At 41.4% G+C, this 60,948-nt stretch overlaps 2 protein-coding genes across 4 annotated transcripts; one reads left to right on the top strand and one right to left on the bottom strand.

Moving 5' to 3' along the window:
* The first annotated feature begins 490 nt into the window (after positions 1-490).
* Positions 491-29,264, top strand: LOC140508343 (uncharacterized). 2 transcript variants are annotated; one of them, XM_072616188.1, is made up of 4 exons: positions 491-571; positions 9,773-9,930; positions 17,707-17,833; positions 27,515-29,264. In XM_072616188.1, exons 1-4 carry the CDS (start codon positions 493-495, stop codon positions 29,215-29,217), a joined length of 2,067 nt encoding a protein of 688 aa, XP_072472289.1. In that variant the 5' UTR covers positions 491-492; the 3' UTR covers positions 29,218-29,264. The 2 variants fall into 2 exon arrangements, with proteins under 2 accessions (XP_072472289.1, XP_072472290.1); XM_072616189.1 differs by having other exon boundaries at positions 505-571; positions 9,652-9,930.
* A 10,094-nt stretch (positions 29,265-39,358) lies between these two features.
* LOC140508345 (uncharacterized) lies at positions 39,359-50,645 on the bottom strand. 2 transcript variants are annotated; one of them, XM_072616192.1, is made up of 5 exons: positions 50,278-50,645; positions 49,576-49,658; positions 46,801-46,927; positions 45,804-45,899; positions 39,359-41,296 (listed from the first exon to the last, which is right to left on the bottom strand). In XM_072616192.1, exons 2-5 carry the CDS (start codon positions 49,606-49,608, stop codon positions 40,137-40,139), a joined length of 1,416 nt encoding a protein of 471 aa, XP_072472293.1. In that variant the 5' UTR covers positions 49,609-49,658; positions 50,278-50,645; the 3' UTR covers positions 39,359-40,136. The 2 variants fall into 2 exon arrangements, with proteins under 2 accessions (XP_072472293.1, XP_072472294.1); XM_072616193.1 differs by lacking the exon at positions 49,576-49,658 and having other exon boundaries at positions 50,278-50,407.
* Between the last annotated feature and the right edge of the window lie 10,303 nt (positions 50,646-60,948).

The raw sequence follows: 60,948 nt of genomic DNA, 5'->3' as shown, positions 1-60,948 counted from the left end.
GGAAACTGAGGCCAACGGGGGGGGGGGCAAGTGACTTGCCCAGGGTCTCCCATGTCCTCAGTGTCTTTGGTCACATTTGAACTCAGATCTCCCTGGTTTCAGGCCCCCATTCTGTCCCTGAGCCGCCAGATTCCTCTGACAGGATGGGTTTTCCCTCCTTGGGGGAGTCCCCTGCACCCCCAAAAAAGTCTGGAGTCTTTTCCAAGGGCCCAGAAGAAAAGAACTGGTCCTCTGCCTTCCACCAGTCAGCCGTTGGCCTCTGCCTCAGTTTCCTTCTCTGTAAGAAGGGGTCCCTTGGGGATCGCTGGGGCAGTAAGCACACATTAGGCCCCTACTGTGTGCAGAAGGAGGCCCGCCCAGACCTGGAAGCCAAAAGGGGGTGGGGAGAATTACGTCACAACCTCGCCCCTCCCCCCACGGCGAGAGGGCGACTAAGGACGTCATGCCCCCTTCTCGGCCCCGCCCCCTTCCTCGGCCGCAAGGCCCCAGAGTATGCTGGGAGCCCGGAAGTGCGCAGGCGCAGCTGCCCTCGCGACCTGGCCCTTCCTTAACTTGTTCTTGTGCCGCGCGGGTGAGTGGGGGGAGGGGGGAGAGGGAAGGCAGGGGCTGGGAGGGAGTCAGTGCGCAGGCGCGGCCGGCTCCGGGCCAGGTGGGGGGAGCTCCTCCTCCCTGCTCCCTCCCCGCTGCCCCGGGGCTCCGGTAGAGACGAGCCCGGCTGGGGCCCGTGTGCGAGGCGGGGTCGGTGGAAGCGGGCGCAGCAGGGGGTGTGCGAGAGAGGGCGGGGGCGGGCCCGGAGTGTCTGAGGGGTGTGGCGCGTGCGGTGTGTGTGTGACGGGGGGGGTGGGGGGGGGCACCCCGGGGGCGCAGGGAGGGGCAGCAGCCGCAGCCCCGCCCCCCGGTGTCAGGGGGCGCCCCAGGTGGGTCCGGGCTCCGCCACCCCGCTTGCCTCAGTTTCCTCATCTGTAAAATGGGGTGACAGCAGCCCCTCCCCTCTCCCAAGGTGGTTGGGAGGATCCGGTGAGATCCCAAGCTCCGCACAGTGCATACAGTAGGTGCTGTATAAATGGAAATAAACCCCTGCATCTGATGGAATGGGGGTGCAGGAAGGACCCTCCTCCCTGAGGATGGGGGGAGGGGTAGAAGGGCCTGGGGAGCTCCTGGGGAGGGGTGTCTGGAGGGCAAAGGGGACTCACCCCCACCCCCCAGGGGGCTGGTCACCGTCTTGGCATCTGGTCCTGAGCAGCCCTGGCCAGCTCTGCCCTGGCCTCGCCCTCCTGTGACCCCTTTGTTTGGCCTCTTTGTACCCCTGACCTCCTTGGGTCTCAGGCAGCAGGAAAGGAAATACTCCCAGCTGGCATTTCTGTGGCCCTTTGGGGTGACTTTACAAATCTCATTCCTTGGTTCCTCACAGCAGCCCTGTGAGGTCGATGCCCCATTTTACAGAAGGGGAAACCGAGGCAGCCAGAGATGAAGTGACTTGCCAGGGTCAGTCACACAGCCAGCCAGTGTCTGAGGCCCTGTTGGACCTCAGGTCTTCCTGATTCCATGCACTTTCCCCTTCCAGGGATTCAGATGAAGGCCCTGTGATCTTGGACCCAGTCCTGCTGGTGCCCCAGGGGCTGGCCCACAGGGAATGCGAATGAAACCTCAGTGAAGGAATGTTAAATTAGCAATGCTTGTCTGGTGCTTGGGGTCCTAGCAGGGCCTTCCTGCCACCCCAGCTGAGGCCCAGGCAGGGAGAGAGACTTCCTTCCAGCGACAGGTAATAAGTGGCAGGGACAGGCTCTGAACCCAGGACTCAACAGCCCAAGGCCAGTGGGCAGTGGGTCTGCTTCTCATTGCTCCATGCTGGCTCCCACACATACAACGTGTATTATTTATTACATATAACACATTATATTTGTAAATATAAATCCAGTTTTAATGGGACTGAGTTTGTCCTAAACTAAATTATGACATGGTCTTATTTAAAGACATATATGTTCTCATATGAAGATAATTGTGGGGCCGTTAGGTGGCGTAACAGATAGCACACTAGCCTTGCAGTCAGGAGGAACGGAGTTCAAACTCAGCTTCAGACACTTGCTACTTACCAGGTGTGTGACCCTGGGCAAGTCAATTTACCCTGATTGCTTGGCCAGAAAAAATAAAAAAGATAGTTATGAGAGTTGAGCTTCTACAGGTAGGTGATATCTTAATGCAAAATACACTGAAGTGTTGGCATTAAGGCGATGGGTTTAGACATTACAAAAATAAGAAAAGCTTCTTTGGATCAAATTTACCCCGTGCTGGTATCTCATTGTAATCTAGAATGTCAACTGGCAAAATAGAGTATAAGATAATTCAGAAATGCAATCAACTATATTGGTGCTATTTGCTTGACAACAATTTTTGTTTCAAATCTTTTTGTCAGAGCATCAGGATTTACTTTAAATGTGTATATTATTATGCTTCTAATTTTCCTATTGTGATTTTGGGGAAACCATTGTATAAGAAATATTGTTTACTTGGAAACCAATTTCCTAGAGGCTAATAGGATTGTAACCTTGGGATATTAACTCCTCTTTTGTGCTAGATGCTGTGAAATGATGAATTAAGCGGTTAGAGAATGTGGTTACAATATTTTGAAACTGTTTTGTACCTAATTAAGTATGTTTTCCTTTGAAAATAATAACAATAATGAGATTTTTCTCTTTGGGAAGAGTATAGAAGACCTTATAAATCCTCCCCATCTGAAAAGTTTTGGGGTGATTTCCTCAGTGTCTTAGAACCTTTCTGGGCAAGATCATAAAGTCTTATCAGCCTGGGCTTGAAGTTGCTGAAAGAAAGTAATGAAGTGCTTCAGGAAAATTACACAATTTCACCTGGAATACCATGTGTGGCAGTTATGCCTTTGAGGGAACTCAGGCTCCACAGACCCCAACCTTGACTCAAAATGGGACCCCTTCCTTGAATACAGTTGATACTGTCAGATCTGAGAATGCAGAAAATAAGAGAATGGCTCCTATGCCCATGATCTGGGGATTCCCTCCTGATCATTTGACAAGCATTTGTTCAGCCCTGATTTGTACCAGGCCATATTCTGAGTGCTGGGGGCACCAAGCTGAAAGAGCCCCTGCCTAAAGGAGCTCACGTTCTAATGGATTTAGTCACTTAAAAAGTCAGCAAGCTTTTATTCAGTACTAGTAGGAACGAAGCAACTCATAGCCCGCTTGGGATTCCTAGGGAGGAAAAAGAAAATGAGAGACAGTTTGCAAACATGCATAGTGGGATGCTGGGAGGTACAATGGATGGAGTTCTGGGTCTGGATTCAGGAAAACCTGAGTTCAGACCTGGCCTCAGACACTTCCTAGAGAGTTAGTCTCAGTTTTCTCTACTGTAAAATGGTGGCAGTAAGACCTACATGAGAGTGAGTCACACTCAATAGATGTTTGTTTCTACATTTATACGTGTGTGTGTATATTGTTGACCTGAAAACTTTGTTAAAGAAAAGACAACAGGCTAAATGCATACATTTTATGATTTAATTAATTAATTAATCAATTCCCTATTAAAGAAAACAGTTACATAATACATTATGGAGCCAGAAATGTTCTGGCTACCCAGTGCAGAAATCTTCCAGCTTATATACATTTTGCCATGAGAAAGAAACTCTCCTAATTAAGCAAACCATAAATTCAGGAAGACAGGACAATTAACAAAGCAATGTCAGTTGGGCCTTGCGATTCCAGGCTGTGAAAACATATGTCTCTGTGACACACAATAAGAAAATCCCACCAGGCTTCCTGTCCTAAACAGGTACTCGAAATAGCTGACACAGGAAAGGGTCAACAAAGTTTCAATTGAAATTACGACCTAAGATGTCTATATTTTCTTTACCACTAATATGCCATAACATAGTATGTGTCTATAGATAACAAGATATAAAGGAAAGTCCCATTATTCAAGATATGCCATAACATAGTGTCTTAGGTTAAAGGTCTCCTTAAGGAATGTAGAGGCAGCCTTGGCTGGCTTTGTTGACATAGGAAGAGGCACTCTCTGAGTTTGCTTCAGAGAGAACAAAGAGATTATTCCAAAATTTTGTATTAAACATTATCATTCCCTCCTTTTGGTCGAAGGCAAGCCGAAGGCTTCGCCTGTAGACCAACAAAGATATGAAAAAAAACCTCTAAATAACCAGTAGTGTGAGAGTTACTCTTCATGCAAGTCTGGTCCAGGCTCTTGGGAAAGCTGTCTATGTCTGATGGCTTCTTCTTCAGGCCTCTTCAAAATTGGAGGGCATGATCCACTCAGGAGCAGGGGCAATGGAGGTGACAGATGGATCCAAGAGTCTATACAGAAAACTTGGCAGGGTCTCCCAGAAAACATGATTTGATAATTGAGATGAAACAATACAACATAGTTAACATGGCTAAAGGCACTTAGCAATAGTTCAGTTTCCCAGCCATGCAGGGCTAGGTTCAGACAACACAATGAAGTTTTTTTTACAATTCACAAATTGTATTTTTACCTTAGGTCAGGTACAGATTAAAACTTAGATGGCTCACAATAGACTAGTTTTGAAAGGGAGATTTATATGTCACCAATATAAACAAGAAAATTAAACATGAACCATACAAATCAATGCAATTATTATTTCAATGTTAATTAACATTAAGTTCCTTGTATCCCAGTAATCCATTCTTAATTTTCATTTAAACAAAACTTTGAATCCCAGATTTCTCATGTAGTTATCTGATACCTAGGTATCTTTTCTTTGACAATAGGTTTTATTCTTGGGACAGTTCGAAAAGAGAATTCTGCCTTTCTGGTTCAAATCTAGAAGTTCCCAGATACTTCAGACAATATAAATGAGTACAATTACTTAAAATTTGTTCTCCATTTTAATTTATCTTTCCAAATCTCTCAATCCTATTCTTCCACTTGCTTTTACATTTTAACCATAAGACAAGATAGCTCATAAGTTATTACTTTTTACTAGCATAACTACTGGAATCTCATTCCAGCTTAAACAAAGCAAAGAGGTTAATGACTACATTTATAGTTTGATGGAATTCTGTCTTTGTTTCACAAGTTGTTATTCTTCCCTAATTATACTCACTCTGGAAGAATGAGATACTTCAGGAATTAAATTTTTTTTACATATAATAAATTCAAACGCATACTTGAACTTTGACTTAGGCCATAGAATGACTACATATTCAGATCAAAACAGCTTAATTTAACAATATATTATTTTGAAGCTTTAGCAGGCCTTCTAAGAATCACACATGATTTTTCAAAACATTTCTTCTAAAAGTATTTCCCTTCTTTGAAAATAGTTTAAAATTTACTCTAATGTTCCCTAAACTCTTATGAAGAAAACTAGTTGGAAACCTTTAAAATGCTTGATATCTCTTTCTTTTTTTTTCTTAAGCAAAAATAAACCTTTAAAACTGGAATTCATTAAAGCTGAGTTGTTACAAAAATGTTCTTAAGTAATATGAATTTCCAAAGTATTATAACAAACTGAATTCTTAATTATTACAGTATTCTTAGATATGAGACTGACTCAGAAAAACACTGTTGCTTTTAAAATCCTTTTTAAACAATGGGAACATCTTAAGATAAATCTTAAGTAGTTTACATAAACTTCTGCCCATGTTCTAATTTCAGATAAAAATAATATTAGATTTCCCAGTAAGATTACACAAAAGGCTCACATATTTTGCTGGTCACTTGTTATTGACCACGGAAATTTGCTGTAGAAGGAAAAAGCAGGGACATGTGACATATTTGGTATCAAATATGACAGGATAAAACATCCTTTACTCTGTTTGAATTCAGATAGGAGTGAAATTCTCCAGTCATGCAGTATCTGTTCATAGTCAGACTCAGGAATAGGAAAGCTGAGCCAAGAGGATCCCATCCTAGATTGAGTCTAGAATTGTTCCTTCGGTGTTTAGTCAGGTGAGAAATATTTCTTTGTGGCATGTGTCTCAGATACTGATTTAATGCAGAGAACTACACCCAAATTCAAACTCAAAACCAAAAATAGTTATGGTCCCAAGTGCCTTTTTCCTTAAACAGCAAGTCTCACTAATCACAACTTAGAGTCAGATACACTTATTTCCACTCTCTTGGAGTTACAATAAACAATAAAGATTTACCCGGACACACACACATAAGGGATTCCATTTAACATCTTTCCTTCTCAAATTTAAAACTTGTCCTGATGTAAAAGCCAATTATTAAAAATTCTCTCTATCTATTACAACTTCTGTGCAAGTAATATTCATTGTTTAGAATCTGAATTAACCAACCAAATTCCTTTACTAGGACTGGTGATCTTACCCCCAGGAATGGGAGGACTGTTCTGAATGAACAGAAGGAATTTAAATAAAGTTTTCACTCCATTGTGGGACTGTTCTGAATGGGCAGAGGGAATCTAATTTTCACTCCATTCCCTCCTTTCCATACACAGGATTCACTTAACAATTTTAGGTTTCAGCATTCAAACAGTAATGCCAAATAACTTAGTTAACAATCCTACAACTTCATAGAAGATAGCCAAATTGTTTAGCTTTAACTTTTTTAACAGACAAAAGGTGAAAATACCTGATTTTTCTAAATGACAATTACAAAACATTGTAAGACAAAGTTAGCAGGACTGATAAAGTAACATAACTGGTGTTACACAATTTTCCCAACATCTTTTAGTTTCAACAAAATTCAAATTAAAAATTGCTTTGTCTAACGTTATTTCTAGATTACAGTGGTCACTCAATTTTCACAATCTAAGAGGATTTCAGAAATACAATCCTAGAAATAGTTTTAACACAACAATAACTGCAGATGGTATAATTTGCATTTCCAGAAATTATTGATCTTATTACTTTTAGCAATTAAAACCACTTCAAAGGTAACAATTACATTAGAGAGATAATAATGTTGTATGTCACATAAAGCAGTCATTACGTTAAGCATTTTACAATCATTTTATCATTTTGATCCCATAACAACAAGCATAATTATTTTTACAAATCAGAAAATGGGTCAAACAGAGATAAAATACTTTTCATGCAACTGGAACAAAGAAGTGAAGCTTACCAAGAGCAGAGAAACTGATGTCCCAGTGGTGACTTTCACAGGCAGAGTTTAGAGAATGCTCGCTACAGGCCTGATTCTTCCACTTTTAACAATCCCCCCAAAGCAGCAGAATTTACTGAGCCCAAGGCAGTATGCAGCTGCTGGGACAGGGTGGGTGAAATGTCTAGGACCTGGGTGGCATTTCCAAGCTGTACCTAGAAAGGTGGGCTACCCACAATCTTAGGAGTTATTTCAAATGATCAGTTCCTGAAATGTTTCTGATTAATTTCACAACATACAAATCTGCTAAAACGATTTTACCTAAGATGATCTAACTTTCCATTGTAATTCCAGGTTGGCCAGACCAGAATGACAAGGAAAAGTGTTAAAATTTTGTTTGTTAATTTATTTCCCTAGCTGCAACCCTTGAAGTGTGGCTGCTTGCATTTAAATCTTACAAGATAACACACTCATTCACAGCACACATGATACGGACAGGGACATACACCAACAGACAAACTGACAACAGGACAAATACAAACATAGCTCACAAAAAACAACCCAGAGAGAGAGGGCAATTAGAAGCTTGCTAGAAATCCCCATCATGAATTGGCTATTATCTTCTGAGGAAAGGGGGTTGCAAGAATCCAAGGTCTGATAATAAAAGGGAATCCTGCAGCCTTTGCTCAGAACACCCCTGCGGTCATTGGAAGGGTGGGGAGCCTTGGTGCCCCAAAGTTTCTGACTGTCTTAAAGGAACAGGCCCTATGGGAATAGGTTCAGGCCTCTAGTTCTTAGGTGGATTGTAACTGTCCTCTTCAGGACCAGAGCCCTTACGGGAAAGCGGGGAGGGGGAAGGGGGAGGAGGGAGGCAACAGAGGCTTGAACAGAGGCTGCCTTTCTCAGGTCTAAGGTAGGGGAAGGCGAGGGGGAAAGATTGCATCTAGGTGCCGTCAGTTTCCCCAGATCAGAGGCCTTCAAGGGGAAGGGGAGGAAGGAAAGGGGTGAGGAATAGGACGGAGGGAGTGAAGGGAAGGACAGACTGGAGCCCCTGAAGAAGAAAGGATTTTTGCCAGGACACGGCTAGGTGCTGAAGCAGCTCCCAGCCTTACAGGAAAGAGGCTACCTGTCTTGTTCTCACTCAAGTCAAGTCAGCAAGCCCAAGATGAAACACTCTCGCTGCTGGCTAGTTGTTTTGTTGGCCTTTCTTAATTTGGTTGTAAGATAAAGTAACTTTGACCGGTCCAAAAGAGCCCTGTGGTGGCCAACATCATTTAGGGCTATCTTTAATTGATTGACACTAGTGCTAGCAATACCTGTACTAAGTTTCCTGAGATCGATCTCCAGAGGAGACCTAAGTAATACAGAGCGATTTAACGCGACTTGGTCTCCGGTCCCCAGAGTTTCCTTTAAAGGGAATTTTTGAGTCCTTGGGAAGCTGTATATTTTCTTGTACATATATGTATATGTGTATAAATATGGTAAATTGCAGGAAATCAAACAATGTGGACCAAGAAAGGCTTCTTGCAGAATATGGTGTTTTAGACAAGATTTGAACAAAAACACTGAAACCAAGAGGCAGACACCAGGAGGGATAGAATTGAGGACATGGGGAAGTAGGCAGAGGAAGCAGTGAAAATGCAGAGTTGGCTCATGGAGAGTCATCAGTGAGGAACAGCAGGGAGGCCAGGGTCATTAGGTCCTGAAAATATGGAGAGGAATAAGGAGGGAGAAGGGGAAAGGGAGGTGCTGGTGTAATGGGGGAGGGGGAGTTCTCAGAAATGATCAGCTTTGGGGATGGGAGCTCAGGTAAAATTCAAGGCCTGGGGTAGAATTCAGGAAAACTGGGAAGAGTCTAGGGTAGAAGAAAGGTCATTCCAGTGGTAGTGGCATTCCAGCTGATGGAGGGCAGGCCATGGGGGAGAGAGGCAGGCCATGTCCTGAATTCCTAGCCCTGGATTCCACTGGAGGAAAGCCTTGATCTTGGGCCCTTGGGGCAAAGCAGACCTCTATGCTTTCTCTCCTGGAGCTAAGATCTCTCTCCCTTCTTCTTGCTGAGATCTCTCTGCCTTCTTCCTGTTGAGCAGAGAGCTCTTTAGCTCTCTCTGCCATCCCTGGAACCCAAGATCTCTCTCCCTTTTGGAAGTCAGCCCTGTATGTGCAGGTCCAAGGTAGGTTTCAGGGAGAACCTTCCCTGCCCCCAGCTACTGCTGGCTGTCCTTTCCATTGACTTTATCTGTCTGACCTCTTGGTGAGTGTCCTCGGGTTGTCTCCCTCCCAAACCTGGCTCCAGGGTAGTTCCCTGCCAGTGCAACTTGTCCAGGTTCCCCACCACATCTGAAAGGTCCTGGGGTGCCACTCCCACCTTTACCATTGAACACCTACCCTACTTTCATGTCTCACCCATAGTATCAGCTGGAGGCATATCTCTAGTTCTGAAGTCTTTGAGGCTCTGCCTGGTGTCACTCCTCTGGACTCCCAAGCCGTTTTTGCCTCCTGGGTCTCTGTAGGGGGATGGAGGAGGTGCCTGAGGCCAAAAAGAAGGCATTACATGGGGTGACAAATAATCTTTGTTTGCAGATCTTTTCCCAATCTCACAATGCCTGCTGCCCTATTCTGTTGGTTGGAGTCTCTCCCCGGGAAGTCTGGAAGAGGGCCTTTGTAATTCCTCTGAGACCTCACCTTCCGTAAATCCTTGTAGGCCAGCCTCCTGCCCAGAAAGAGAAGGAAAAGACATCTCTGCCCCTCTGGGATCCTTGTCCTTCCTCAGCCCAACCTGTAGAGGACCAAGGCCTGGCACAAGCAGGGAGCCCAGAGCCAAAAGGAATGGCCCCTGGGACCCAGAGACCCCCAGCTCAGGTGAGTACAGCCCATCCTAAGACCTGACCAGCATCAGCCAATGTGGCCAATTTCATCAAAATGGAAGATTATCTTTGAGGTTGGCCATCTCTTTATGGATCTTTTCTTTACAAGAGTTGATGGAAAATTGAATACAGTAGTAACCACACTGCCCTGCTCTCTTCTTCTCTGTTTTAAAGTGTATCAGTGACACTAACCACCTCCAGTCCCTCCAATTGCTGCCCTCTCTGTATGTGTTTTTTAAGTTCCCCCTCATTACAACTGACTGACAAGGGGGATCACTTTACTCATAGTTTCTATCTGTAGGCTTCATGTCTTTGCTCTCATTTAGCCTGCCCAGCCCTCCTCTCTCTACACACGTCCTTCCCTCTCCTCTGTTTCTTATAGCCAAGCTTTCCTCTGTAGAGACTGAAGGTCAAGGAAAACCCCTTTACTGAGTGAGTCTTGTCTGGAGGGACCTGGAGCAGAGGCCTGAAGGCTTCCCCAGCTCTTGTCCTTGCCTCTGTTCTCTTCAGAGCAGAAATTGTCCTCCTGGTCCTGGGCCCCGATTCTGCCTCAGCTCACAATTCATCCCAGGAATCTCTGAATTGCTCCCATTTACCATTTCTTAGATCAAGTCAATAAGCATCAGAAAGTGCCTGGCCCCGTTCTGGGTCTTGAGAATCAGCCAGTGCTACAAGTTGAGGCTGGATTTTCTGGACACAAGAAAGTGACAGCCATGGTGAACATAAACCCTTTCTTCTCAGAAAGCTGAGTGTTCAGCCTTTACTAGGATACTCCTACTTTAGGGGAACCTACCTTATGTTGGTGTGCTCTAGGGATCCCAACAGACCCCCGTCCTCCCTCCTGTAGGGGCGTCAGGAAAGCGGACAATCCTTTGTGGTTTGGACAAGAGGAAATGGGAGGCAAAGCATAGAAAAAGTGGAGAGAAGGGTACTGATTGCCCACTAGTGGAAACAAGAGGAGGAAGGGACAAATGGCAAGGATGGACAGAGAGAGTGGCCACATACAGACCTAGGCCCTGAGCGCAGGGACAACTCTGGAGAATAATTAAGAATGAAAAATGAGGAAAAGGTCTGGTAATATGTCCCAGTCAGTCATCCAGTATATCCGATGGGACTCCTCTGTGCCAGGCATTGGATGAGTTGTGAGGGGTAAAACTACAGATAATGGAATAATCTCTGCTTCCATTCTAATAGAGGAGTACCCCTAACAACAGAGGGAACACCTTCAGCAGAATGAGGAGGAAAGCCAGTTTGTAAGGGGTTGAGGAGCAAGTACCAGAGGGCAGAAAGTTCAGACAGATTTTTCAGGGAGTTTGGCCAAGAAAAAGAGGTGAGATTAGATGATGGCTCAAGGGGTGGTGAAGGTTTAGGGGAGGTTTCCTTAAGAATCAGGGGATGGTCCCTGGCCCAGAAAGTAAAGAAAGTAATTGGCATCAAGCTATGCCAGGAAGCTGTGGAAGATGCCCAAGTGAATGCCAGGATGAATGCTCTGGACAACATTGAATTTCACTGTGGCAAGGCTGAGGACCTGGTCCCCAACCTGATGAACTCCTTGGCCTCACAGAAACTGACCACCATTGTAGATCCTCCCCGAGCAGAACTGCACTCCAAAGTCATCCTGGCCATCCGGAGAGCCAAGCATCTGAAGAAGCTCAGCTACGTCTCATGCAACCCCCGGGCAGCCATGATCAACTTTGTGGACCTTTGTCGAGCCCCCTCCAACAGAGTGAAGGGCTCTCCCTTCTGCCCAGTCCAGGCCGTGGCCATGGACCTGTTCCCACAGACCCTGCACTGTGAGATGCTGATTTTGTTTGAGAGGGTGGAGCATCCTAATAACTCATCTACTGCTGCCACAGGGGGCTCTTCCCCAGAGAGCCTGCCTCCCCTACCCCCTACCCTTATTGCTGGGGGGACCCAGGCTGCGGATTGTCCAGATATTCCTGCAGCTTCTCCCAGTGACCTGCCCCCAGCAGCCTCTGATTCATAGCAAACTGTGTACCAGAACCAGGAAAGGCCATGAAGGCCATCCCACGAGGCCAGAGCCCAGTGCTGGCAGAGGAGAGAAGAGCAATAGGACCCAGAGGACTCCATCGCTGAGACCAGAGGGCTGGGGGCAGCAGCCCTGGGTGGGGGCTGGGTGGTCACCCTACAAAGGAGCTGAAATAAATGATTTTGGAGTTAATGCCTAAAAAAAAAAAAAAAAAAAAGGATCAGGGGATGGGTACGTTTGAAGTCAGTAGGAAGAGGACCAGCTGATAGAGAAAGGGTGAAAATTTGAGACAAGAGGAGGGGAGGTAGGGATGATTGAGGGTGCAGACTGTTGGAGAAGACAGCAAGGGGTGGGGGACATCAGATGCCTTTGTAGATGGTCACCCTTTCTGAAGACCAGGCTCCCACTTTCTTACAAAATGGGGGAAAGAAGCCAGTGTAAGGTCACATGGAGAAGATTCTGAAAAGAAGAGAATGCAAACTGTTATTCAATAAGCACTCATTAAGTGCCTACTATATGCTAGGCACTGTGTTTCATGGGTGTCTAAAAGGAGGCAAACCGCAGTGTCTGCTCTCAAGGAGCTCGTAGTCTAAGGGGGAGACAACTAGCACCAATATGTATAAACAAACTATAGACGTGGGATATGTTTATATAGGGATATAGACAATGGGGTATAATTAATAGAAAGAAGGCACTAGAGTGAAGAGGAGCTAGGAAAAGCTTCCTGTGGAAGGTGAGAGTTTAGTAGAGACTTGAAGGACCCCATGAGGCTGAAATGAGGAGGCAGAGAATTCCAACCATTCTGGAGAGCCAGAGAAAATGCCCCAAGCCTAGAGATGGAATGTCTTCTTGGCATAACAAGGAGGCCAGTGTCATTGGATCCAAGAGTAGGTAGTGGGAAGTAAGGTGTAAAAAGACTGAAAAAGTTGATATCTAGGTCATGGTGAGCTGTTAAAGCAAAATAAGAAGCAAGATACTCAGATGAGAGTGTTTGGGTAGTCAGTGGTTAGTAGGCATTTATTAAGCTCCTACTATGTGCCCAGCTCTATAGTAGGGTCTGGGTTTTCAAATACAAAAAAAAAAAAAGAAAGATAGTTCCTGCCCTGAAGAATCCTATACTTTTTTGGGGAAAGTCAACAAACAAAAGGAAGTTGACAAGGGGAAGGAGGCAGAAGACACTAGATACTATGTCATGGTGAAGTTAGAAGGCCCAAAGTAATCAGCCAGGTGAGAAATGAGATCCATGAGCTAGGCCCTCCCCCTTCCATGGAGGTTTGCACTTTTCAGCTCCACCCTCTAGAGACAGGGAGAATAGTAATGAATTTTAGTACCAAGGCTGATGATGCGTTACCACATGATCTCAGTGTATGGAGAAGACGGATGGAGAAGTCCTAAGGTAGTGGAGCCAGGTGTGAAATCTGTCCTTCAATGAAGGCTTGGAGATCATGACCTCACCCTGTGGTGCTGAAGGATGGATGTGGGAGAATGGAGAAGAAAAGAGGGTTGCTTCAGTTGGGAGCAGTTAGAGATTCAATTAGAGACTAATTATCAAAAAGTGAAAGGATGGTCTTCCTAGAGTGATTGTTCATAGGAAGAATAAATACAAAAGTAAAGTTTTGTAAATTCTTGACAATCTTAAAAAGTATGAAAAGACTCATGTCATTGTTCAGAAAGTCAATAATAGAAATAAAGGAACATAAAAATGAAATCTAGATTACAATTAGCAGAGAAATCGGTGTTTTAAATAAGAAATCAAAATGGTGAAAAAGTACAAGATTTTTATCCACATGAAAGGGAATTGCTCCAAAACAAGTAGAACCTCTGAAAAAGAGAATCATACCATTCTCCTAGAAATGGAAGAGCATCAGAAACCAAGTTCATTAACCAAACATGGGAAAGCTAGTTAACCCCTCCCATGTTTCAAAGTGTTTGTTAATGTGGCCTGTCTCTTGTGTGTTATTTAAAAGTCTGCCTCTTAACGTATTCTCTTGATTCATGATCCCCAGTGTTTTGGAGTTCTAGGGGTATGTTTAGATAGTTTATTTTTCACAAATATACTCTCAGTGTCTTTTAAATTAGCTTAATCTGGTGGAACCAAGTTGGTGGAGTAGAAAGACACACATACTCTAGCTCTTCCCCCCACAGCCCATAAAATACCTGTAAAAAACTGACTCTAAACAAATTCTAGAGCAGCAGAAGCCGCAAAACAACAGAGTGAAAGAGATTTCCAGCCCAGGGTAGCCTGGAAGGCCAACAGGAAAGGTCTATCACACTAGGCACAGGGCGGAGTGCAGCCCATAGAGCTCAGTCCAGCCTTGGCTCCATGGCACTGGCAGGAACAGGACTGGAACAGGCCTCGGGGGGTGGAATCCCCAGCAGTAGCAATGCTTCTCAGACCCCTCAACCCACAAATGCCAAAGATACCTTCAAAGGTCAGTGAGAAAACTTTTTCACATTTGTGAGAATGGAGCAGTATCCTCCCCTAGCCCCGGCCCCAGGTTGTAGCAACAGCAGCAGCATCCATTTTTGGAGCCCTCAGCCTAAAGCCCCTGGGGGAATTGAGCCGCTGATTTGGGTCTCAGCCCTGAGTGGCAGCCTGGGAGTGAGGAAGAGTGTTGGCTGGCATCAAGGAGCTGGTGGAGGCTCTGGAAAGGGAATTCTACTTGCAGATCCTGGGCAGAAAAGCTTTGGTAGCTCCCAGACCAGAGCACAGGCCAGGAGAGGAGTAAACTCCTCTTCCTTGATTATACCACTTTGGAGGAACTAAGAACTTATAGGTACCCAGATTATAACCCCCTCTTGACAAAGGACTCAAAAGTCAAGTAACTGCCTGGGAAAATGCCCAAAAAAGAGAAAAAAAAATAAGACTACAGAAAGTTACTTTCTTGGTGAACAGGTATTTTCTTCCATCCTTTGAATGAGGAAGAACAATGCTTACTATCAGAGGCCTCCAAAATAAATATGCAGTAGGTCTCAGGCCATGGAGAGCTCAAAAAGGATTTTGAAAATCAAGTGAGAGAGGTGGAGGGAAAATTGGGAAGAAAAATGAGAGCAATGCAAGAAAATCATGAAAAGCAAGTCAACGGCTTGCTAAAGGAGACCCAAAAAAATGCTGAAGAAAAATAACACCTTTAAAATTAGACTAACTCAACTGACAAAGAGGTCCAAAAAGCCAATGAGGAAAAGAATGCTTTAAAAAGCAGAATTAACCAAATGGAAAAGGAGGTTCAAAAGCTCACTGAAGAAAGTAGGTCTTCGAAAGTTAGAATGGAGCAGATAGAAGCTAATGACTTTATGAGAAACCAAGAAATTACAAAACAAAACCAAAAGAATGGAAAAAATGGAAGAGAATGTGAAATATCTCATTGGAAAAACAAGTGACCTGGAAAATAGATCCAGGAGAGACAATTTAAAAATTATGGGACTACCTGAAAGCCATGATTTAAAAAAGAGCCTAGACATCATCTTTCATGAAATTATCAAGGAAAACTGCCCTGCTGTCCTAGAACTAGAGGGTAAAATAAATATTGAAAGAATCTACTGATCACCTCCTGAAAGAGATACAAAAAGAGAAACTCCTAGGAATACTGTAGTCAAATTCCAGAGTTCCCAGCTCAAGGAGAAAATATTGCAAGCAGCTAGAAAGAAACAATTTAAATATTGTGGAAATACAATCAGGATAACACAAGATCTAGTAGCTTCTACACTAAAGGATCACAGGGCTTGGAATATGATATTCTAGAAGTCAAAGGAACTAGGACTAAAACCAAGAATCACCTACCCAGCAAAACTGAGTATAATACTTCAGAAGAAAAAATGGTCATTCAGTGAAATAGAGGATTTTCAAGCATTCTTGATGAAAGACCAGAGCTAAATAGAAAATTTGGCTTTCAAACATAAGAATCTAGAGAAGCATGAAAAGGTAAACAGGAAAGAGAAATCATAAGGGACTTACTAAAGTTGAACTGTTTACATTCCTACATGGAAAGATAATATATGTAACTCTTGAAACTTTTCTCAGTATTTGGGTAGTTGGATGGATTATGCACACACACACACACACATATACACACACACACACACACACATATACACACATACACACACATATAAAGACAGAGCACAGGGTGAATTGAATAAGAAGGGATGATATCTAAAAAAATAAAATTAAGGGGTGAGAGAGGAATATATTGGGAGGAGAAAGGGAGAAATGGAATGGGGCAAATTATCTCTCATAAAGAGGCAAACAACGCTTTTTCAATGGAGGGGAAAGGGGAGGAGATGAAAGGGAAAAAGTGAAGCTTATTCTTATCACATTTGGCTTAAGGAAGGAATAACATGCTCACTAAATTTGGTATGAAAATCTATCTTACACTACAGGATCGTAGGGGAAAAGGAGATAAGCAAGTGGGGGGATGATGGAAGGGAGGGTGAATGAGAGGAGGGAGCAGTTAGAAGTAAACACTTTTAGGGAGGGACAAGGTCAAAAGAGAAAATAGAATAAATAGGGGGCAGGATAGGATGGAGGGAAATATAGTTATATACAACATGACTATTATGGAAGTCTTTTGCAAAACTACACATATGTAGCTTATATTGAATTGCTTGTCTTCTCAATGGGGATGCGTAAGAGGGAGGAAGGAAGAAAAGTTGGAACTCAAAGTTTTAGGAACAAATGTTGAGAATTGTTTTTGCATACAGCTGGGAAATAAGAAATACAGGTAATGGGGTATAGAAATTTATCTTGCCCCACAAGACAAGAGAGAAGATGGGGATGAGGGAAGGAAGGGGTGTTAGAAGGGAGGGCAGATTGGGAAAAGGGGTAGTCAGAATGCAAGGCATTTTGGGGTGGAGAGAGGGGAGAGATGGGAAGAAAATTTGGAACTCAAAATTTTCTGGAAATGAATGTTGAAAACTAAAAATAAATAAACATTTAAAAATAAATAATAAATAAATTAGCTTAATACCTAATGCCACTTAATGATATATTGTATTTTTATTAAAAGAACAAACTCTCTTTTTCTCATCATAGTTATTCTTCCTACATATCTAAATATTAAAAATGAATATGTTCCCTTAATAAGTGAAATAAGTCATAAAGCAAAAACATAAGATGTTTTACTATGACCAAGTGTCATCCTAAGCCCTCAATATAAACTATTGATTATTCTTCTTCACTTGGCTGGAAACAGTCCCACTATATCTCAATTCAGTCCAGATTATGAGTAACATCTTTCAAGAATAATCTTTGTGCTTTTGTCTATATAAGATTTTATTTCAATCTTTTAAGAAATCTAGTAGATAATTCCTTTTCCTCTACTCAGCAGTGATAAATGGTAATATTTTTACTCCAGAATACATAGTACTTGCCAGCATCTCACAAACTCTTTATAGAATTTTCTTAACATATCACTTATGACACTTCTAATAAGGAAGAATTTCATGCATTCTCTCTCCTCCACAGATTCTTATACCTCACTGATAGAGCACATACCTTCTGCCTGGTTCCATAGGGAGAAGCATTTCATAGTAAGACATTCATTTTCCCAGCTTTTATTAATCCAACCTGATTCTCATTTGAAATAGAAAATGCTTTTCTAAACATTCCATTGGGCTTTTATTGACTATGATTTCAGGAGTTGACTTGACACTCATAAAGGTGATAGGAGTTTTGGGCAAATCCCTTCTGTGCTTCAGTATCCTCCTATAAGTTGATGAAGGTTGGACTAGATGAATTCTGGAGTCTCTCAGCTCCAAATCTTGTGATTTTTGATGGTTTAGGAGTTGGTGACATTCCAGGATGTGACTGTGAACTTCACCCAGGAGGAGTGGGGCCTATTGAACCATTCTCAGAAAGAGCTGTACAAGGACGTCATGCTGGAGAATGTCCAGAACCTGCTGTCCCTAGGTAAGGAGCATTTCCTCTGGTAACTGAATCTGCCATGAAAGGAATGTCTTCTTTTCCTCCCTAGTGTGCAGGGTTTCAGCATTTATCAGTTATTCAAAAGGCAAAAGACTAAGGTCTTCCTAGTGTCTGGTTTTCCTATGAAAGATAATCACATTATTGGAAGCTGGGACTTTCCTATATTGCTCCTGAAATTGTCTCTTTCTTGTTTTGGGGAACTTGAGGTCAAAACTCAGTCCAGTGTTACAGAATTTCAAACTTGGACCTAATCTCAGAGTTTATCTTCTAATTGGATATGAATTTTGTTTCTGAAGATAGCTCATGCAGCTTTTCCTTGACAATGGGTAGTGAAGGGAAGTCTCTGCCTTTCAAGGCAACCCCTTCCTCTTTGGGATGTGTCTTAGACTTTAGAACAGTCTTCTTAAAAGGCATCAGTCTGTAGCTCCTTGCTCCTAATCCTGCCTGGTTATTATCATTTGATCCTTACAACAGCCCTGTGAGTTTGGTACTATTATTATCCCATTTCATAGTTGCTAGAACTGAGGCCAACAGAGGTTACATAATCTTCCAGGGGAACACAGCTACCATGTCGCGCAGGCTGGTTTGGACTCTTCTTTTTGACTCCAGGTTCAGACCTCTTATACTGCAGTAAGAGCTGCCTCTAATGTCTAGATAATGGAAGCTATAGAATGTGCCCATCCTTCTGTGAAAGAGGAGAATAAAGGTGGAATTTTCTAATTCTCAATTGGCTACATGATCTCTGCCCCCCCTTCCAAAATCCTAGTGATCAGTACCATGGGAAGCATCCTTGAAGGTGTGCTTAACCAATTTGTGGTCCTTGAATGTACTTCTCATTTCCCTAAAGAGGACTAAATTGTATATTTCTCTTTATCCTTATCATTTATTCTATATTCCCAGGGCTTCCAGTTCCTAGGGAAGATCTGATATTCCCTTTTCATCAAGGGGAAGCACCAGGAATACTAGAACCAAAAGCCCCCAGGAACTCCTGGGCTGGGGAGTGAGATGAAAGCAGGTATATGAGGGCTGTTGTCACAAGAGACATCATTGTGTTGTAATGACGGGAGTGCTAGACTTGGGGGCAGGCCAAGTTGAGTTGGAATTTGTTTTTAGACACATTTCAGCATTGGAATCCTGGACAAATAACAACCTTGGAGTCTTAGTTTCTTCTTTTATAATAAAGGAGAGGTGCTCAGACTCCTTGGCCTTTCAATTCCCTTCTACTGATAAGCTGATGATCCTCTAAGAAGTCATTGTTTGGAACTTTGGGGTGTAGAACTCCCCTGAAAGCATCCAAGAAGGGCTGAGGGTATCCAATCAAATATGAACTCTTTCCTAGGCTTTATTTAAATAAATAAGTAGAAAGCACTCACTATGTGCCAGACCCTGTGCTAAGTAACAGGGATACAAATAAAGGAAAGGGACAAGCCACACTATCAAGGACTTCCCAGTCTAGTGGCAAGACAAAATGGGAACAACTGTGTACAGGCCCACTACATCTAGGATACACTAGAGCTAATCAAGAGAGGGAAGTCACTAAGGCTAAGGAGCACTGGAGAAGATGCATTATAGAATGAGGGGTTTTTGGTGGAATGTCAGGGAAGCCAGAGGAAGCATGAGGGGTAGCCAGAGGAAGCATGGAGTCTCGATATGGAGTGTCATGGTCAAGGAACAAAGAAGAGGCCTGAACCACTGCTTACTATACATGTAGAAAGGGAGTAAGGAGAAAGAAGACTGAGGAGGTGGGAGAGGGGCAGATGATGGAGGGCTTGAACAGCCAAGCACAGGATTCTATATTTGATCCTGAGGATAGGGAGCCAAGGAAGTTTATGGAGTAGACAGTGACATGAAGAGAAGTGCATTTTGGGAAGATGAGTTTGACACCTGGGTGGAGGATTGAATGGATGGGGGAGAGAACTGATGCACTGAAGCCAACCAAAAGACTGTTTCAATAATGCCTCAGGTGTGAGGTGATTGGTGATTGAACCAAGAAACTGGCAATGCTGGGAGGTAAGGGGATATATGGGAGAGATGTTACAAAGGAAGAATCAACATGACTTTCCACCATGGTGAATATAGGTAGATGATGATGAGTAGGTGATACATAGATTATGAGTCTGAATGACTGGAGGGTGGTACCCTGGATAGCAATAAGAAAGTAGGAAGACAGGATGATTTGGGGAAAGATAATAGTTTAGTTTTGAACCTTGTAGGAGGGGGGAACCAGGAGAAAGTATTGTGACCAAAACCTAGAGAGGATAAGGGAATAATTCACTGTGTCAAAGGCTGCAGAGGGGTCAGAAGGGATGAAGACTGAGAAAAAAGCCATTGGAGATTATTGGCAACTTTTAAGAGAGCAGTTTCAGTTGAGTAATGACGTTGAAGTGCAGAGAGTTTTGAAAAGAGAAAGATGAAAGGAGTGTAAAACATTTCTTGTAGATGGCCCTCTGTAGGTATTTACCCATGAAAGGGAGAAAGAATGCAGGTCTGTATCTAATGGGGATGAATGGACCATGTGAGGCATTTTTTTTTTTTTTTGGATCAAGGAGGTATTGTTTTATTTATGACAGTAGGGAAGGAGACAGTAAAAAGAGAGATTAAAACTTTCTGAAACAATTGGGATGGTACAGGAGGAAATATGCTGACTGGAAGATAGGATAGACTGGGATCATTTATGCATGTAATGGGGTTTCGTTGGTAATCATAACAGTCACTTCTTCATGGGAGATGAATGCAGTGGAGGAAAAAGAAGACATCTGATTATGTGAGATGAGCAGTTAAGAGAGCTTTTGCTAAGTTTCCAATTGTTCAAATAAAATAATGCGACCAAGTGTTCAGCTGAGAGTATTGGGAGAAGTATATGTGGAGAAATGGAAACTTCTGGAAAAACTGCTGCTGATAGCAGAAAAGGGAGACAGTCAGAAAGATGACAAAGAACTGCCTTGGCACAGTGAGGGCCTATCATGGAACCTGAATTTGGAGTGGATACTGATAGCCCAATTTTATGATTTTCTCTGTCTCTGTGCAGCACCATGTAGGTAGCAATGAAGGCCACTGCCTTACTGGAAATAGTAATCCAAGGCTGAGGTTTGAACAAGTTATCAACTTAAAGTTCCTTTCCTGTTCTCTGTTGCCCAGTCTTTCTCTCTATTCTCAAAAAATAAATAGCCTGATATGGAAGTGACCACCCTAAGGGTAGGCAGTTGGGAGGTAGCAACTCCCAGGCACCTCATACAACTAGATACTATGAGACCTTAGAAGTCTTTGTGATCTCCAGCATTTTGTCTGGTGAGGAACCATCAGGTTTAGAACCAGACAAAAATAACTTCTTGTAGTATCAGAAAGAGGGCTGAAGCCAAAACTTGCATTTGAAGACTAGAAATGAGACCAGTATCCAGGAAATGAGGTAGTGTTTGTGGTCTGGTATCAGCCCTGGGCCCAGTTAGTCTTTCTATATTAACTGATGAAGGCCTACTAGGTTCTAGGCCCTACATAACCCTGGGGTACAAAGGAAGGTAAAGGATAGTCGAAATGTGAAGATGGTTTGAGAAGAACCTACAGATCATGAGCCTCACTCTTAGTTGAGTCAAAAGGGACTGTTTTTCAATGGAAATGCATCAAGTTCAGGAGAGAAATCAGTGAATAGAAGGAGAAAAGAATAGCCTTTTAAAAAGGAGAGTGGAGTTGCTGGGGAAATAGTCAGAGTCCTAATAATAATAATCATTCCCAGCATTATATAGGGCCTACTAAGTGCCAAGTAATTTACAAATATTGGAACTTCACAAAAACCATGGAAAGTAGGTGCTATTTTTATCCTCCTTTTACAGATAAGGAAACAAACTAATAGAAGTATTGTGATTTGTGTGTTGTAAGACAGGTAGAAATTGTGAGTCTGGATTTGAACTCAGGTCTTCCTGACTCCAGGCATGGTGCTCTATCCATTGTGCAACCTGGTCACCTCATGGTGGAAATTATCTTTGCACCATAGCAGAAACTTCACATAGGGGGCATAAATGGATAAGGAACTTTTCAGATAGTGCTCTGGGCTGTCATCTGGGATGGGGATGGATGGAAGACAGGCTGGGATGAGGAGTGGGGATCATGCCATTCCTGTGATCAATTACTGCTGTTGATCCCACTCCCATCCCCCACCTACTTTTTATTTCTAAGAATAGAGGCAGGGGCAAAGAAGAAAGGTCAGAGGATCATTCTTGGATCTTGGAGAAAACCTAATTAATTCTCCTAATTAAATATGTGTAGGATAACTTCACCTGTAGCAGAGGAGGGTAGCAGCAGAGTACATTAGAAAGAACACCACACCATCCTGTGTAAAAGAAACACCCTTGATTAAAATAAAATAAAAGGATGACATTCTGTAATACCATTTGGAACTATCTCCCCAACTCACTCCACTGTGTGCCCTTTGACCCAGTGATGACCACTAGACCAGGGATGGGGAATCTGCAGCCTCAAGGCTACATGTCCTCAAGTGACAAGTTAAGAACCATTCAGTCAAAGGACCACACTTGAGGACCTAGAGGGCCACATGTGGCCTAAAGGCCACAGGTTCCCCACCCCTGGGCTAGACCTATAAACAGGTCATAAAAAGGGAAAAAGACCCACTTATGCAACACAGAATGATAGGTGCTTTTTAAAAATCATTATTGCAAAGATCTGGGAGCCAAGATGGTGCCCATGTATTGGGACAGAACTAAACAGATGATGGTTTAAGAATATAATGGGAGATTATGGAGCCAGAAGAAGTGATGAAAGGCAGTATCAGAGAAACCTGTAACGAATTATCTCAACTGATGTAGAGAGAAGTGAGCAGAACAAGAAGAGTTTGTACTGTAGCAGCACTCATCAGTGTCATGGACAAACAGGACTCCAGAGCACTAGTTCCCAAACCTTCTCTTCTTAAATCTTGTTTCAAGAACAAAAAAGAGCTTGTTGTGAAGCTCCCCTCCCCGACCCAGTCATTTATTCTGCATATCGTAACATTTTTAATTTTTACATCAAGAGCTTGCTCTAATGACTTAGATGACTTTTACCCCACAAAGATCCAAAGTATTACTTTCATTCCCCTGTGCAGTTATAAAATATGACATTTTATTCTACCTTAAATTATGAAAATTTACTCTGGGGCTTTCTGTAACAATTTTTAAAAATCCAGTAAGACCTCATACTTACTGTTAACTGCAAGGCTTCCCTTCAGATTTATCTTTCAAATATTGTTGAATAGGAAGAGCATTTTGAATCAAATACATTACACCTTGGAAAATGTTGAACATAACATAATATATGAAGTTAACTTCACAGTTGGACCTTTTTCTCTGAATAAAAGTTTGCAGCATTTGGTTCACTCCCTGACAAGCCCAGTCTTCAGTTTGGTTTCTGTATTGGAAGAATGTACAAATTTTTAACTTCTTGATATGGTGATTATAACATGATTAGATAAGATTGGCAGCCCTGAGTGAAACAAGGTTGGCAAATGAAGGCCAGCTTCCTGAAGTTGGAGCTGGATGCACCATTTTCTGGAGTAGGCTCAGTGAAGGGGAACGCTATGAAGCTGGCGTGGGTTTTGCAATCAAAACTAATCAGCAAGCTGGTATGCCTGCCAAAAGGAGTGAATCACAGGCTCATGACAGTGTGATTGCCACTCTAGGAAAACGCCATGCCAGCATTATCAGTACCTATGCTCCCACCATGACAAACTCTGATGGAGTCAAAGAAAAATTTTATGAAGACCTAGAAACTCTTATCATCAATGTGCCAAAAGAGGAGAAGGTTATAATTCTGGGTGACTTTAATACTAGCGTAGGCTCAGACTACCAGACCTGGCAGGGAGTCCTAGGGAGGAATGGAGTTGGAAACAGCAACAGCAATGGTCATTTACTGCTGAAGACTTGTGCATCACATGACCTTCTCTTTCACCAACACTGTCTTCCATTTACATAAACGCAATAAAACTTCATGGATGCACCCTCGCAGCAAACACTGACATCTAATAGATTATGTGATTGTAAGGAGAAGAGACAGACAAGATGTGAGAGCAACAAAGGCAATGTGTGGTGCAGAGTGCTACATTCATCCAAAGCGCTGACCCCAAGGCAAAATGACTACAAGAAGAATTAACTTCAACAAATTACAGCTCTTCTCTGAGCATGAACAGTTTGCTGCCGACTTGGAGGGAAAGTTGAGCCAACATGCAGTTGGTAACAATGGAACAGAAAAGGAGTGGGCAGCTCTCAGAGATTTGGTGTACAGCACTGCTTTTGCTCATATGGGTCAGAACACTCACAAACACCAAGACTGGTTTGATGAAAATGATGGGGAAATTCAGAAGGTGCAAAATGAAAAACATGAACTCCACAGGATTTACCAGCAGGATAGTTCATCCACCTCTAAGAAGGCAGCATTTAATTCCATCAAAAGCAAAGTACAAGCAAAGCTTAGAGAGATGCAGGATTCCTGGCTCAGGAACAAGGCAGATGAAATTCAGTTTTCTGCTGATAGTAACAATCCAAAGAGCTTTTATGATTCCCTGAAAGCTATTTATGGACCAAAAACTTATGGTGCATCACAACTGCTCAGTGCTGATGGAGCCACATTGATTAGTGATAAGAACATGATCCTAGAGAGGTGGCCTGAACACTTTCATAGTGTTCTCAACAGATCATCATCAATCAATACTGAGGCCACTGACTGTTTGTCTCAGGTTGAAGTCAATCCTTCCTTAGCTGAACTTCCAACTGAAGAAGAGGTTGTGAGGGCCATTAGGCTCCTTTCATGTGGCAAAGCACTTAGTGCTCATCCTATTCCAACTGAGATTCACAAGGTAGGGGACCATTGCTCATACAAAAGTTGACTGAAATTTCCCAGGTTATATGGGAAGAGGAGGTTATTCCCCAGGAATTCAAGGATGCCTCTATTATTGATCTCTATAAAGGTAAAGGGAATAGATTGTCCTCTGACAATCACAGGGGGATGTCTCTCTTAGTCATTGCTGGCAGAGCAATGCTAGCGTCCTCCTTAATAGGCTGATTCTTCACCTGAAAGATGGTCATATACCTGAGAGCCAGTGTGGCTTCAGAAAGGGTCAAGGAACAGTTGATATGGTGTTTGCTGCCTGACAACTCCAGGAGAAATGCCAGGAGCAGAACAGAGGTCTGTACACAACATTTGTGCATCTGACCAAGGCCTTTGACATTGTTAGTTGTGAGGGCTTATGGAAAATTATGTCCAAATTTGGTTGCCTGGAGAAGATCATCAAAATATTGTACATCAGTTTCACGATGGCAGGTTTTCCTGGGTTCTGGATAATGGCCAAAGCTCTCATGCCTTCCCAGTCAGCAATGAAGTGAAACAGAGCTGTGTGCTTGCTCCCATGCTTTTTAGCATGATGTTTTCAGCCATGTCGACACGTTTTCAATGAGGATGAACACAGCAGCAAGGTCAACTACCATACTGATGGTAAGTTCTTCAATTTGAAAAGGTTACAAGGCAAGACCAAAATAGAGGGAGTGTTAGTGCATGATTTTCTGTTTACAGATGATTGTGCACTCAATGCAGCCTCTGAAGCTGAGGTGCAACAAAGTATGGATCAGTTCTCTTCTGCCTGTGCTAATTTTGGCCTAATAATTAACACTAAAAAAACACAGGTGCTCCATCAGCCATTACCACACCATCCATATGTGGAACCATCAGTTTCAACAAATGGAGAAGTTTTGAATGCTGTGGATAAGTTCACTTACCTTGGTAGTGTACTTTCCAGGGATGTACACATTGACAGTGAGGTTGATGCATGCATTGACTGAGCTGGCTCAGTGTTTGGAAGGCCCTGAAGAAAGGTTTGGGAGAGACAAGGTATTAGACTGACTACCAAACTGAAGGTCTACAGATCCGTTGTGCTGACCTCATTGTTATATGCTTGTGAAACATGGACAGTCTACCAGCACCATGCCAGGAAAGTGAATCACTTCCATTTGAACTGTTTTAGGAAGATTCTGAGGATCACCTGGCATGATAAGGTATCAGACACTGAAGTCCTTGCTTGAGCTGAACTGTCCAGTATTCAAACTATGCTTCAGAGAGTGCAACTCCGATGGTCTGACCGCATTGTTTGAATGCAAAATGTATGCTTGCCAAAAAGACTATTTTATCGAGAACTTGCATGGGGCAAGCGATCACATGGTGGTCAGAAGAAACGATACTAGGACACTCTCAAGGTCCCTCTCAAGAACTTTGGATTTGACTGTGCAACATGGGAGACACTGGCACAGGACTGCTCAGCATGGCATGCCCACATCAGAAAAGGTGTTGTGCTCTTTGAGGAAAACAGAATTGAGACAGCACAAAGTAAATGCAGGGTGCACAAATTTGGTCTATCCACCCCAAGTATTCATACGGACTATCTGTGGCCAACCTGTGGTAGAGCATTCTGAGCTCATATTGGTCTGATCAGCCACAGGCAGACACACTCAAATTTCACTTTACAATGGTGATGTCATTTTGGTCCTCTTTGAAGACAAAGGACAACCGACCAACCAACCAACCAGATCAGATTACAAGGTAACCTTGGGCTGAGGTAGTTGTTTTGATACAGTGTAAAGAAAGCAGTTGAGGATATGAACATAGCGGCAGTCATCCACTGGGAACTGATTTGCATTTGTTTGTCAAATTTTTATGGCAATGTGGACACCATTTGAGGACAGAGTGAGAAACCAAAACCATACGTTGCACATAGCTGTGGTCAGAGTTTGATGGAATCACTGCATGAAAACCCAAGTCATTTTCTTCCTCATCATGATGATTTGGAATCACTGGCCAAAGTAACACATTATGCGTCAAAAGTGTATGTATGTCTTGTCCCAGGGGGAAAATATATTGGTAACAAAACTGAGCAGTTCTTTACTGCATAAAGTACCATTAATGAATATTTTACCTAAACCCCTTGGACACCATCATGAGTCTCCAGAAGTTGTCTGTACCACTCAGTGGGCTATGAATTCACCAATAGTGAATCATGCTGTTTTCTTCCTGATAAAAAGATAATGGGCTCCTGATATTGTATAAATATTGTGTATGATAACAAATTTATATGAATATTTATTATATGTGCAGTAAATCGCATAATACTTCTAGATCTGAACAGAAGAAAAGTCAAATGTGACGCTGAAAATTATTACATAAAAGTTAAGAAGAGTAAACCTGTTTCTCAATTTAGCATATGAAATTTACCACAAATGACCATGTGAGAGTGCATCTAAACTGAGAGTGAAATGGAGGAAGGCCATCAGGTACTGTGGAAAGAGCATAATCAATCACAGGGTTTGAATTTTAGTCTCAGCTCTGAGGACAGTGGCCAGGTAACTCAGTCATTATGACCTCTTACCCTAAATTGTGAAGAGGAATGAGAATGCTGGGCCTGCCTATGTCATAGGTTTGTTGTGAAGATGCAACATTGTATGTGAAGCTCTTTCTAAAATGAACCATCTGGGGATGTGACCAAAAGGTGTTTCCAAATATTGATTCTGCCTATTTAAGTTTGAAAATTCCTCTTTTTGAGTGGGAAATAGAATATACATCAGTTTATTTTCTGCCACAAGAGGAAAGAATGTACATTTTTGTCTGTCTTTCATTGTATGTGATTGTTTGTTTCTTCAGATGCAGAGACCAAATTTAAAGTGAATGAGATAACTACAAAGCTGAGAATTTTTGTGGAAGAATCTGGCCAGAAGAGATTCGTGAGGGATGGCCCATGTGACTTCAATTTGAGAGAAATTCACTACTCTAATATGAAAGTGGATAAAAATCCAAAGAGTTATTGTGAAGTTGATGAAATGGGAAAGAGAGTCAGACAGTCTTCAGTCCTACATCATTGTAAGAAAATGACCTTAGGGAATGACTGTCTCCAGGATAGTAGATACAGCAAATGCTTTCCTGAACAAGTAGAGCTTTTTCAGCCCCAGGAGAAGCCTCCTCAAATGCAAATATATCAAGATAATCAACAGGAAATGACCATTAGCTGGAGTTCAGATGTCATCAGACATCAGAAAAATACTGGAGAAATGCTTTATGTAAGCAATAAAAGTGGAAAGCTCTTCAAGCAAAACTCTAATCTTATGACTCATCAGAAATGTCACAATTTAAGGGAGCCTGATGAATATACTGAATGTGTAACAACTGTATCCCATCACTCATCTCTTACTTACCATCCTAGATTTCATCCTGGAATGAAAATACATGCATGTAATCAGTGTGGGAGGACCCTTGATTGGAACTCAGATCTTATTAAACACCAGAAGATTCATATTGGGGAGAACTTTTATAAATGTAATAAATTTGGAAAGGGTTACTTCTACAAATCACTCTTTATTGACCATCAGAGAATCCACGCTGAACAGAAACCTTATGAATATAATCCAAGTGGAAAGATTTCAGACACCATTTTACATCAGAGAGTCTGCACTAGGAAGAAAAGCTATAATTATAATCAATATGAAGAGCCTTTCACACAGAATTCCGGTCTTGCTGTAAATCAGAGAATTCATGCTGGAGAGAAACTTTTTGAATGTAATCAACATGGAAAGACTTTCACAAAGAGCTCCAGTCTTTCCAGACACCAGAGAATCCACACTGGAGAGAAACTTTTTGAATGTAATCAATGTGGAAAGTCTTTCACAAAGAGATGCAATCTTGCTGCACATCAGAGAATTCACACAGGAGAGAAACCTTTTGAATGTAACAAATGTGGAAAGACTTTCCGAACAAACTCCCATCTTGCTGCCCATCAGAGAATCCACACTGGAGAGAAACCTTTTGAGTGTAATCATTGTGGAAAGACTTTTAAACAGAGCTCCCATCTTGATGCCCATCAGAGAATCCACACTGGAGAGAAACCGTTTGAATGTAATAAATGTGGAAAGACTTTCCGAACAAACTCCCATCTTGATGCCCATCAGAGAATCCATACTGGAGAGAAACCTTTTGAATGTAATCAATGTGGAAAGGCTTTCAGAAAAAGTTCCAGTCTTGCTGCCCATCAGAGAATCCACACTGCAAAAAAACCTTTTGAATGTAATCAGTGTGGAAAGGCTTTCAGATATAATTCCAGTCTTGCCAGGCATCAAAGAATCCACACTGGAGAGAAACCTTTTGAATGTACTCAGTGTGGAAAGACTTTCACACAGAGCTCAAGTCTTGCTGTACATCAGAGAATCCACACTGGAAGGAAGTCTTATGAATGTTATCAATATGGGAAGACTTTCACAAAGAGCTCCAGGATTCCTGCACTTCAGAGAATGCACACTGGAGAGAAACCTAACAAGTGTCATATACATGACAGAGCTTTTAGTTACCACTCTTAGCTTATTTAACTTAAGAGAATTTAGAGTGGAGAAAAATCTTAGGAAAATAATCAATGTGCCTGTCTTCACTTCTTATTTCTCATCAGAAAATTTATATCCTATAGAAATATTATCACTTGTGAATGAGGAAAGGTATTGAGATGGAGTTCAGAACTTGTTCAGTATTAGAGAATTAATTCTCATGAGCAACTCCATAAGGACTGAGTGTGGAAGGCTTTCAGCCAGAGGTCCTCTCTTACTTTACATCAGAGGCTTTGGTGTAGAAAAACCTGAACAACGTGGACAAGGATTATGTTTTCCTGCGGAGGAGGGTTATCAGTAGGCAACAGTATTCATACTGGAATGAAGGCATAAAAAAGCACTAGTTGTGGAAAACGGCTGTACCTAGAGCTCATACTTGGCTGTCCATTGGATAAATCATTCTGGAGATAAAACTTATGGATCTTTTTTAACAAGAGAAGGTCTCTAGCTGTAACACAGACTTCACTGTACCTCCCAACAAAAGAGACCTCATTAAATATCCCAGATTTCACACTGTGCCTAAAACACTATGATGAATTTTTCTCTGAAATCCTAATCTTTGTCATTACACCTCGGAATTCATGGTGTTTATATGCTGTAATTTCTTCAGCCATTCCCCATTTAACTAGTCCTTACTTTGTTTCCCGGCCACAAAAACTCCTCATTTTGGTAACTGTTGGACATCTGTTTCTGTCATGCTTTAAGTGGCTATGTGGCTCAGTGGATGAAATGCTGTGGTTGGAGCCACAAGCCCTGAATGCAGTTTCAATCTCTGGCACTAACTACCTGGATGGATGTACCTGGACAAATCAAGTCTATTCTTGCCTGGGTTTTTCCATCTGTAGAATGGGGCAAATAAGAGCACCTACCTCCCAGAGGTGGAAGGAGAATTAAATGAGATAATTTGTAAAAAATACTTTGCAAATATGAAATCACTATGGAAGTACTAATTTTTTTGTGATCATTCTTTGGATCCTAAAACTCATAGTAAAGTCAGGAAACTAAAACATATGGACAATTTACTCATTTTTCTTTAAATTCAAATTGATATTCAGAACAAAGTAGAGGAAGGCAATAATTTAAATGGATAATGGGTTTAGAATCAGGGAAAGCAAGTTGAAATCCTGACTTAGATGTTCTCTAGCTGTATATACCCTTTCTGTGCCTCACTTTACTCATCTCTAAAATGAAGATGTTGGATTCAATGGCTTCTGTGGTCCCATTCCAATTTTAGATATATGTTCTCATCAAAAGTACATTCACATGTCTCTTTCTCATAGCCTCCTTCAATATTCTAGGAACCAGGGTGTAGGACGACCACAACTGAAACTGTACCAGAAAGTGGTAGTCATCTAAACTATTTCATTCTACTTTAAAATAAGGACCTTGAGAAACTGATCAGCTGTGTAATATACAAAAGAAAACAGTTGCAGTAACCTTGTCTTTAATCACTCCAAAGACCTCAACTATACTTCCAGTACTTACTAACCATCACAAAATGCTGGCAGCACTGGAAATTAGTCTGGTAAAAAGTACTTATGGACCAGTCTATCACACTGTCAACCAAGATTAGGTCCCAATGAATATATGACTTAGATATAAAACATCATTTCGAAGAAATGAGTGCAATCATGAAGAGATACTGTTATGGATACTGGAAGAGTTCATCTCCATGGAATAGAGAGGAACACAAAATAAAATGAGGAATTTTCATCACATTAAAAACATCTAAAATTTAAAGGGAAGCAATTCAGTGGGAAACATTTGTAGCAGGTTTCCCTCACAAAGGCCTCTTCTGTTAGGTATGTAAAGAAAAGATACTGGTTATATGCAAGAATATAAAGAAAGGATTCAGTAGATATATGGTCAAAAGCTATGTGCAGGCAATTTTGAAGGGGAGAATTGCAAATTATCCATTACTTTGTGAAAAAACCTTTTATAATTTCTAATGCAAATCACAAATAATTAGATTTTCAGATTGATAAGGTGATAAAATGAGAATCATAGATATAGGGAATTTGTTTTTCTTGATTGTGTATTTGTTAGAAGTTTTGTATTTTTTTTCTCCTGAAGGAGGGCAGATCAGTGGGGGAGAAAATAAATAGAACTGAAACAAACAACCTGGAATGCTCCAAATCAATAATTAAATAAATGCCATTAAATGAATTCTCAGACTCCACCTTACCGCATGCATTTGACAAAGACAGCAAGAAAAAAATTTGAAGAGTCGAAAGTTGTGGGAAAATAATTACATTAATTATTTTGCTTTTAATAAAGCTGTGAATTCCTTCTCACACAAAATCACGATACTGGGTATACTCTTTGACTGAGTGATAGCACTAGAGGTTATATTTCCTTAAAGGAAAAGGAACCAAATATACAAAAATGTTGAGATCAGCTTCTTTTGTCATGCCAAAGAAGTGGAAAGTAAGATGTGATATTCCATAATAAGACAACAGCTGAATAAATTTTGGTATATGAATTTTATGAAGTAATAATATGCCATAAAACAGGGAATTTCAGTGAAAACCAGGAAGATTAGCATGGATTAATGCAGACTACAGGGAGTAATTGATAACAATAGCAACATTCTGAAGACCCACACCTTGGCAAGGTGTCACACCTCTTATTGTAATAATCAACCACTATACCAGGAAATTATTGGGAACTCTGCAACGGGCCTTCTAACCAAAAGGTAATGAATAAAAAGATGTACAATAAAAAGTATATTTTGGGGGAATGGACAGTGTGGCAACTTCTTTTCCTTGACTGTGTGCTTCCACTACGAATATTTTGTTGCTTTTTTTCAATTTGTGGTAGGAGAGGATAGCAGTGGGAGATGGTCTAGGAGTAGGATTTACCTCCTGTCACCCTACTAATCCCAGAATATTAATGAGGAAATCGATGAATTGTAATAATACATGTAGTAGAAGAGAAGCAATGAAAACAGTTTTGAAAGTGCCATCTTGAATTTTTTATTACCCCCAAAGAAAGTCAAACTATGCATATTAGAACTTGTTTAATGTACAGTCCTCATTTTGTGTTTTATGGTGTATATAAAATGTTCATTTTATTTCACAGTTGTGAATTTTGAAATAATGCAATCAAATATTGGTGGTTTTCTTTTTGTCATTTTCACCAACTGTTAAAGCGATTCCCCTTTCTTCCTCTTCAAATTATTTGAATTTTTCATTCATTTTGTTTTCTGTGCCTTTTCTTAGAAAGGATCTCCCCCAATTTCTCTTCTTTATCTTTTGTTTTTGACTATACATTTCTTTTTGGATTTATAACACACTGTCCTTCTTTTGTCTCTGTATTCCTTGTGGCAATATTTTGACATAATTTTTCATAAGCTCTCATAACTAACAGTATCAAAGGCCTTGATCAGATCCACAAATGTTGTGTACAGACCTCTGTTCTGCTCCTTGCATTTCTCCTGGAGTTGTCATGCAGCAAACACCATATCGACTGTTCCTTGGCCCTTTCTGTAGCACCAACATGATATTCACAGCCCCTACAGCAGCTATGAATATGCTGGCATAATTCTGAATTGCAAAATATAATAGACTCTCCACATGGAAGACAGAACCAAAACACCATATTCAAACACTAGAAAGCCAAATCCAGCATAGCAATAAAGAAATCTGTACTCAATAACAATGCAGAGGGCAACACTATCCCCAAGCCTTCCTCCTGCTAGGGCCTTCCCACAAATGAAAACTCACAACTCTCTGCCTGCCTCTTTCCCTCACCTCTAACTGTGACCAATTTTCCCTCAATACTTCTCCACCCTTCCTGCTCCACCTCTTTCTGCTCCACCCATTCAGCAAACTCCTCCCACCACACACTCATGTGACTCAGGCTTCCATGTGACTCAAGCAAGTCACACTGGCCTATTAATGGGTGGGAAAGATCTTCCCATTGAGCACAAATACATTAACAACACACTTTCAGAAGACACACTGGCTCTCAGGTAGATGACCATTTTCCAGGTGAAGGATCAGTCTATTAAGGAAGACTTTGGCAAGAATCTTGCCAGCAAGGACTAAGAGGGAGAGACGCCCCTGTGAATGTCACAGGACAATCTATTTCCTTTACCTTTATAGAGATGACTACTCAGACACCCAAAGGGCTGCTCAGTCCCACTGCTGCTTCCAGTGAGAAAGGACCCTATGGCCTGGGCCTCCTGTGTGCAGGGTTGTGACTACAGCTCCCAGTGTATATGCACCTGCTGCTTTATCACTTACCTGTTGCCACAGGACTTTGAGACATAATAGTGAAATGGTATGGGTGATGTCTTTTGATTCATGAAAATGATGGGGAAATTCAGAAGCTGCTAAATGAAAAATGAGAACTCCACAGAATTAACCAGCAGGATAGTTCATCTACCTCTAAGAAGGCAGCATTTAATTCCATCAAAAGCAAAGTACAAGCAAAGCTTAGAGAGATGCAGGATTCCTGGCTCAGGAACAAGGCAGATGAAATTCAGTTTTATGCTGATAGTAACAATCCAAAGTGCTTTTATGATTCCCTGAAAGCTATTTATGGATAAAAAACCTATCACAACTACTCAGTGCTGATGGAGCCATATTGATTACTGATAAGGACATGATCCTAGAGAGATGGCCTGAACACTTCCATAGTGTTCTCAACAGACTATCATCAATCAATGTTGAGACTACTGACCCTTTACATCAGGTTGAAGTCAATCCCTCCTTAGCTGAACTTCCAACTGAAGAAGAGGTTGTGAGGGCCATTAGGCTCCTTTCATGTGGCAAAGCACTTAGTGCTCATCCTATTCCAACTGAGATTCACAAGGTAGGGGACCATTGCTCATACAAAAGTTGACTGAAATTTCCCAGGTTATATGGGAAGAGGAGGTTATTCCCCAGGAATTCAAGGATGCCTCTATTATTGATCTCTATAAAGGTAAAGGGAATAGATTGTCCTCTGACAATCACAGGGGGATGTCTCTCTTAGTCATTGCTGGCAGAGCAATGCTAGCGTCCTCCTTAATAGGCTGATTCTTCACCTGAAAGATGGTCATATACCTGAGAGCCAGTGTGGCTTCAGAAAGGGTCAAGGAACAGTTGATATGGTGTTTGCTGCCTGACAACTCCAGGAGAAATGCCAGGAGCAGAACAGAGGTCTGTACACAACATTTGTGCATCTGACCAAGGCCTTTGACATTGTTAGTTGTGAGGGCTTATGGAAAATTATGTCCAAATTTGGTTGCCTGGAGAAGATCATCAAAATATTGTACATCAGTTTCACGATGGCAGGTTTTCCTGGGTTCTGGATAATGGCCAAAGCTCTCATGCCTTCCCAGTCAGCAATGGAGTGAAACAGGGCTGTGTGCTTGCTCCCATGCTTTTTAGCATGATGTTTTCAGCCATGTCGACACATGCTTTCAATGAGGATGAACACAGCAGCAAGGTCAACTACCATACTGATGGTAAGTTCTTCAATTTGAAAAGGTTACAAGGCAAGACCAAAATAGAGGGAGTGTTAGTGCATGATTTTCTGTTTGCCGATGACTGTGCACTCAATGCAGCCTCTGAAGCTGAGATGCAACAAAGTATGGATCAGTTCTCTTCTGCCTGTGCTAATTTTGGCCTAATAATTAACACCAAAAAAACACAGGTGCTCCATCAGCCACCACCACACCATCCATACATGGAACCATCAGTTTCAACAAATGGAGCAGTTTTGAATGCTGTGGATAAGTTCACTTACCTTGGTAGTGTACTTTCCAGGAATATACACATTGACAATGAGGCTGATGCATGCATTGACTGAGCTAGCTCAGTGTTTGGGAAGGTCTGTGAGACAGACCTTTCCTCATGATCTCTTAAATTGTCTTGGGGTGGAAAATTGCTTCACCCCATCTTTTTTGTTGGTTCTACCATCTAGAATTTGTTTTGAGATGTTATTTTGTGGTTATTTGAAGGTGAATTTGGAAGAGTTTAGTGGAGTTCCTGCCAAATTGGCTTCACCCCCCCCCCTAAAAAATACATTTCTACCAAAAAGAAAAAAATATTTAAACTGCTTCAAAGATCTTTAGCAGAGCCATTTATACTAGAGCAAAGAAAACAGTATCTTCTATTGCTTTTAGAAGGCTGGATCAGGTGGAGCACAAGAAAGTCATCCAATGTCTGACTCAACCCTTTCTGGGATGTCCTCCCAGTGCCAAGAGGCCTTTTCTGCCTGGGCTCTGAGGCCCTAGGATCATCTCTATCCTGTAATCAAACTTAAGCCAGGACCTCAAGCCCCTGCATTTATCTCTGCCCTATCCCTGGTCTCTATCAGCTCCCATGCCATGAGAATGACCCTCTTCTGCCCTGGAATTTTAGTATACTGGCCTCTAGTCCAGGGCTCAAATTTCGCCTAGACCACTGCCCACCAGGATGGTCACCCCTGAGAACTCTGATTCCCTCATCCCTTCATTATCTCTCTTTCTTTTATCTGCTGCAAGAATTAGACCCTCCTTCTGAGCAGAATGATTGCCATGATAAAACTTTGGCAGTAGACTAAAATAAAGTAATGGATCCTATAATTTGAGGTCTGAGCAGTAAATGGCCCCTGGGAAAATTGAGTTTCTGCATGCTACCATTTTTAACTGCAAATCCAGATTTGATGAGACTGAATTTGTGTTCTTATGTGTTCTCTTAGGATAACTGTGATATTTGATCTCCTATAGGCAAATCATACTTTAATGCCAAATTTACTTAAAATTTGCATTACAATATGTTTAGAAATTGTAATTACAAAAATTAACAGCATAATTAGATTAAAATTACTCTACTGATCTCTAAATGTGATTAGTCTAGATTGTAATGTGATCAGTCTATAGTGGCAATTTGATAGATGGATAAAATGATTTTCTATGCAAGATAATTTGTAAATACATTCAACTGAATCAATGTCATTTGACTGGAATAAGTTCTTGTTTCCAATTGGTTTTGTCAAAGATTTGTATTAAATCTGTAATACTGCTTATGTTATTATGCTTTTGATTTTTTATTGCGATTTTTGGAAAACCATTGTGTAAGAAATATTGTTAATTTCAAAATTGATTCCTAAAGGGTGATTCAGTTGTATTCTTAGGAAATTAAGTCCCCTTTTGGATGCCATGAAATGAATCTGTTAAGAGAATGTGTTTACAATGTTTAAAAGCTTAGTATTTTTATTGGGTATATTTTGCTTTAAAAATAATAATAACTTAGTATTTGGAAAAAGTGCAAAAGATCCTGTAAATTCTCCTTATCTGGGACTAATTAGGTGTCTTGGGACCTTCTCATTGGGCAAGTTAGTTCATAAAATCTTCTCAGTCCTGGGAAAGAAGGTGCTAAAGAAGGCTGTACAATTCTAAAGTGGTTAAGTGCTTTACTAAGTGATACAACCTCTAACAGCCAAAGTAAGGTTTGGAGTGGAAGGCTTACAAATTTCTTTATAATACAAAAGTTTTTATGAGAATTTTTCTGGCCAGTGATAATGGAAAATTATAAAATTCCACCTAGAATAATAGGTTTGGCAGTTATATCTTTGAGTCACCTCAGTTTCAACAGACTTGATTCAAAATGAGATGCCTTCTCATTTCTAAAATATACAGAAAACTGATTCAAATGTACAAGAATACAAGTCATTCCCCAATTGATAAATGGTCAAAGAATATGAACAGGCAGTTTTCAGAGAAAGAAATTAAAGCTATCTAGAGTCATATGAAAAAATGCTCTAAATCACTATTAATTAGAAAGATGCAAATCAAAACAACTCTGAGGGACTATATCACACCTATCAGATTGGCTAACATGACAAAACAGGAAGATGAGAAATGTTGGAGAAGATGATGGAGAGCTGGAACACTAATTCATTGTTGGTGGAGCTGTGAGCTGATCCAACCATTCTGGAGAGCAATTTGGAACTATGCCCAAAGGGCTACAAAAATGTGCATACCCGTTGACCCAGCAATATCACTTCTAGGACTATATCCCCAAAAGATCATAAAAATGGGAAAGAGTCCCACATATACAAAAATATTTATAGCAGCTCTCTTTGTGGTGGCCACAATCTGGAGATCAAGGGGATGCCCATCAATGTGGGAATGAATGAATAAAGTGTGGTATATGAATGTAATGGAATACTATTGTGCTATAAAAAATGATGAACAGGAAGACTTCAGACAGGCCTGGAAATGTATGAACTTGTATGAACTGATGCTGAGTGAAAGGAGCAGAACCAGGAGAACTTTATACACAGCAACAACCACAGTGTGTGAGGAATTTTTCTGGTAGACTTAGTTATTCATTGCAAAGCAAGGACTTAAATAATTCCCAATGGACTTTTAAGGCAAAATGCCTTCCATATCCAGAGAAAGAACTATGGAATTCAAGTGCAGAATGAAGCAGATCATTTTCTTCTGTACTATGTTTTGGTTTGTTTTATGATTTCTCCCATTCATTTTAATTCTTCTATGCAACATGACTAAGGTGAAAATGTATTTAATAGAAATGTATGGGTAGAACCTATATAAAACTGTATGCTGTCTCAGGGAGGGTGTGGGGAGGCAGAGGGGAGGGCGGATAGGGAGGGAAAAAAATCTAAGATATATGGAAGTGATTGTGGAACAGTGAAAACAAATAAAATAATAATAAAAAATGAGACCCCTCCTTGAATAAAATTGATGTTGTCAGATCTTGTAAGATATAAAATAAGAGAAAGGCTCAGAGATGCTCATGATTTGGGGACTCAGGTTAATTCAAGAAGCATTTTGAGAAAAATGATAATGTTCTTTTTATATTAGTAACCAATTTTATAAAGAGGAACCAAAGATGCTCTTTTTGCTTTCTCATTCAAGCCCAGTCTCTCAAGGACATTTCTGGTCTTGCCCCAAAATTCACCCCACTCAGGCCATCTTATCTAGGTGGAATTTCTTTTAAATTTCAAATCCACTGAAGTTGTGTGTGTGACAAAAACTGGCCATTTTCTTTTCTGTGATCTGCTCTATCCCTTATATGGTGGTGAATTCTTCCACTATTTAGAAAAGTGTCTTCTTGGTTCCTTTAATTTTATCTGAGGTGACCTTATACATCTAAGTCATGAATTCATTAAGAGCTAATCTTGGTCAACAGTGTGAGACATTGGTATCTGTTTTCTGCCAGTCTACTTTCCAGTGTTTCCAGCACTTTGTATTAGTTAGTAAGTCTTGACTCCACAGTGGAGGTCTTGAGGTTAATTGAACATGTAGTTGCTGTGCTCATTTTCTTTTGTATGTTACACACCTGATCAATTCCATTTCTCAGAATCTTTATTTTTAAGTAGCACATAATACTCTGGATGACTACTGCTTTCTAGTATAGTTTCAGATTTGGTCTTGCTAGGCCTCCTTCCTAGAATATTGTCCTTTTGAAGAGAGCACGTCTTTAGAGTTGGAAGGGAATATAGAAGCTAAGTAACGACTAGAGGAAGCCAATCTCATTTTAGAGACCAGTAGAAACAAAGGTTGTTCTTTGTCCTACAGAGCTAGAGAGTACCTTAGTCAGGATTTGAACCCAAGACTCCCTGATTCCAAATCCAGAGCTCTGTGCTTTATAAGTATTGTCCTCATCTCCACTGTTCTGAATATCAATTTGAGCTAAAAGTGTCTGAATTGTCCAGATGTTTACTATGACGCTTATGACCAAAGGAAACATAATCATTTATAAAACTAGCATTTCCATCGTAATTGAAGTCTTGCTTTCATTTTACAAATATTTTCTCATTTAATGCTCACATCAAGCCTAGCTGGTAGATGCTCTTATTATTCCCATTTTACAGATGAGGAAACTCAGGCAGGAATAGGTTAAGTGATTTACTCAGGGTACAGTTAGTAAGTTTCAGAGACCAAATTTGAACCCAGGTCTTGTGGCTCCAAGCACAGCAAGCACTCTTATCTCCAATGGGATACCTAGCTGCTTAAAGAAAGCATGACAGAAATATCTCCAACAGATACCAAAATATTTACGTGAGGACTTTTTGTGCCAGCAAAAAACCAGGAAACAAAGTGAGTCTGACTTAATTGGGAAATGGCTGAAGAAGGTACAGCATATAAAATAGTGAGGAGTAATGACAAATACCAGGATTCCTGAGAAAAATTCATTGTGTTTATACAACTTTCTGTACAATATGCTATTTGGGATTTCTAATGAGGTCCCTCATACTGGCAGGTCAAATAAAGTCTGTGCTTCATTAGCAGACTTGTTAATTAGATCCAAGACTTTTATCTCTAGTATGAGTTCTCCAATGAACAGTCAAATATGAGCTCCAGGTAAAGGAAGCTCTTCCCACAAATTCTGCTTCCATAAGCCTTTATTCCAGTGTGAGTATTCTGGATCTCCCTCTTCCAGAGAAAACCATGTCCCTTTGAGAACATTCATAAGTCTTCTCTCCACAGTGGATCCTCTGATGTAAAGAAATGATCTCAGACTGAAGGCCTTCTCATCTAGAGTCCATATAGAGCTCCTCCTCAGAATGATTTTTCTGATGTTAAACAAGCCTTGTACTTCATTGCAATACCTTTCCTCATTCATCACAGTGATAAGATTATTATCTGGAAGGAATCCTCTGATGGGAAATAGGGAATGGCTTTATGACACTGGTTGTATTCCTAAAGGGAATATAACCCTTTCAGCGTGGATTCTATCATGGTCAGTAAACTTTGAATTGTAACTAAAGGCTCCACCACATTCATGACATTCATGAAGTTTTCCTGTGGATTCTCAGGTGTTCAGCAAGGCTGGAGCCTTTCCACACTGACTACATTCAGAAGGTTTCTCAGTAGTGTGGATTCTCTGACATTCAATTAGATTGTATTAAATCACAAAGCCTTTCAGCATTGATAATTAAGCACACTGATTGATTCATAAGGGCTCTCTTATGTGGATTCTCTGATGTGTAGTAAGATTGGAGTGCTGTCTGAAAGTCTTTCCACACTGATTACATTCATAAGGTTTCTCTCCATTGTGAATTCTCTTATGTGTAGCAAGACTGCACTTCTGTTGGAAACACTTTCCACATTGATTACATTCATAAGGTTTCTCTCCAGTGTGAGTTCTTTGATGGAGCACAAAGTTTGGTCTGGATCGGAAGGCCTTCCCACACTGATTACATTCATAAGGTTTCTCTCCAGTGTGTGTTCTCTGATGCGTAATGAGACCGGACCTCCTTGTAAAAGCCTTTCCACATTGATTACATTCATAAGGTTTGTGTCCTGTGTGAATTCTCTGATGACCAATAAGGGCTGATTTGTAGCAGAAGGCATTCCCACATTCATTACATTTATAAGGTCTCTCTCCAGTGTGAATTCTCTGATGCCTAGTAAGGCTTGATTTATAGCTGAAGGCCTTCCCACATTCATTACATTTATAAGGCTTCTCTCCAGTATGAATCTTCTGATGTCTAACTGGATCTGATTTTAAATGAAAAGCCTTCCCACACTGATTATATGCATGTGTTTTCATTCCAGCATCAAATCCAGGATGGTAAGGAAGAGATGAGTGATGGGTTAAGGTTGCTACAACTTCATTACATTCATAAGGATTCTTTCCAGTGCAAATTTTCTGATGGCTAATGATTTTAGAGTTCTGGCTGAAGGCCTTTCTTCCTTCATTACCTATATAAAGCTTTTTGCCAGTATAACTTTTCTGACGTCCAGTGAGGTCTGAACTCAAGTTGAAGGCCATTTTCTCTTGATTACCTTGATACGTTTGCATTTCAGGAGGCTTCTCATGGGACTGAATAAGCTCTGCCTTTTCAGTAAAGCATTTGTACTGAAAACAGTCATTCCTTGGGGTCATTGTCTTACAGTGATTTAGGACTGAATGATGTATGAAGGTCTTTCCAACTTCATCAGATTCATAAGGATTCTGTGGATTTTTATCTACCTTAGTATCAGAGTCACAGATTTCTCTCACACTGAAGTCACAGGGACCATCACTCATGAATCTCAGCTGGCCAGCTTCTTCCACAGAAAGGCTCAGGTTGGTAGCAGTCTCATTCACTTTAAACATGCTTACTGCAGCTGAGGAAACAAATATATACATACATACATACATATACACACATGCACACACACACACCTACAAATATATCATCCCTCAAGTGGCATAAAAGAAGTTAATGTTTTATTCTATTTCCCCAGTTAAAAAGAATGTTTAAACCTAAATAAACAGACCCAATCATTTGAAAATGCTATTAACTCTCACCCACAGCATGATTTAATTTACAAAGAGTTTCATATACAATAACCCTAGATCTTCACAGCAAACCTATAACATAGGTAGGGCAGGATTCTCATTATGCTTCACCACTCATGCCATGAGCCCATAATGACTGAGTGACCTGACTTGACCCATATCCATGTAGATATAACTAAGACTAGAACTCAAGCCCTGTGACTAGTTCCACTCCTTCCACAGCACTAGATGGCCTTTCTCCATTGCACTTTCAATAGTTTCTTCAAATGCCTTTTTTTTTAAAACTTCTTATTCTGTCAATCTCAGTTAATCATCCTGGTTTTTTATACTGATCAGATTTGATATCCTATCACATGGCCATTATTAATTTCACATACTGTTGAGAAATATATTTATTCTTTTTTAACTCTCATGTAATACTATTAAGTTGTAATCCAACTTTTCTTATATTCTATTAAGGCCAGTAAATATTTTGTTATTTTCTTTACATATACTAAAAACTCACATAAAGATTTCCTTGGCAAACTATTTTAATTTATTTCTGTTTCCATGTCTGGGATCACAACATGTTTACCAACCATTTTTTTTGTCTTCCTCTGAAATATAATACATTCTGTTTGGTCCATCACTTCTTTAGGACAGCCATTATTCATTATCCATGTGTTTTCTACAATGTATCTTCATTGATTCCAAATTATCAAGATGAGACATATAGTGATTTTGGTGTTCATGCAGAGGTGACACCAAACTCTGTTGATTTCTGACCAAATGCAGCAAATTCTTTCAGTTTATCAACCTAACATCAAATTGTTTCCAAACTACCAGAAAGGTTTGACATGCAAGTGCACATCCTTTCTCAATTCATGGTCATGCCCTCATTTGCATTTTGTAAACTGCACGAGCATAACAGAATAAACTGCACCGTATTCAAAGAGTACCTAGTAATTTCATGTCATTAGTGCTGTAATTTGCACATGAAGATGTTACAAATGTTTGTGTTCTTCCAGTGCAGAAAGCAGGGTCTTTGAAAACATGATTCCTGGGAGTGCACATTACAACCTTCTTGAAAGCATCATGGATCATCACACACATTCTGCACAGACTTGACTTTGCTTCTCATTGCACTCAAGGCTATTTTCTGGTTTGAACTTCTTTTCTGTTTATGTTACTATTCTTATATCTAGTGAATTTTCAAGAGAACTAGTTGGCCAGCTAGGTCAGTCATTCCACAGAGTTTCTGAGGAAGTGTAGCCAGTGGCAAAAAGAAAGAAGAAAGTTAGGTCAGAGGAGGTCTTTCCTAAAAAGGTTGTTTTATCCACTTAACGCACTATTTCTCGTTGGCCAACAGAAAAATGTACCTTCTATACAGCAATTAACCACTCATTTTGGTGACTGGTTTGAAGGCCAAAAATAAAATATGAATTTCCATGTCTCAGTAAGAGAGCATTTTCACTGTATTCTGACTATGAATCAAAAGACAGCTCATAGAACAGTAGATAAAGAGTTGGACTTAGGTAGACATGAGTTGAAATTCTAGCTTAGACACTTGCTAGCACTGTGACTCTGCCTGCCTTTGTTTCCTCAACCGTAAAACTGAGATAACAATACCTACCTTTATGCATTGTTGGGAAGATCAGATGAGAAAATGTCTATAAAGTACTTAGCTCAGTAACTAGCACATGTCAAATAGTATCAAATACTAATGATTATTTACTTGTTACTGTCATCATTAAATTGACTTGATGCAGAACCAAATTGTAGATGGGCTTTGTCAGGGAAATACTGCAAACCCTTGTTCAGAGAAAAAGTCCAGCTTTGAACTTAATTTCATATGTTGTGTTTTGTTCTACATATTCCAGATTACACTTATTTGATTAAAAATGCTATTTCAATTTTTAAAAATCTATGAAATAAGAAAATTTACATTGAGGTCTTACAAGTAACAGCAAATATGAGTTCTTGTTGGATTAAAACAAAATCTTCCAGAAAGTTCCAAATTAAATTTTTATAATTTAAAGTAGAAGAAAATTTTATATTTTATAATTATACTGTGAAATGAAAGTATTAATTTGGGGCATTGTGGGCTACAGTTATCTCAGTCATTTTCATTAAATAAGTAGCAAATGCATGAAATAAAAATGCATCAATTAAAAGAATATTATGAGTAGCAGATTAAATGACTAAGTGGCTACACAACACACTTTATATTGGTTCCTGAAAGGAGTTCTAAAAATAAGATTTAGGGAACTATTTTTCTGGAATTATGGTTTTTCATTGCATTGATCAGTGTTGCTATAAAATAAACTCTTCTCCTAGTTCTGCTTACTTCTCTCTACATCAGTTTGGACAATTCTTTGCAGGTTTCTCTGACTCTGTGCCTTTAATCATTTCTTCCATTTCATTCCTGGACTATCATTTCTTCAGTCATTTTCCAATATATAAGTATCACCTTTGTATACAGATCTTTGCAACAGCAAAAAATGGCAGCTATAATTTTGTGTTGAAATGGATGTTTTTCATCTTTCCATGAACCTTTTAGTTTATAGGACTAGTGGTTATAATGGGGTCAAAGGGCACAGAGGGGAATGAGTTTAGGGCATAGTTGAAAAAGACATTGCAGAATGTTATCCTTTCATTTTAATACTTTGTGAATCTTTCTGTCAAAGATATTTCTTATACACAACATGTTTTCTCTTTCTGCTTTCTAATGCATTCTGTTACTCATTTTTTTTAAGATGAATTCATCTCTTGCACATTATATTATGAAAATTAATTAGGTTTTCTCCATGATATCCTCTGATTTTTCCCCTTTCCCCCTGCCTTAATCCTTACCAAAAAAAATACCCAAAAAACTACATGGGAGAAGAAAAGGGATCAATGCCAGTAACCAATCATTGACATGGCACGATCCCCACTCCTTACCTCACCTTGGCTTCCATTCATTCCAGTCTCTGATGACTGGCTGGAGAACTACCTTAAAAGTCCCTTATCCTTTTATCTCCTCTATCTGAAGCTTCCTCTGTGGTGCAAAGTTATTTTCCACCGTGAGGCAGCCAGGTGACACAATGGAGAGAACACTATGCCCAGAGTCAGGAAGACTTGAGTTCAAATCCAGACTCAGACACTTGTTACCCGTGGGACACTGAGCAAGTCATAATATCACTGTTTGCCTCAATAATAGTAGCAACTGCCTCCCAGGGTTTTGTGAGGAATAAATGAGATAATATTTGCAAATTGTTTAGAACAGAGTAGGCACAGTATGAATATTAGCTATTATTACTGGGATTTTCTTCACTAACTCTACACTCCTTAAACTACTCTTCTCTTCTAATCACTTATTTTCCTCTTGAACTTAATGTATTCCAATAACAAAAGACTTGCTTTTGTCTGGCTCAGATAAGAGTGAGGCTCATGATCTGTTGCTTCTTTCCAAACCATCTCTGTGTCTGTATACTAGATGGTAAACTCTGGACAGCAAGGACTATCTTTGCATCCCCAGACTTATACAATGCTGAGAACACTGGCATTTACCAATACACTGAGTGCCTGACTGGGCCCAGGGCTACACCTGGTCCCAGCCTCTATCTCAATCCCTGGATTCTGGTCTCTCTCATTTTCAAATGCAGGTTCTGACCTGTGGATGCCTCTCTCCTACATCCCTAGTCTCCTTTCACCTTACTACCCCCTTCATATGTGCAATTATCGGTGGTTCAGGCCTTCTCTTTTTTCCTTGACCAAGGACACTCTATTTCCCAACTCCATGTTTTCTCTGGCTGCCTCTCATGCTCACTCTGGCTTCCCTGAAGTCCCCTCTAAAACCCTTCATTCTACAATAAGTCTTCTCTAGTCCTCCTTACCTTAGTGCCTTCCTTCTTTTGAGTAGTTCCAACATATTGTCTTGCCACTAGACTGGGAAGTCCTTAGGAGCAGGGTTTGTCCCCTGCCTTTATTTGTACCCCTGGTGCTTAACCCATGCTCTGGAATATAGTAGGTGCTGTAAGTAAATGCTTGCTCACTTGAAGAAAATCTAGGAAATAATTCACATTGGACAGTTTTAGACCCTTTTCGAATGCTTTCAGGAGAGTTTTAGGCCCCAAAGCTTCAAACAATGACTTCTTATAGATGAATGAAGGCTATAGAATCCAACCACTTCACTTTTACAGATAGGGAAACTGAGGCTCAGAGATTCAGTGACTTGCCCTGGATCAAAAGTATCTAGAAAGGAGTTCTAGGTCAGTTCTTCTTGTCCCCAAGGCTAGCACTCCTTTCACTACAACATAAAAAAATGCCTTGTGATAAGATCAGTCATATATCTGTTTCTGTCTCACTCACCTGGATAAAAGTTCTTTAAGCCTTTGGGCCCCAGATTCCATGGTGCTTCCCCTTCTTGGAAATAGGAGATCAAATCTTCTCTGGTAACTGGAAGCCCTAGGCATAGGAAATACGGGAAGCATGAGGATGGAGAGAAATTTTTAATTTGGTCCTCTTTAGGGAAAGGGGACATGCAAGGACCACAGGGTGGTTTCCAGAATTCTTCAAGGGTAGTTTCTAAGGTATTCACTGTGAGGATCTTTGGAGAGAGGATTTTTGAGTCATGCAGCCAATTGGGAATCAGAAAATTATAGTTTTCACCTCTTTCATAGAAAAATGGGCATGCTCCATAGCTTCCATTATTTAGAAATTAGAGGCAGCTGGTAGTGCAGTGGTAAGAGCCAGGAGTCAGGAAGGCTTGATTCTAAATCCATGGCAAGTGGTACTTTCTAATAAAGGTTGTCTTGCCACAGAATTGCCGCAGTTTCCCTTATTGTTCAATTTCACACATAACATTAGGCAGGATTAGGAGTAATGAGCTACCAACTTACAGTCATCAATGAGAAGACCATTCTAAATTCTAGACCCATTCCAAAGAGGAAGGCATTGCTTTGGGAAGTAGGGGTTCCTTCACTGCCCACCTTCAAGGAAAACCTGAATGAGCAGTTTCCAGACATTTTGCAGAAAAAATTCATGTCCAGTTAGAGGTTAGACAAGATATGACCTCTAAAGGTCATATCTTAGAGGTTGAGATTCTCTAATACTGGATGGATTTTTTTACCTGAAGCTGCCTCAATTAAAAAAGACACAACTTCAGGAGAAACAAAACAAGGTCCCAGAGTTGCCATCACATAATTCAAAGACCTTACAGAGGAAAGCCAAATAGCAGGAGGACCCTGTGGAGAGACCATGTTCCCCTTTGAAATCATTCACAAATGCTCATAATCTGCACAGTATATAAGGAAGATAACACTCCTCTGATGGCAGATTTGGAGTTACCAGAGGAAATGATCCTTACCCAGGCAGAGAAGGTTCTGGATATTCTCCAGCATGACCTTCTTGTATAGCTCTCTCTGAGAATGGTCCAATAGGCACCACTCCTCCTGGGTGAAGTCCACAGCCACATCCTGGAATGTCACCAACTCCTAAACCATCAAATGTCACAAGATTTAGAGCTGGGAGACCAGAATTCACCTAGTCCAACCCTCATCGACTTATAGGAGAAAACTGAAGCACAGAATTCTCAAAACTCCAATCACCTTTATGAAGGTCAGAGCCAACACTTGAAACCATAGTCAATAACAGCCCAATGGAATGTTTAGAAAAGCATTTGAGAATCATGTTGCATTAATGAAAGCTGGAGAAATGTCTTAATATGAAACGCTTCTCCCTATGGATCAGGGAGAAGATAAGTACTCTACCAGTGAGGTATGAGAATGTGTGGAGGAGAAAAAGAGAAGGTGATATGAAATTTCTTCTCATCAGAAGTGTCATGAGTGATATGTTAAGAAAATTCTATGACGAGTTTGTGAGAAGCTGGCAAGGACTGTGCATTCTGGGGGGAAGGGTTACCATGATCACTGAAGAGAGAGCAAAGAAAAGGCAATTGTCTAATCAATTTTGTAAAAGGTCTTAATAAAGTCATATCTAAATGAAAACATGAAGAGGATTCTTAAGAAATAATATTCACAAGCTCGGTTAAACTGAGTGGTATGGAACTGTTTCCAGTCAAGTGAAGAAGAGTTATCTGTTGTTGTATTGAGGGCTTAAGGTGATACTAGGTGTGATGCTTCATAGACAAAACTGCTTTTGTCTTTCCTTTATCATTGCTTTCACTTGTTAATGCCACCTGTCCTTTCTTTTATTAATTTATTTATTTTCAGTTTTCAACAGTCACTTTCATAAGTTTAAAAATTTTTCCTTACTCCCTGCTCCATCTTCAAGAAGGCATGTGATCTTATATGGATTCTACACATACATTCTTCTTAAACATGTTTTCATATTAGTCATGTTGCATAGAAGAATTAAAACAAATGGAAGAAACCATGAGAAAAACCAGAACAGAACAAAACATAACACAAGAGAATATAATTTACTTCATTCTGCATTCCAGTTCCATAGTTCTTTTTCTGGATGTGGATGGCATTTTGCCTCAAGAGTCCTTTGGAAATGTTTAGGTCTTCACGTTACTGTGAAGGGCTAAGTCTATCAGAAATAGTCCTCACATACTGTGGTTGTGACTGTATAATGTTCTCCTGGTTCTCCTCATTTCACTCAGCATCAGTTCCTATAAGTCTTTCCAGGTTTTTCTGAAGTCAGCCTGTTTGTCATTTCTTACAGCACAATAGTATTCCATTACATTCATATCCCACAACTGGTTCAGCAGTTCCTCAATTGATGGGCATTGTCTCAATTTCCAATTCCTGGCCACCACAAAAAGAGGTGCTATAAATATTTTTGTACATGGGGATCCTTTTCCTATTTTTATGATCTCTTTGGGATACAGCCCTAGAAGTGGTATTGCTGGGTCAAAGGGTGTGCACATCTTTATAGCCCTTTGGGCACAGTTCCAAATTGCTCTCCAGAATGGTTGGATCAGAGCACAGCTCCACCAGCAATGAATAAGTGTTCCAACTCTCCCACATCTTTTCCAACATTTATCATCTTCCTGTTTTGTCATGTTAGCCAATCTGATAGGTGTGATGTGGTACCTCAGAGTTGTTTTGATTTGTGTCTCTCTAATCAATAGTGATTTAGAGCATTTTTTCATATGACTATAGATATCTTTAATTTCTTCCTTTGAAATTGCCTGTTCATATCCTTTGACCATTTATCAATTGGGGAATGGCTTGTATCCTTTTAATTTGAATCAGTTCTCTATATATTTTCGAAATGAGACCTTCATCACAGATACTAGTTTTAAAAATTATATTCCCATTTTCTGCTTCCCTCCTAATCTTGATTGCATTGGCTTTGTTTGTGCAAAAACTTTTTATTTTAATGTAATCAAAATTATCCATTTTGCATTTCATAATATTCTCTGTCTCTTGTTTGGTCATAAATTTCTCTGCATAAATCTGTCCCTTGCAAGGACCCTGACAATTCTCACAACGGCATCAAATGAGATAATATTTCTAAGGCTCCTGACAAGCAGCAGACACCATGTGACTAGCCTCCAAACCCTTTCCAGGCCTCTTACACCTTGGTCATTTTCTTTCCTCTGACCCAGGGTCACTGACCTCCGGGCTGATCCTTGACCAAGACCCTCCTTCCCTTGACCCTATAGATGTCCTCCCCCCACACCTGGGCCTCCTGGTTTCCTTCACATCTCAGCTAAAATCGCCCCTTCTGAAAACATGCTTTCCTGGTCTCTGACACTGCTGAGCCTTCCCTCTCAGGGAGTCCCCCACCCACACTCTACAGAGCTTGTTTGGACATAGCTCATGTGATGTTCTCTCCCCATTGGAGGGCATGTGGGGTCATGGAGGTCAGGATCTGTCATGCCTTCAGCCTTCCTTTGCATCTGCAGCAGATTGTCACAATGCTTGGCACAGAGGAGCTACTTTCTAAATGCTACTGACAACCTAAGAAATGGCAAATGGGAGGAACTCAGAGAGACCTGGGGAAGCTTGTGTGGCCTGAGGCAGGAGAACACGAGCAGAACTGGAGCAATTTCTCCTCTGCTGACATCATTGCCAGGAACAACCTACATCTTACAAGATAAAGCTTCCTTGGCTCTCATGGATTCCAGGTTTGCTGATACTGGTCAGGTCTGTGAATGGACAGCACTCACCTGGGATGAGGATCTCTGGGTGCCAGGGGCCATTCTCTCTGGTTCTAGACTCTCTCCTTGGAAGATGCTTGGTGGTCTGCAAGCTTAGCAGCAGAGCGAGAAGGATCTTAGAGTAGGGGACATATTGTCTTTGCCTTCTCTGCCTAGGCTGGACACTGGTCTACCAGGAATGACATTGAGGTCTCACAGAAGTTGCAAAGGCTCTGACTCTGCCCTCAGGGGAAAGACTCCAACCCAGTGGTGAGGGCAGCAGGGAGGAGGTGAACTTGTTCTGAAACGTAAACTTACCACCCTCACTAAGACCATCTCTTGGGCCCCAGCCCCTTCCCCCATCCTTCTGCAGAGACCTGGGAGGCAGAAGGGGTTGGGGATCCCAGATGGGATGAGACCAGGCAGAGCCTCAATGGCCCTAGACTCAGAGCTGTGCCTCCACCTGATGCCATGGGTGAGACATGAAGATTGAGAGGCTGGGACCCAATGGTGAAGCTGGGGATGGCACCATGGATCCTATCAGATGTGACAGGGAGCCTGAACATGATGCAACAGAGGGAAGCACCTCCCAGAGCTAGGCTTGTGAGAGAGACCTGTTCCCGGCCCAGCTGCCAGATGCTGTCCAAGAGGCCAGATGGGGACGTTGTGGCCCAAGGGAATGGGGCAGCCAGCAGAAGCAGGGTGCAGGGAGAGGTCCTTGCTCAGACCTACCTGGGACTTCCACATGCAGAGATGGTTTTTAGAAGGCAGAGAGATCTCTGCTCCGAGAGGGGAAAGCAGAGAGGTCTCGGTTCTGAAACAACGCAGCCTCAGAAGACGAAGGCAGAGAGATCTCACCCCTGAAGAACGAAGTCAGGCAAGAAAACAGAAAGCTTTCAGCTCAGAGGGGCAGGCAGAGGGATCTCAGTTTCAAGTTCCTGTTTTCAGGAGGCCCATTCTGGGAGGGTCCTCCTAGTGCCCATAGCCCCGCCCTGCCCAGCCACTGAGGCCCCCAAGGATGGGCCCTTTCCTCCAATCACACCCAGGTCTGAAAGCTCAGGCCCCTGCCTGCTTCTCCTCCCCCAGCCCTGCTTTGGAATGGCCCCCTTCTCCTCTCGCCTCCTCCTGGGCCACCAGACTTCATCCAGGGGCTGGGATTTCACCTAGCCCCTCCCACCAGCCTGGTCATGCCTCTCCCTCCCTCCCCCACTTCTTGGCCTCCCTTCTTCCCCCTGCTCTGGGACTCAGACCCTCCTCCTTCTCAGCAGACTAGCCTGGCCTTCCTCCAGCTCTACCCCTGCTACAGCCATCTTCTTCCTCACAAAGATATGCCCACCTTCCATCTCTCCTGCGGCTCCCAGACAATCCCCTCCCCCAATGCCCTCACCCCCCAGCCCTCCCTGCAGCTTGGAGCCCAGACTTACCCAACCCAACTTAATTCCCCTCCATCTGGACATTTACCACCTTGGCCTGTCTTCATTCTTAACCTGCCATACCCCAACCCCACACTAAGGGGTCCTTTTCCTTTATCTCATTATTCTTCGCTAAGGGACATTCTCTCAACGGAAGATAGCTGGATCTTACAAGGGAGCTGAGGCAGGAAGTGAGGACACCTGGGTCCCAGGGCACATGTTATCAATCTTCTCTCATTTCCTATTCATTGACACAGATCTCTACATCTCCCTCTAAGAGCAGGGTCTTGGCTGCTACCAGATGGAGCAATTGAAGTCCTTCCCCTGGGAGGTGCCACAGTTTCCCTCCTCACCCCTCAGTGCCTGCTTCCTACTGGGAAGGGGAGAAGTGTAGCTGGGTATCTTGGTCCTGGGGCACAAAGATGGCAGGAAGTCAGAACAGAGGCCAGAGAAGGACTGAATGTGGGGCTGCTGTTGGGGGTGGAGGCAGTTCACAACCCTTGGACAGGATTTGAAAGATCCTTCTTGTCTTTTTTTTTTTTCTTTTTTGGACAAAAGGTTCACCCTCTTGGATCTTATGTTGGGAAGGGGAGTCATTGACAGGGACCTGTAATTTGGATGAAAAACTACTGGGCTGGCAAGTGGGGCCTTAGAGCATAGACTGACACATCATCCAGGAATCTGGACAGAGTGGGATTTCATCTTGGTTCTTGTTACCTGAACTGGACAGAACAGAGAAAGTGTGGGGAAGAAAATGAAGCCAGAATAATGGGTAGACACGTAAATGTGTGTACACACACACGTGTTTATAAGCATATATGTGTATATATGTGTATACAAATATACATACATGCACATGTACCTACACGTGTATGTATGGAAATGGTTTCTGTATCTTAGTCACCAAACCCTTTTCAGAGGAATTTTGTTACAAAGCTCTTTGCCATGTGACCACTTCCCCTTTTCTCTTAGATCCCTCAGTGTTGTCTGTTCAGGAACTTTCCAGTGTCAGCTAATCAGCTCCCCTTTTGTCTTTTGTCCTGGCCTCTGTCTCTTGTTTGGGTAAAATCACATCTTGTCCCATGGCTGGGAGAACTTTATCATCTGTTTCTCTTCTCATGTTTTCATAGTATGGCCTTGCATGTTAAGGTTGCATATTCATTTTTGGCCAAATAGGTTCTTTTTCCTTTTCTTTGCTTATCCCTGATCTTTTGAAGTGAAGTCCCACTGCAGGGTCGCCATTTCCCCCAGCAGCTAAACCCCACGCAGGTCTACCTGGACTGTTCCTTCAATATTAGAATAATAGCTATATACATGTATGTATACATATATATATGTGTGTGTATATATATATATGTATATATATATATGATTTTCAAAGTGCCATACACTTATTATCCCACAGGTCTGGCTGTGGGTGGGTATTACATCTTTACAAATGCCCTGTGACTAGCTAGTGAAGGGACTACTTCTCTGCAAAGGTAGGTAGCTAGAAGCATGGAAAACGGCATAAATGTCAGAATTTGCATGAGTTCATGAGCTTGGAAATTTGCTTCATTTTCTTCCTCCTGTTTTATTCTTAGTAAAAGAGATGATTCCCTGGGGAAGATAAGGTGGGAAATGTAGGTGACATCAATACCAAAAGTATCAAGACAAATTTTTTGCAAGTGTTGTGGTGATGTAGGGTTTTCCCTGGGGAGAGGGACACTTGGGAGCCCCAGGGGGTCCCATCCTCTAACCCAGTGTTTCTCTTCCTTCATTGCCCTCAGGACTGTAGTTGGGGTGGTTGTATCCTTCAGCCTTTCCTGTGATGGTGAGCAGGGACCAGCCAAATTCCTGGTGAACCTTCTCCTCCAGAAACTCTAGCCTTGGCACCTTGGGTTGGTGTTGTTAGAGAGGTGTCCTATCCCCCAGTTGGACCTGGTACTCAGCACTATGTATGACCTCTGCAGCTCTGGACCATTCCCACTAGATGGTGCTGCTATTAGACATTTTTGGCTAAGCCATGCCTGCCATTTTGTCAAAGTCAAAAATTCCCCATGACCAGTTACTGAGGACTCACAATTCATAGAGAGTGATTGGTTTCATGGGCATTTTAAATGCTGAACATTGGGAGAAAACACTGCCTGGCTTCCTCTCTGCTTCCATGACTGTGTGAGAACTGGATGAATAATAATCTATGTGATATATCAGGATGTGGTGACATTCAAGGATGTGGCTATTGACTTCACTTGGGAGGAGTGTGGAGCTGCTGGACCCTGGTCACACAGATGTGATGCTGGAGGACCATAGAAACCTTGTCTCCCTGGGTAAGGACAATTTCTTCCTTTAAAAAACATGGATTCTTGTCAATATCTTTTTGTTTTACAGTATTTAGATTTTCTTCTGCATCCTTCCCCTTTCCCCCTTTCCAGATAGTCATCTCTGATAGTAAAGAATTTTTAAAAAGAAAATGAAAAAAATTGGCAAAATTGATTGACACCTTCAAAAAATAGGATTTTATATGCAGTGTCCCACATGTGTGAATCCCAACCTTTGCAAAGCCCTGGAAGGGAGAGATCCTTTTCATGCTACTTCATTGGGGCCAAGTTTGTTTGTTACATTTTTGCAACATATTCTTTTGTTTCTTTTGTCTTGGTCTTTCTCTCCAGTTACATTGTTGTCAATGTGTAAATTGTTTTCTTGGCTCTGTATCAGTCAATGGAAATCTTTCCATGCTTCTCTGTATTTATTATGATTGTTGTTTCTTCAGGCACAGCAACTTTCTGTTACTCTCATGGCCCACCATTGGTTTTGCCATCCCCAGGGCAGCTTTATTCTCTGACTTAGAACCTTAAGATTGTATGGCCTCCTGTGGGGTGTGCAAAGTGCATAGACCAGCTGTGGGGTGGCAAGCAAGGACCAGATGTTTGTGATGTGTCAAGAGTAAGAGACAGGACACTGTTTCCCCCTGTTTCCAGATGAACGGTCTTGACACAACTTGGTTCTCATGGGGCCATCCCCAAGGCTTTACATTCCCCATCCTCTGTTCCTCCACATGATTCACACTACCCCAGTATCTCAGTGCAGGTGCCTGAGGATGAGGCTTCCAGTCAGTTGTTCAGGTGTTATCAAGCATCTGGGTGCAGGGAGAGCCCACATTTAGGCGAGGATGAGTTCTGCCTTTGGACTCAGTGTAGCTGGGGGATATAATACAATCTAGTTTCTTGTCATTTTGGTTCTTCTAAGATGATGATGTTTCTTGCTTGCAGTTCACAAACTGGTCATAAGATATTACACAATAAGGGTGCCTTGGAGGGGTGCACAGTGCTTTCTGTCATCTGAGGGATGGAAGGTTATTACCATCAGGTGACTGATGAAGCCTTCTGGGAGCAGAAGCATTTGAGCTGAGCATCAAAGATTTGTAGATGTTGGGCAGGTTGGAGCTGTAAAGACATGAAGGAACCAAACTGTGGAGCCTGGACATTGTGAGCATCATCTCAAGTTCAGAGTGCATGGATGGGAATTTGAAATAATGTGAAGAAGATAAGTTGGTGCCAAAATCTAGAGGACCCTGAATGCCAGCCTGGGGAATTTGTATTATGTTCAATAGCAAATATGGAACTATCCAAGATTTTCAGTAAAGAAATTATATGTCTGGTCCTGTGCATAAGGAGAGAGTCTGACATTGGTGCAGAGTCAAAACTGGAGGAGTGAGAAAGTGATAGGCAGGACAGCCTGCCAGGACCTTATTACAGTAGCCAAGGTGGGCTGCAATGAGGGCCTTTATGAAGAAGGTGGCCATGGAAATAGAGAAAAAGGAATGAATGGGAGAGATGGCAGTTTGGGACTGGAGAGGACTTGGTAACTGAGATGTAGAAGAGGGGAAAGTCCAAAGTAATATCAGAGTTTCAAATGTGAGACACTGAGAGAACCACAGGGCTATTAATAGAAATAAAGTCAGACAGACAAACAGCGGTGGGAGAGGGACCATCATTTAGTGCATCACTAAGCACTTATTAAGTATGTTCAGGCACTGTCCTAAGAGAGCTGATTCTGAGCCAGGAGGCTGGGCATGAAGGTGGCATCAAAGATCACTTCTTGCCCCTAGAAGGACAGTCATTACCTAACCTAGCTCTGACCTACCTGGGACCTGCAAGAGCAGTGGGATGTTTCTAGGAGAAAATTATATGGGCTAAAAGCTTCTGTTTCCAGCAGCCAGGGCTACCAGGAGGATGAGTCCATGGCAGAGCTACCTAGACAAGTGGGATACATGGAAAGCTGAAAAAGGGGTAGTGCCTCAGTTGGACCAGCCCTCTTTGGGAGTGTCCTCCCAGTGCCGAAAGTTCCTCTCTGCCTGGCCCCTGAGGCCCTAGGATCATCGTTTTCCTCCAGCCAGACTCAGGGCCAAGATGTCAGGCTCCTGCCTGTCTGCTCCAGCCCTGGCCTCTATCAGCAGCCAAACTTTTTTTTTTTTCTTTTTTTTTTTTTTTTTTAATGTTTAACAATCACTGCCATACAATTGCGATTTTATCCCTCCCCACCCACCCCCCACTACCTCCCTCCCTCCCCACGACTGCATACAATTCTGTATAGATTCTACATATACTTTCCTATTGAGTATATTTTCACTATAGTCATGCTATGTAGTCAGACTAAGATAAATGAAAGAATCCGTATAACAAATCAGAACATGATACACAAACAGATACACATACACAAACATGATCTGCTACATTATGTGAGTGACTTCCATATTTCTCTCTCTGAGTGTGGAAGGCATTTTGCCTTGAGGTCCACCATTGGGATTTTTTTTTTTTTCAGAAGTTCTTGTGTTATTACAAAAATCTAAGTCTACCAGAAAAAGCTCTCACACACTGTGGTTGTTGCTGTGCATAAAGTTCTCCTGGTTCTGCTCCTTTCACTCAGCATCAGGTCATATAAGTCCTTCCAGGCCTCTCTGAAGTCTTCTTGTTCATCATTTCTTATGGCACAATAGTACTCCATTACATTCATATACCATAATTTATTCAGCCATTCCCCAATTGATGGACATCCCCTTGAGCAGCCAAACTTTTGAACAGGAAGCATGAATGGGTCTAAGAGAAAAAGGGAAGTGGTTAAATGGGAAAAATAATGTGTATCCAATTTCTCTTAAAAGGGTTTGGTATCTAAGATATAGAAACAATTGAGGTACATATGTATGTGTAAACATACATGCACACATATGTAGATATATGTATACTTGTCATTTTGGCTTCATTTTGTTCCCCAAACCTTCCCTTCCTCTCCAATTCAGCTGACAAGAACTAGGAAGAAACCTCACTCTGCTTTTGTACCAGGATGAAGTGTTTCAGACTATGGTTTAAGGTCCTACTCCCCAGCCCAGTAACTTTTTTCATCCAAAGCTCCCCTCCCTACCCACCATTCCACTTCACAAGATAAGGTCCAGGAGAGTGGGTACTGTCTTTACTTCTGTAAAAATAAGTCAAGAAAGACCTTTCAGGATTCTGTCCAAGGGCTTTGAGCTGCCTCCACCCCCAATAGCAATCCCATATTCAATCCTTATCTGGCCTCCATTCTGGCTTCCTGCCATCCTTCTCATGCCCCAGCACTGACATTTCCTGTTTTCTGCACCTCTCCCCTTCCCATTAGGACCCAGAATTTGAGAGGTAGAGAGGGAAATAGTGGGACCCCCCAGGGGATGCATTTCAGGTACTGCATCAGGGAGCAGCCAAGACTGTGCTCTTAGAGGGAGATGTGAAGGTCTGTGTAGCTGGGAAGAGGAGACAAGGATTATAACATGGGATGTAACACATGTTCTAGGACCCTGGAGTCCTGACTTCCTGGTCTCAGCTCCCCCATAGGATCCAGCTGTCTTTCAATGAAAGAATGTCTCAGGGAAAAAAAACACAGAGGGAAAGGCCCACTCACTGTCAGGACTGTGGTATGGCAGGTCAAGAATGAAAGTAGGGCAACATGGTGAATATGATCACGTTCTAGGAGAATGAAGTTGGGGGGCAACTGTGTATGTTCCATGAATATCATTAGGATTTGAGAGCCAGCGGTGGACACACACATAGCTTGTTACTCCTCAAAATTTTGTGCTCCATTTAATTTCAGAAATTTTATATTCATCTTCATTCATCTTATCTAAATCTGATTCCAATTTATTTACCCCTCAGGTGGACACTATGATCATATTAACAGAATGAAAGGATATTGTGGTGTCGATCTCCTATAAACCAAATGCTCTGTCAGTTGTAAGGCCTCATGGGCTATATCATATATAATTCAAACAATAACGTAAAGTGATTCTTCCCTACAAGAAATAGTACTATTTTGGCATATATTATTCAGCGAAAAGCCACCAGTGGGGTTTATCTCCTATGTTTATTACAATGAAGAAATAAGGCATCATTGTTTACTTGCCCTTATCAATGGAATTTGCTATGGGAGGAAAACAGGAGGGACACAGCAGCATTAATACTGTCCTTCAGTTCTCTTTGATTTCAGGTGTGAGTGAGAGTCAACAGTCAATCATACTGAAAGGCTTCCCATGCACCCCAGGGTATCATAGCCAGGCTCAGATATATCTGTGTGGAAAATGTCTTGCTTATATCTATAGTCATATGAAAAAAATGCTCTAAATCACTATTGATTAGAGAGATGCACATCAAAACAATTCTGAGATACCACATCACACCTATCAGATTGGCTAACATGACAAAACAGGATGATGATAAATGTTAGAGAAGATGTGGGAGAGTTGGAACACTAATTCATTGTTGGTGGAGCTGTGAGCTGATCCAATCATTCTGGAGAGCAATTTGGAACTATGCCCAAAGGGCTACCAAAATGTGCATACCCTTTGACCCAGCAATATCGCTTCTAGGGCTATATCCCCAAGAGATCATAAAAATGGGAAAGGGTCCCACATGTACAAAAATATTTATAGCAGCTCTCTTTGTGGTGGTCACAATCTGGAAATCAAGGGAATGCCCATCAATTGGGGAATGCCTGAATAAATTATGGTATATGAATGTAATGGAGTACTATTGTGCCATAAGAAATGATGAACAGGAAGACTTCAGAGAGGCCTGGAAAGACTTCTATGATCTGATGCTGAGTGAAAGGAGCAGAACCAGGAGAACTTTGTACACAGCAACAACCACAATGTGCAAAGATTTTTTCTGGTACACTTAGTACTTTATTGCAATGCAAGGACTTAAAAAATTCCCAGTGGTCTCATAAGGCAAAATGCCTTCCACATCCAGAGAAAAAACTATGGAATTAGATGGCAAAATGTAACAGAATATTTTCTTTTGTATTACCTTTTGGTTTATTTTATGATTTCTCCCATTCATTTTAATTCTCTTATGCAACATGACTAAGGTGAAAATGTATTTAATAGGAATGTATGTGTAGAACTTTTATAAAATGTATGCCATCTCAGGGTGGAAGGTAGGAGGTGGGGGAAGAAGGGGGAGGCAGGGAGAAAAAAAAATCTAAGTCAGATGGAGGTGATTGTAGAACTAAATAATTTTTAAAAAAAAGAAATGTCAAGCAGGATGATTTCAGAAAAACCTGGAAAAACATGAACTGATGCTGAGTGAAGTTAGCAGAACCAAAACACTGTACACAGTAACAGCTCTGTTGTTCAAGGATCAACTGTGAATAACATAGCTATCTTCAGGAATGTGATAATTGACCATAATTCTAAGGAACTTAGGAAGCAAAAGATGATCTAGCTCCACATAGAGAAAAGATGGACTCATAATATAAATTGAATCAGATTTTACTCTTAATTTTTCTTGCTTCCTTTTGAAACATATGAATGTCATACATCAGTGAAGACTTCTGAGGGAACTAAGTCTAAAATAGATCTTACCCTAGGCCTAAGTTTCAGTTTCTTGAAAATCAAGTGAGATGGGGGAATTAGACATTGTGAAACTACCTTACCATCATTCTCCCCTTGCTTGCTCAATTCCATTTCCTTATTCCTTGTACCTGGGGCAAATTTCTGAAAATAAGTTGCTTGCTCAGGCCCTTGACTAAAAGTGTAAGGGGGGTGGGTTTGTGTTTTTGGGTATATAACCATGCTTCTGCTTCTGTACTGTGCCTCCCTCCTCTAGACTGCCTAGGGGAAGGTGATGCCTGCTTCTGGAAAGAACTGAATAAAGGACTTCCTGTTTGTACCTTGAGATGCCTCTGAATAGTCAATTTGATTTGGGGTCTGGCCATCCCACACACATAGATAAAGTGAAAATATATTGTGACTTTACAGGTATAATGGGTGTCATGGTTATTTTTTGCCTTCTTAATATATGGGAGAGGGATGGAGGAAAGAAATGAATTTGGAACTGAAAATAAAAATAAGATTTAAAAAAAAAACAAAACAAAAGAAAATGTCTTGCTTACTAAGATGGAGAAACCAAGTCAAGAGCCTCCTACCTTCACCTTGGCAAGGTCATTTCCTAAACTTTCCCAGAGACAGGATTTCCCTAATAAATGATAAATGAGTGGCATTAGGAGAGGTCAGACACTTATATGTGAAATCAAAACTTCAAAATAACAGCAGACTAAAGTTCCAAGACACATTTCCTTGGGAGAGGATTCTGGGAAGATGGCCAAGTAGGTCAGAAAATTTCAAGGTCTCAAGATTTTCCCCTACAAAAGAGTTAAAATAGCACCTTAGGGTGAACAAAGTGTGGGTGCAGATAAATAAGAATAGGATCACAACAGAGGTCTTTCTGGGACAACTCAAGATCTGAAGAAAAATCTCAGGACAAGGTTTAGTACCTGTGAAGGGTAAACACCTCCAGGGTAGGTTCCCTTCTAATAAGCCCCAATCCACTTAAACGCCCAGCAGCAAGCCTTGGGGTTAGTTGGTTTGAGAGGCTGCCTAAGTCCCAGCCACAAGAACTTTCACCCCCTGGATACTGGGGAAGTAGGGCATTTGAGCTGGGGAAGATTGAGGGAACCTCTCTACCCTAAGTGCTCTCACTCACTTCCTCTCGGTTCTGCTCCACCCTTCCTGTTCTACCAGTTCAGGAAGCTCCTCCTACCACATGTGACTTAGGCTTCCATGTGATTTGAGCAGGCCACATGGGCCTATTAATGAATTGGAAAGATCTTCCCATTGAAATTACCATTACAGCTGTGAAATGATGAATTAAGCTGTTAGAGAATGTGGTTACAATATTTTAAAACTGTTTTGTACTTAATTAGGTATATTTTTCTTTAAAAATAATAATAATAGTAACTTTCTCTTTGGGAAAAATATAGAAGGTCTTATAAATCCTCATCTGGAAAGTTTTGGGGTGACTTCCCCAGTGCCTTGGAACCTTTTTGGGCAAAATCATAAAGTCTTAGCAGCTTGGACTTGAAGTTGCTGAAAGAAAGTAATGAGGTGCTTCAGGAAAATTACACAGTTTCACCTGGAATACCATGTGTGGCAGTTATGCCTTTGAGGGAACTCAGGCTCCTCAGACCCCAACCTTGATTCAGAATGGGACCCCTTCCTTGAATACACTTGATACTGTGAGATCTGAGAATGCAGAAAATAAGAGAATGGCTCCTATGCCCATGATCTGGGGATTCCCTCCTGATCATTTGACAAGCATTTGTTCAGCCCTGATTTGTACCAGGCCATATTCTGAGTGCTGGGGGCACCAAGCTGAAAGAGCCCCAGCCTAAAGGAGCTCACGTTCTAATGGATTTAGTCACTTAAAAAGTCAACAAGCTTTTATTCAGTACTAGTAGGAACGAAGCAACTCATAGCCCGCTTGGGATTCCTAGGGAGGAAAAAGAAAATGAGAGACAGTTTGCAAACATGCATAGTAGGAAGCTGGGAGGTACAGTGGATGGAGTTCTGGGTCTGGATTCAGGAAAACCTGAGTTCAAATCTGGCCTCAGACACTTCCTAGAGAGTTAGTCTCAGTTTTCTCTACTGTAAAATGGTGGCAGTAAGACCTACATGACAGAGTTAGTCATGTTTGTTTGTTTCTAC

Source organism: Notamacropus eugenii, chromosome 5 (assembly GCF_028372415.1).
Source record: "Notamacropus eugenii isolate mMacEug1 chromosome 5, mMacEug1.pri_v2, whole genome shotgun sequence".
Taxonomy (NCBI): domain Eukaryota; kingdom Metazoa; phylum Chordata; class Mammalia; order Diprotodontia; family Macropodidae; genus Notamacropus; species Notamacropus eugenii.
This window is presented reverse-complemented; position numbering and strand designations above follow the sequence as displayed.

Bases quoted from the DNA above. Each gene is read 5' to 3' on its own strand.
- LOC140508345 (XM_072616192.1), bottom strand. From the start codon at position 49,608: ATGGCCCCTGGCACCCAGAGATCCTCATCCCAG. The intron at 45,900-46,800 runs GTAAGGATCATT...TCCTATGCCTAG, and splicing joins CCAGAACCTTCTCTGCCTGG to GGCTTCCAGTTACCAGAGAA. The intron at 41,297-45,803 runs GTGAGTGAGACA...TTGTTTCCTCAG, and splicing joins CTTAAAGAACTTTTATCCAG to CTGCAGTAAGCATGTTTAAA.
- LOC140508343 (XM_072616188.1), top strand. From the start codon at position 493: ATGCTGGGAGCCCGGAAGTGCGCAGGCGCAGCTGCCCTCGCGACCTGG. The intron at 9,931-17,706 runs GTGAGTACAGCC...TTGATGGTTTAG, and splicing joins CCCAGAGACCCCCAGCTCAG to GAGTTGGTGACATTCCAGGA. The intron at 17,834-27,514 runs GTAAGGAGCATT...TTGTTTCTTCAG, and splicing joins CCAGAACCTGCTGTCCCTAG to ATGCAGAGACCAAATTTAAA.